The sequence below is a fragment of the Danio aesculapii genome, chromosome 9, assembly GCF_903798145.1.
Source record: "Danio aesculapii chromosome 9, fDanAes4.1, whole genome shotgun sequence".
Classification (NCBI taxonomy): Eukaryota; Metazoa; Chordata; class Actinopteri; order Cypriniformes; family Danionidae; genus Danio; species Danio aesculapii.
Window position 1 is genome coordinate 29,721,592 of NC_079443.1, and position 72,089 is coordinate 29,793,680.

The 72,089-nt window shown below is 34.6% G+C and overlaps 3 protein-coding genes and 1 long non-coding RNA gene across 4 annotated transcripts; 2 read left to right on the plus strand and 2 right to left on the minus strand.

Annotated features, from left to right (window-relative positions):
* Positions 1 to 7,500: 7,500 nt before the first annotated feature.
* On the minus strand, positions 7,501 to 8,945 carry LOC130234441 (uncharacterized). Its single transcript, XR_008838316.1, has 5 exons — positions 8,856 to 8,945; positions 8,457 to 8,522; positions 7,809 to 7,883; positions 7,701 to 7,729; positions 7,501 to 7,554 (listed from the first exon to the last, which is right to left on the minus strand). It is a non-coding gene; the product is annotated as an uncharacterized LOC130234441 (long non-coding RNA).
* A 13,560-nt stretch (positions 8,946 to 22,505) lies between these two features.
* Positions 22,506 to 26,699, minus strand: LOC130235036 (uncharacterized). The gene is made up of 9 exons (XM_056465407.1): positions 26,627 to 26,699; positions 26,087 to 26,125; positions 25,450 to 25,686; positions 24,938 to 25,273; positions 24,353 to 24,706; positions 23,694 to 23,801; positions 22,788 to 22,877; positions 22,688 to 22,716; positions 22,506 to 22,602 (listed from the first exon to the last, which is right to left on the minus strand). The coding sequence occupies exons 1-9, from the start codon at positions 26,688 to 26,690 to the stop codon at positions 22,552 to 22,554; spliced, it is 1,308 nt and encodes a 435-aa protein (XP_056321382.1). The 5' UTR covers positions 26,691 to 26,699; the 3' UTR covers positions 22,506 to 22,551.
* A 1,541-nt stretch (positions 26,700 to 28,240) lies between these two features.
* Positions 28,241 to 32,554, plus strand: zgc:162396 (uncharacterized protein LOC555292 homolog). The gene is made up of 6 exons (XM_056465954.1): positions 28,241 to 28,798; positions 29,955 to 30,115; positions 31,072 to 31,285; positions 31,471 to 31,571; positions 31,896 to 32,033; positions 32,182 to 32,554. Exons 1-6 carry the CDS (start codon positions 28,688 to 28,690, stop codon positions 32,270 to 32,272), a joined length of 816 nt encoding a protein of 271 aa, XP_056321929.1. The 5' UTR covers positions 28,241 to 28,687; the 3' UTR covers positions 32,273 to 32,554.
* A 1,175-nt stretch (positions 32,555 to 33,729) lies between these two features.
* Positions 33,730 to 37,823, plus strand: zgc:162780 (uncharacterized protein LOC555377 homolog). The gene is made up of 6 exons (XM_056464868.1): positions 33,730 to 34,331; positions 34,440 to 34,600; positions 35,833 to 36,046; positions 36,556 to 36,659; positions 37,175 to 37,312; positions 37,428 to 37,823. The coding sequence occupies exons 1-6, from the start codon at positions 34,221 to 34,223 to the stop codon at positions 37,522 to 37,524; spliced, it is 825 nt and encodes a 274-aa protein (XP_056320843.1). The 5' UTR covers positions 33,730 to 34,220; the 3' UTR covers positions 37,525 to 37,823.
* The last annotated feature ends 34,266 nt before the right edge of the window (positions 37,824 to 72,089 follow it).

The window sequence follows — 72,089 nt, forward strand, 5'->3', positions numbered from 1 at the left end:
AACTGTTGCAAACAATTTATATTGGTTGAATTTAAACAAACAAATCAAGTTGAGCAATGTTCAACTTAATTTGTTTGTTTAAATTCAACCCAAATAAATAGTTTACAACCACTTAACTTAAAAATTTTTTAGTAAATCCAAGGAATCATCTTTGAATAATTTTTTTGTAGTGTACGCCAACGTGGGGAGAACATGCAAACTCCACACAGAAATGCCAACTGACCCAGCCAGGGCTCGAACCAGCGACCTTCTTGCTCTGATGCGATTTTACAAACCCATCAATCAACTTTCACTCTGCTAATAATCTATAAAGGAGACTTACTGATTCCCAACAAAATATCTAAAGGAGGTCATAAAAATTGCATCCTGTGCACAGTGTACATACTAGAACCCTCAGTAGTCTAGAACCTCATATTCTAGGCAGTAATTATCAAGTACAGTAAGTACAGTACGAGTACTTGGGCTGCTTCCTAGCTAATGAATGTAGTGAACTCAAAGTGAGTGTGGAGGTGCACTTCCAGGCTCACAGCAGGAATTCAAATACCAGCGCTAATGCATGTGCATGTACATGTGTGTTTGAGACTGCATCTTAGAGACCCCTTTACACAAGTGTCTCACTAGGCCATTCACACTAGTGTTTTCGAGCTGAAATCTGCACGCTATTGACCCTGCTGTGTCCCAGCTTAACCGCGTGTCTGTCTGCATCTCACTAACACTGCTGCTATTGAATCTGCTGTTGGGTATCAGGCATTACTCTCTAAATATAGACATGTATTTGATCCCTGGACATGATGATATCTGAATCTTTCAAACAATGTTCACATTTGTGACCTTGTAAACCTCAAGTTTCTCAAGTGTAATTCTTATTTACTAATTTGTATCAATTTGTACAATCTAATTCATACATTTTAGTTTGGTTTTCTCATCCTCATCGAAGAATATGTTTAGAGGAGGGGCTTGGAGGCATGTGTCCTGTTTAAAATGATACATTTTCATATGAATGAAATCATTTGAATGTGTGCAAATTAGCCACTGTTTTGACAATACATAAAATAGTTGTTTCTTCATGAGATCGGGCTGGTTGAAAAACAGTAAACAAGTAGCACCTGACTATGTCACACCAGGCTAATAGTGTTGAAATTGAAGGAAAAAAAAGTTTAGTAAAGTCACATTGGTATACAAAGGCTATGTTTAGACTTCAGCCAAATCAGATTTAGTCTCAAATCAGATCTTTTCAGAAAGACTGTCTGTTTAATTGCAAGTGATGGGGTCAGATTTGTGTGTCCAGACATAGCCAGCTTATCTGCATAATGCTCATGAATGAGACAAGCATTCGAAATGGACAGAAAAAGGGGGTAAATTTTCTTGTCCTCAAAATAAGTGTTGTGGTGCAGAATTGTTTTAGCACTGAACTTTTCTTGTGCAGTAAATGAGCTCTCTGAAACACACCTGGTATTCATATTGTGATGTGTCGTGTTCACCAGCATATTGTGGCACCAGTTTTGAATTTGCCATCACTCCTAACAGACTACAGTGTCTTGAAAATATTGTGCCACTAGTATTTTCACCTGAATAAATAAATTGATTGTCTTAAGTTTTATTTTTTGGTGTAGTGTGCAGGCCTGTGGCCAGCCTGGTGAAAGGGGTAGTTCTTTTTTCTCCAAATGTAAACGTTTTTGCAGCTATACGCCTCATTTTCTATTTAATTATGAGATTTAAATACTGCATTTTAGTGACATTTTAAGAACTATTTTAGCTGAATTAGCTTGTCGAATGGTCATCATAACCACACTTTTTGATGTACCAAAAGATTTTCTAAAGCTTTAGAATAAAGAAATATGAAAAAATACTTATTTTTAAAATACAAATTTATTACGTCATATTATTCAAAAAATAAGAATCTGTAAAAGTTTTAAATTAAAAACTAGAGCCAATTATCATTTATTAGGCAAATAACAAACTGGCCAGCACATTTAATTTTCCTCAGTCAGAATTTGGCCATTTCAATGAAAAATTATTAAAATGTAGTAATAATAATAATAATGTCGAGCGTCATGATTTTTCTAGCCTCTCTTGTAAAAAAGTGCATTTGAAATTGAAAAAAATTGACTCATGAAAAATATTTGTTAGCATTGAGCAAAACTGATTAGCTAAATTCACACCGAAGCGACAGCCAACAGAGGATTCTGCTTGGTCTTAAAGCCTTTTTCATGGGTTATTATTACTGTTTATGATGGCTTATCAGTCAAAATAATACAAATGAGATCACGTATGAGACAAAATTCCAATAGTATCTGGATGCAGCCTTTATAATACAAGATGAGATTGCATCACTTAGCAATGCAATGTCAGACATGGAGTGAGTGACGTCACTGTGAGGGGTAGGCTTAAGGGTGGGGTTAGGTGAGCCCATTAAAAAGCATTGCATGCAGCACAGATTACACTGCACAAGGTCTGCATCCAGACCCCTCTCCAAAATTCTGAAACTTTTTCACTCAGGGTTAGGTCTTCTAAAACACCCGAACCGCCCCTTGGCTACAGGCCTGGTGTGTCAGTATTAATATTGGTTTGCATATAATAAAATATAATAAAATAAAAATCTATTTATGCCATTTTTAAAACATTCTCAATTTAAAGAAGAGTGCCTAGAACTTTATACAGTACAGAACTAACTTTCAGCTTTGTCGGCAAGTTTCCATGTTGTTACAGTTCTTACGGATTTAGTTCAGTTTGTTGTTTCTTCATGATGATGGTGAGATCAGATCTATGTGGAGCACTGGCTTCTGGTATGTGTGGCACACCTGATATTAAACAAATACTCTCATGTCTCCCTCATTGACCATCAGTCCAAAAGTGTGCACATTTTGTCAGTAAATGCATTATATAAATCACTTTGTAATTTAAGTGGCAGCGTGCTTTAAATGATGAAAAAATGCTTTAATACAGAAAATACAGTAAATATAATACAGCACAGCATTTATTCTTAAAACACTAGGAGCCACATTGTTTCTTAAAATCCAGAATTGTAACAACAGAAGTGCTAATGAAATGTCACAATAGTCTCTGACCTTTCCATGTACAGTAATACTAGACATTAGAGCAAACATGCCCTTTAGTGCTGATGAAACTGCAATTCCTTGCCTAACATTACAATTTTCATTCATTCATTCATTTTCTTTCAGCTTAGTACCTTTATTCATGAGCGGTGCGCATCGATGGATTTCCTCTTCAGTGTTTGGACTTCCAGCAGTGAAATTTAAACCACACTGAACTGAACTAAACTGAACTTCAACTCTGAAAACTGGACTGACACAGTTTCAATTCACTAGAACTTCTATGTAAAGCTGCTTTGACACAATCTACATAGTAAAAGCGCTTTAGAAATAAACATGAATTGAACTGAATCAGAGGTTGCCACAGTGGAAGGAACCACTAACTTATCCAACATATGTTTTACACAGTGGATGCCCTTCCAGCTGCAAGCCAGTACTGGGAAACACCCATACAAACTCATTCACATACATACAGTACGGCCAATTTAGTTAATTCAATTCACCTATAGCGTATGTCTTTGGACAGTGGGAAAAACTGGAGCACCCAGAGAAAACCTACGCGAACACAGGGAGAACATGCAAACTCCACACAGAAATGCCAACTGGCCCAGTCGGGACTTGAACCAGCAACCTTCTTGCTGTGAAGTGACAGGGCTAACCATTGAGCCACCATGTTTTGTTTATGGGAAATATGTCAGCAAGACAATTTCAACCAAACTCGCATTTTCCCATCACAATTGAATGGGAAGTGAACCTTAATGTATTATTAGAAGCATTTGACTCATTCACTGCCAATGGGAGTGTGGTGTTCTTGGAAATGTACTTTCAGTGAGTCAGAGTCAGCGACATGTCCATCATAACACATCAGCCTTGAGTCTCCGTATCCCAGAATCCCCTGTGCTCTCATTCATTCTCTCACTGTGCCAGTGAGCTAAACTCCAGCCCTCCAAGCTGAAATGCTGCGTTTTTTCCCCCCTGAAACTCACAATTTTTATATATGCACTAATATAGCTGGCGTGCAAGTATTATGTGGCTGTAAAAAGCAGATGAAATGCAGCATGACTTTATTTACCCCAATAAAATGCTGCAACGTGTCTGATTAAACTCGTAGATCAGGTTCGGTTCTCTCTATTCATACTGGTCTTCCACTCTCTTTGCACTCGTTAATTAGCGTATTAGCGAAGCTCCAACAATAAAGGCTCATTCTCCATAACAACAGTCGTTTAGCGACAGGACCCTTGTTCTATTACAAAAGAATAATAGATTCACAAGGACACATTTCCGCCAACATACTCAAGATTCATGCCCCAGGTATGTATCTGCACGTGAGAAACCCAGACAACAGACATCTGGTGCCATAGACATCCCAAGGCGTCCCTTATCAGCCGTTTGCAAATGCTAAAGCACCGCTAAACCCTCTTCGGCTGTTGAGAATCTAATTTCCGACTTGCTCCAAAAATCTCTGAATATCATTTTTTATATTGTATCATTAAATTCCTTCCTAACACACACGGACCTTAAGATTATGTTCCAAAACAAGTGTGCGTTGTATTTTGGATGTTGTTAATGCTTCCAAGATTTTTAACTAACTTAACCCTCAAACCCTTGGGCAACTATAGCTTAATTATTCATTCATTCATTCCCTTTATTCGTCAGAAGTCACCACAGCAGAATGAACCGCCAACTTATCCAGCATATGTTTTATGCAGCGGATGCCCTTCCAGCTGCAACCCAACACTGGGAAACACCCATACACACTCTTTCACACACATACACTATGGACAATTTAGCTTATTCAAGTCACCTGTACCGCATGTCTTTGGACTGTGGGGGAAACCGGAGCGCCCGGAGGAAACCCACGCCAACACGGGAAGAACATGCAAACTCCACACAGAAATGCCAACTGACCCAGCCAACGCTCAAACCAGTGACCTTCTTGCTGTGAGGTGATCGTGCAACCCACTGTGATGCCCTTAGCTTAATTATGTAATAAGGAAATATGTTTTTGTTTAACTGGTATTTTAGCAGCATGACTAAATAAATAAATTTTGGTCTGAAAAGAATTTAACAAGGATGCCAATAGGCTCAAATCACCAAAATCTAGTCATAAATATTTTATAGTTTTGTCAATTGTGATTTTTAAAATTGATTTTAATTCATAATAAATGATTAGTTCACCATGATTAGTTCACAATTTTTTTACTTATTACTTACCCTCAAGTCAAACCAAATCCCAATCCATGAGAGTGTGTAGGTGTTTTTCAGTACTTGGTTGAAATTGAACACAGAATATTTGCAGTTGAGAGGTCTTATGCTTTTAGCGTTGTCCAGAGAATTCGTAGAAAAAGAGGATGTATGTATGGGTGCGGCCAACGGAGGACTGGAGAATGATTGACAAATTCCACTAAACTCCATCTGTTAATATCAGCTGCGAATAAAAACTGGAGTCAGGAAAGTAAAATTGTTGTGCACCTCCTAAATGTAGTTCTTGCATTGCATTGAGGATAACAGAATTCTGTGAATCGAATTATTCATTTGTATCCAATAAATTACTAATATTTTTGACATTGAAGAAAAACCTCTCCTGACCTTTTTTATTGAACACGCTTGCAATTGATTAAATATTCCAACGTAATATTATAGGTGTTACTCTTCATCATCCCCACAATCTACATTCTAACAAACATCCTGACATTTGAGCATTTTCCTTAATCCCTAAACATATGCTTCAGTTGTGAGTCGAAATGTGAGCTTGCATTCAAATTTATTTGAAGGCATGCTTTTTATTTTTTTACTCATTCCTATTTTTCTCTTCCTTGAGGTCGAAGTGATAAACTAGCCTATTTTATAACACCGATGTAACATTATGCAAGTCTTACATATACAGCAGTGTATGTATGTAATTTCAGGGCATTTTGCAAATGGCCTGTACAACAGAGGAATCCATTTGATGCGAATAGTGCTTTGTGTCTACAGATTCCTCCAAGTATTGCTCAGTCAGCACAACAAAAAAGTATAGTTTAGCTAGGAGAGGAGGATACTGTGTGTACAGAAGTTTACCACTTCTTAAAGTAGTGGATGCAAAAACACTAAACCCCTATACTGTATCTCATAGGTTTGCATTAATTTTCTCTCTGTGTGTGTGTGTGTGTGTGTAAAGAAACAGCTGAAGTGTTTGGAGTGATGGACAGAATAAAGCGATTTTTATGCAATTGGACATATTAATTCAAAGTGAAGGAGCTTAAGTCAAGCAGAAAAGCTTTGCTCAACTAAAAAGGTGCTGTGATAGTCAGTTGTTGAAAGTAAGACTTTGGATAAGAGTCTACCCATCTTGACCGTACTCGTGTTTTTTCTTGTAATAAGTCTTTACTGCATGTTGTGGTCAAAACCTTCGTAAAATAAGATTATCAAATGCCTGCATTTGAAGACAAAGATGTGAGTCCAAGCATGTGTTAACCTTGGTATTTTTTTCTACACACTGCCTATTCTGTTAACATCTGCCTCCTCACTGAACATCGTTTATGAGCATTTTGATTCTGTCATACTCTAATTCATCACTCAATGCTTCTACTTAGCAGACCTTGACAAGCGTTTTAAAATCCCCCCACGTTTACATAAAGACACGCATTTATACAAAGCAGAGCAACCTTGAGTTAGTGAGGAGCGTTATTCCTCCTTCATAAAGACGTCCTATTCAAACTAGTTTTTTTTTTCCTCTCTCTCTCTTTCTCTCCCTCCACATTTTTGTGTGTTAGATTGAAGTACATTGAAGCTGCATGTTCTGGGTGGATTCCAGGAGGATGACAAGTGACAGAAAGAGCGAGAGAGAGATTTCAATGTGTAACAGCATTTTTGTTTTGTACTTACACTTATTATTATATTATATATATTGTATATAATATATATATATATATATATATATATATATATATATATATATATATATATATATATATATATATATATATATATATATTGTAAGTGTATATTATATATACACTTATATTATTATTATTATTATTATTATTATTATTATTATTATTATTATTATTATTATTATATTTCAAATATGTTTTCAAACAGTGCCATCAAATGGTCATTTCACCAGCATGCATTCACTTAAATAAAGCTGCAATTTTATAACAAACCCACAGTCATATTAATATTTGAGTGTTTGGTTGTTCAGATTTGACGCAATATTAATTAAGGTTGCAGTCAACCATTTTCAGTCAGTCAGATTAATATTTGTATGGCTTTACTAAAGATACATGACTGAATTGATCATCACACACCTTTTAGTGGCTTTATATGTAATCAGACAGCGCCATCTGCTGTTAGATAAAGAAAGTGTTTATTCTGAGACCATAGTTTGATGCTTACAGCAAACGAAGAAAACAGTTTACAAGAAAGAATGACAGAAATCTAGGACTTCTATTTAAGTCCGCACCCTGGATTTGTTGAAATAAACTGTTGCATAGGTCACACTGTCTGTTGGTGGTGTCTGTTGAGAGATAATTTAATTAATTAAAAGTGAAAATATTCTTAGGGAAATTGGCAAAAAAATCTGTTGGCAACACAATAAGTGAACAACATTCTCTAAAAGACAAATATTGATATACTGTATTGACTCCATTAATCTGCACTCACCTCATTTCTTAGATTTGTGTTTGTTATTTCTGCAGAAAAAAAAGGTAATTATGAAATGGGGTTAAAATGAGATGGCATCATGAAAGTCCTGCTTGAGAAAGGTCTTACCATGACTGTATCTTCTTGTATGATGGTATGTTTCAGGGCTCTTTTCTCTGATTCCCAGTGTACTTCTGCGCTTTGCTAGAATGAGGGAATGAAAAATTAAAAATTAAAAAACATTTTCAGAAATTTTGTGCACAAACGTCACCAGTGTTATGCAATAGTTATGTGAAAGCTTCCCTGAGAATTGCTATAGGTTTTGTGTAGCTCTTTATTTTAAAGTTCTGTTTCACATGCATGAAGTAGCCTACTCATAGTATTACATAAATTAGGTAATAACTAATGTGCAATCCTGAACCTAGCCTTAACCTAGTAACCTTGTTCAATCCAGTACTTTTTAAGGAAGTTACACAGTATGTACACATATTTAAAAGACCATTTGCCAAATTACACCGACACATTCACTTTGTTATCATATAGCATATTTAGGTTTTGATATGCTTTTTAGTACAACTGTTAATATTTGTCTATTAAGTCATTTCAATGAAAATGCAAGCAATGTACATATAAAACGATATATAAAATATAAAATGAAAAAAAAAATTATATATATATATATATATATATATATATATATATATATATATATATATATATATATATATATATATATATATATATATATATATATATATATATCACTAATCTAAATACCTCTGTCATTCTTCATTTCACTGATATTGATATAGACTGGTTCAGATTCCTCAGCATCAGCTTGCACTGAAATTATTGAAAGAAAGAAAGAAAGAAAGAAAGAAAGAAAGAAAGAAAGAAAGAAAGAAAGAAAGAAAGAAAGAAAGAGGTAATGGATATAGAATTTACTTTAATAATATAAACATACACAATAAACATCAGCATAGATGAGACCAGACACTAAACCAAGAGAACACAGAAACTTAAATGCACACACTGATTAGCACACACTGATAACAGAAAAGGGTAAAACGAAAGAACAGACAAAGAACGGAACATACATGTGATGAAAATAATCATAAGATATTTTTTTAAGATGTGTACTGGAGATGAGTGAGTGGGTTTGTTTGTTTTTTGTACCTGACGTTTGTTTTCTGTAGCAGTAATACGAAAGAGCTCCAAGCAGAATCCCAAGCAGACTCAAAACAGTGGATACTGTAATTTTTCTGTATTTTGCTAAAATAAAACAGACTTCATTAGTACATAAAAGTGTAAATTAATTTCAGCTGGCTTGTACCTGTATCACTTGAAGATGAACTTGAACAATACTTTGTGCTTGGTTTAAATTTTTTGTCAGACTTTGAAATATTCTGAAAAATATATATATTATGCTTCATACATCCTTTATGCTCTGCTTATTTTGGTTGCCATTTGTTATGTTTGTGGTTAGTGTGAACCTATTTAAAAATTTACTGTATATATTGGACTCACATCTTTGTCTTCAAATGTATAGGTGTCTGATAATCTTATTTTAATTATCTTAAGTTTATCAACCTTTCTCCTTGTGACTACAGATTTAAACATACAAATAAATACAAATTTCATTTTTATGTGTTTTAGAGTGTCTTCTAGAGAAAAAAAAGAAAAAATAAACAAAGTCAATAAATTTTTTTTAAAGAAAATAATTACCGTTGCATGTTTTTTTTTTTATTATTAACCAAATATTTTTTTAAACCATTAAATTTAGGATTAACAGAAATGTATTAAATATGTAAATCAATTCAACAGCATTATGAAGACATGAACAGAAGTGAAAAGTCATTGACATTTCCAATTCTATTTCAGTTGGGGTCTATTGCCCAAAACACGACAAATATAACTTTTTTCCACACCTGTGTTGTGAGCGTGTGTGTACATGTAGGCATTAGGTCTCACCCTTTCATAATTGTGTTTTGAATTTTTGGATTATTTTATTTGTACTATCAGGCTTTCATTTGTGTCAATTTTCAGTTTTAAAATGATTTGGTTTAATTTTATAGACTTTTAAAAATCATGTTTTTAACTTTAGAAGCTTCGATTTTTAACAGAAATATCTTAATTCCGAATATTCATCGCATCTGGAAACAGATGAAACTACATTTTAAGATAAAGTCACTTTCTTTTTTAACTCCCGTTATCAATCATTTACTCCATCAACATTAGATGTGACTTTTACGCAATAAAAGGAAATGCGTGCACATACCGTAGAGGATCTTTTCGATGATGGAAATCTAGCTTCATTTATTCAATTACAACAGAAATTAAAATTCTCTCAGAATTACAAAGAATCTTCCAAAATATTTAACCTCTTTGCGACAAATGTAATTCATCAGATGCAGATCTCTCTCACAGTTTTATTTTTGTTCTAAAATACAGAATTATTGGAATGGAATCTTTGAAGTGCTTTCTGAGGTGTTGAAGTTGCAATTACTTTCAATTAGTTGCAATTGCTTTCAATTCTGGGATTCTCTGAACAAATGCATTTGTTGTCAAATACACAACATAAATTGCTCCCATACTGTTTAACTACTGCCTGGAAGCTACTACTGTTTTAGAAAAAAAGGAATCCCCTACATGTAAACTGTGGCTTGGAGAATTTAACTCTATGTTACATTTGGATCGAATTAGACACTATTTGTAAAAAAAAACTCAAACTATTTGACAAAATTTGGAATTCTTTTATCTGTTACCTTGAAAAAACAGGTCTTTGTAACAAGTTGACTTGTTGTGTTTTTCCTTCTTTATTTTTATTTGCTTTGCCTATGTTATATGTTGTAAAAAATATGTAAAACAAAGAATCCTTTTCTTTCTGAATCTGTGTCTTCAATAAAATTTATCTGACAAAAAAAATGTTTTTTTACATTTCAATTTGAGTCAGTTTTACCACAATCACAACAAGTGTTGTTTTTTTACACACCTTCAGAACAATTTAATTATGCACATGTCAGTGTGAGTGTGTAGGCCTATTGATGTTGGTGGTTACAAGGACATGAAGTCCTTGTAATTCACTAAGGTGTCCTGTTTTTTTTTTTTTTTGTTGTTGTTGTTGTTTTTTTGGTGGTGGTATGTGTGGGGTATGGCCACATAGAACTAGCGATTATTACTGTAGAAATTTCATTACGCAAATGGAGCGTCCCTGTAAACCACCAAGAGGCCTACCAAAGTGTGTGTGTGGCTTAATTGTGAACTGATATTACCTTGGTTTGTTGCAGTTGAGTTTTTTGGTGCACTTTGGTTTGGTGCAGTTAAGGTATCGGTTGATCTTTGGTTTGATACAGTTGAGATTTTTGTTGATATTGTTGGAGCATTAGTAGTTCCTGGGGTAAAGCTGATTACTACAGGCGCCAGAGCTCTGAGTTGATTCTCTGTAAAAACTGCACACTGCCAGAGCAGCGGCTCTGTTTTAAAGCTGGACAGATTCACTGTGAGTTGTAATTTATTGTTTTTCTCAGTCATAATTTTCTGTTTTTCCAGCAATCCTCTGTTTCTCTCCATCCTGAGCCAAACCAGCGTCACTGATTCAGTCACTTCAGAAAGCTCACAGGTGAGAAGCACAGACTGACTCCTCGACACAACACCAGTGGGCTCTACTGACACTGAAATCAACAGCAGATTTTCCATTTAAATGCACAGAACACATTTACAAAACAAAAAGGATTTGCATGTTCAAAGATCAAATATAAATAATTTATTTTGTTCAGTAAAAAACAAACAAAAATACATATTAAATGACCTAAAGATGTTGTAAGAATATTAGCCTTTCTATCGGTTCCTTTTAATTAAACTGTGCCCTCACTGTAAACTTACATAAGCTGAATTGAAAAATTATTATCCTTTTAAAGAGCGTTACTGTACAAAATGTTGACAAAATAGTAAGAAAAAGATTAAACCTCTGATGGTGTGTAGTATTGTAGTTGTGTAGATGGTAGTTTCTGTAATACACCTGTATGTCCCACTATTGTTGAAGAGGACAGGTGAGATGTGAAAGGTGAAAGCTTGACTGTTGTATGTGGTTGAAGAAAATCTTCCTGGTTTAATTGTTCCTTTGACTTGAACTTTTCCTCCTTTTTCAACAGTTATTAGATCAATCTGTGAATTAGAGCTCTTCTCCCACGTCCACCTCCAGCTGTTATATTTCCTGCTTGACTTGCAGATCAGTGATACATCACTAATACTGGAGTTCTGTCTGTATATAGTGTGATTTTTGTTATTTCTGTGTGAGTCTGGAAAGGCAATAGGTAACCCAGCCAGTGAATTACAGTAAATACGTCACAGTTACATTTAAGTTTTTAACTTTTTAAGTTAAAATATTCTTTATGGAAACATTTTTCTGGATTATTATTTTTAGGAACGCTAAAAATATACATACGTGTTTTGACATTAAGAGTGTGATTTCTAACAGTTTGTACTCTTCCATCTTCAGTCAGTCTGCAGTAATATTGGCCTGTATTGTGTTCATCTACTGTGTGTAAGATGATGTAGGCAGAGTTGTTGTATATCAGAGTGGTGTTGGATGTTGGTTCATTATCTGTTTCCCACTGCAGTGTTGAGGATTCAGACAGAAGAGAGACGTCACAGCGCAAACACACATCAGAGCCAGGAGAGACTTTGGAGAAATTAAATGTTAAAACCAACCACGAGAAAAGGTATTACATTTAAAACAATGAAAAATGTGATTGTTACCTTTGATTTATTGTTATGTAACTATTTAATTAATTTTTTTCTGTGTTGAAAAATCCTTGAACTTCAAGTAAATTTGCTAAGGATTGTGCACAAATACATCTTGCTTTAATCAGCATTTTCTGATCAATGTACTAAACAAAGATGATATAATCCATGCTTTATAAACATAGAATTGTTTTGAATTTAGTTTGTTAATCATCCATGTACGTTTGATTTGCTGTCGTGTAATTTTTAACTTCAGACTTAAGTGCATTTGAGAGTGACTAAGTAACATTTCTGAGCAATTGTTTTGAAAATATTTTACTTTAGCACATTTGTTTATAATCAAACTGTTATCTTAAAAAATGCAGTATAGATTCTTGCTCTCATTTATTTACCTCCAATTAGAATGTGTGTAGAGTAAAATGTACAAATAGCAAAATAAAATAAAAATCTTGACAGATAATTGTTCATTTTGAAATGATCACATGGTTAAAGTCAGACTCACCAACAGCTTGAAATCTGGAACCAAATCCACAGATCAAAATAAAGGTTTTAAATAGTATAACTGACATGATTTTTCTTTTCACTGCCTCAAGTAAACTGATGCAGTCTGAAGAGTTTAAAGAAAGAACTAGCCAGCAGCTTTAACTGGGCGGTGCAATATTCAGAGATCTGTCTGTCAAAGAAAAGATCAGTCAGCAGAAGATTTTTACAGAAAACATCTGTTCTGAAAGATACTGTACTAGGTTACCACTAATATGTTCTGCAGTGTGTTGCAATGTTAAATTACAAGTAGAAACAAAAATCCGACAAACTCAATTATAGGTGAAAACAAAATAATTGTTTTTGTGAAATGTTCTGCATGTTCAGGTATTGGCTCAAACAGTTTTGACCCATTTTTAGTTGTCTTACTTAAATTAAATGTTTAAAAACATAAGTGTTAAATTTAGACTACTGCATTTTGCACATTTCGCTCATCTCCAGAGCAGGAAATGATGTGCTTAATCTGAACTGATCTTGAGGTTTCACTCAGGCGCACAATTATAAGATCTAAAGTTTGATTATAGCTCGCAACCAGTTTTAATAAACATCTGTTTCTGAAACTTGGTTTCTTTAAACGCATGTAAATAAAATATTAAGAATGTTATTGCCCATGAATATGGATTTTACACTGCTGTTACTGGAAGTAATTATAATCATTATAATGAAATGAAACAATAAATAAAAATAATATTATTGTTACTGTTGTTTTGCAGTTTTATTAGGCAAAACCCAGCAAACGATTTTGAGTTTTATTGACGTTGAACAGACATCTAAACGTAGACAGCTTGGCTAAAACAAGGCTAAATTTGAGCTGTCAGTGAAAATCTAATATTTGTCGAAGAATAGGCCAAAACTAGACTAGTCGTCAAATAGACAGACTTTATATGTGTAGTCATTAACTTCTGTTTATTTGATGAATAGTCTAGTTTTTACCTATTCTTAAACATCTATTAGATTTTCACTGACAGCCCAAATTTAGCCTTGTTTTAGCCAAGACGACTATGTTTAGACGTCTATTAGACATCTATTATCTTTTAAAAACAAAAAAATGCTTGCTGTAAAGCCTTTATCAAGCTTTGTAATGCTGAAATTACATGCAATGTAAAAAAAAGTCCTATTAAATATGCAAACAATACATTTAACTGAACTGATAATACAGAACAAGCCCTTGGCCTTGAAAGTTGAAAACATGAATCTCCCCTTACACTGATTTTATACTTTTCAGTGAAATGCAAACAATATAAATAATTATGTAACAATATATAAAAGACTATCATGCAAAAGTTGTTTTGTTTAGTATTAAAAAATGCTAATCCAAATCATCTTAAGTTTCTCTTTCCATTTCATGAAATACAGACCACTTTGCTACATTTAAGTTGTATGCAGTGAAACCACACTGGGGTCTATTTCTGGCATGCTAAATAATAATTATAGTCAGATTATATTTGCATTTGTGATTTCCTGTGCAAAACTAAATAAATCACACGCACAATCTCACATGAGCATAGAACAAGATTTATCAGCTTTAATTGATTTCTGTAGCAAATTAACAACAAATACACCTACATAAGTTTATTAGATGTAATCATTAAATGTTCTGTTGAGGAGTTTCATTGTCAAGCTTCACCGTGCGGGCTGCGTGTGTAGATGATTGTAGTACTGCAGTCTTCCATCTGTAGATATTTATATAAATGTTTATTTACTGTATGTGATTAACTTGTAACATTAGTAAATCAAAAGAACAATCTGAAAAGTTTATAATATAATGTTTCAAAGCTAACCTCTAAACTTGCATGACTGGTTTTAAATGTCTCATCACCTGGAAAAAAGCAATCATATATTTAACAAAATTTTCTCACAGTTTTTAAAACCCACACACACACACACGCGCGCACGCACGCACGCACGCACACACACACACACACACACACACACACACACACAAATAATGTTTAATATTAATGTGCAGTACACAAATATATAGTTAAAGTCAGAATTATTAGCCCCCCTGAATTATTAGCCCCCTGTTTATTTTTTCCCCCAATTTCTGTTTAATGGAGAGAAGATTTTTAATTCTAGTTTTAATAACTATTATCAGACATACTGTGAAAATTTCCTTGCGCTGTTAAACATCATTTGGCAAATATTTAAAAAAGAAAAAAAATCAAAGGGGGGGTTAATAATTCTGACTTTAACTGTACTTTTAAGACAATTCGGTTGATATGAACTAAAGGCAAATGTGTAACTAAATTGTAAATAGGCAGAAGTGGTAAAAAAATTACAAGTCTAATACCAGTAAATCATTTAGATTGATCCAGAAAATGTGCGTGCATTTGAAGCTCTGATATTCTCTATGTCTCCGAGATGAGCTCACCTGTGTTTCGCAGATATTTAAAGACTAGAAGAGCCAGCAGAATCAGCACACTGACAGTAACAGCACACGATACAATGATCACCATCTTCAGACCACTGTCCTCTTTGTCTTCTGTACAAACACAATAATAATTACACCAAAACCGACCAGTGTCATTATTACAAAGCATCAAACCATTGTATTAGTGTCTCATATTTAACATGTGGGTAATCTACAGTTGAAAAAAGTATTAAAGTATTGGTTGATCTTTGGTTTGATACAGTTAAGATTCTTTTTGATATTATCGGAGCATTAATTTCTGGGGTAAAGCTGATTATTACAGGTGCCAGAGCTCTGAGTTGATTCTCAGTAAAGACTGAACACTGCCAGTGCAGCGGCTCTGTTTTAAAGCTGGACAGATTCACTGTGAGTTGTAACTTGTTTTTCTCAGTCATCATTTTCTGTTGTTCCAGCACTCCTCTGTTTCTCTCCATCCTGAGCCAAACCAGCGTCACTGATTCAGGGCCCTATCATACACCGGGCGCAATGCGGCGCAAGGCGCAACGCAATTGTTGTTTGCTAGTTTCAGCTTGGCACAAGAGTTGTTTTGAGGTTTTGCGCCACGCTGTTTAAATATCAAATGCATTTGCGCTCATATGTGCGCTCATAGGCGTTCTGGTCTAAAAAAGGAGGTGTGTTGAGGCGCGTTGCTGGAGTGTTGCTATTTTAAGAAACTATAATAGATTGTTTAATAGACCAGAACAAAGCCAGTCTAAAGTCCAACGCAGAGCGAGTTAGTTGTTCACCTCGCTTACACAAAATACAGACAGACTGTACAGTAATACGCAAATATCTTTACATATGAAAAAGAATTAAAATATTAAGGATATAGGATATAAATATAAAGGATTAAAATATTACAAAACATATTATTTTCTAGCCTACATAAATATAAAAACCATACTTTCATGCCTTCTTCATCTCGGGGGGCTTTTTCAGTTTGTTTTATAACAATTTGCTTTTGTATAATGTTATTATTATTAGCTGTATTATTTATTATATGCTTATGTATATTTGTTTTATTAAAAACAAGCTTAGATTTGCCCACCTGTCAGGTTTTAGACCATATGGGGCATAGCATGTGTATTTGGATATAACACAGGTTTTTGACCACACTTCGTTATTATTGTTCATTTTTTTTCGTTGTCTGGAAATTAGAACTGAATTTAGAAATAGTTTTGAAACAAATTTTTCTGCTTAACAAACGAAAATAATTATTTATAGGCTAATGGATGTCTGTGCTTACAAGACGTTTCCTTATCCACGAGAGTGAAAGTGAAAGTAAATAATGAGCAGGCTCATCTCTCATATTCATGCTGTAGATGTTCTGTTTAACTGTTTTCTTGCTAGTGAAATGCTCAGTTTTTCCACTTACAAAGTCCGTCATGTAAATAGCAAATGCGCTATGGCGCAACGCAACTGACTCTTAAAGGGAATGGGAGATGAGACTCTGATTAATTTATTCTCAAAACACACCTATAACTCATTAAGAAAATAAGCTCAACCCTTTTAGACCATGCGCCACGGCGCAAAGTGGATTTTTCCATCCTTAAAATAGCAAAAGTGGATTCCAACATGCAGGGCCGGCCCAAGCCTTCAGGGGGCCCTAAGCAGGATTTTATTTGGGGCCCCCTTGGTGCAAACAATATGACAAATTATCGTTGATCCTTCATTATTCGCACACCTTCAATTTAAACATTCAGTATTGGTTTTATTTGCTGTAGCTGTGTTGCTTACATCATAAAATATATGTTTTAAGACAATTCTAAATATTATTCTGCAGAAACAACTGCCTATTGATCCCACTTTGAACATGACTACTTGCCACAAAACTAAACAATTAGACACAAAACATTAATCTGAGCTGTAATTAATGTTGACAGAAACAAAAACAGCTGGAAGTAGCCAATAGCACATTTATTATTATTATTATTATTATTATTATTATTATTATTATTATTATTATTATTATTATTATTAATATTATTATTAATATTATTATTATTCAGTCACAAAACGCTGCCAAACAGTCAAAAATTTTGATAATAAAGATTTTTTTAAAAATGGATATAAATGTTAACACTGGAAAAAAAAAGTATTTTGGAGTTCAAAAATCTTTAAAAAAAAATCTATCAAATAAAATAAATCAGGAATCATTTTATAGACATATTCGCATATATCATATTGCTAAATATCTAGAAAAAAAAATGTTTAGTTTTTAGAAATAATTCCAAATTAAGTAAATTTTTTCTGTAAAACAAACAAATTAATCTGCCAATGAGATATGTAAAATGATCTTATTTAAAACCAAAAACAATATTCTTTTATTTACCCGAATTGGCATATTTAGTTTTTTATGAAAAAAAAAAAAAACATTATTTTGACTAAAAATATGTCTAGAAAATGTTTATTGGTTTCAGAATTTTTAGATATTTGGACTAGGAACAAGACAAAAACTAGAAGAAAATCATTCTTGCAGTGTATTTACCAACTGTCAATGATCCTTGGTACATGGCTGTGTAATAAGAAATTTGAACCAAATGTTTAAATCAGAAGCTTATTTTTTAAGTTTATGAAGCATTTTGCTGCTGTGCTGTGCACTGTTGCTTCATTCACGATATGAGTGATTCTGCGATATATCGATAGATCACAAGAAAACCAACCACGATCGATATATCACAATTTTTGTAAATGAAGGAGAAAAAATGCTTAAAAGTTATGATGCATTTATTTTATTAATATATGTTCACAAAATTGCAATGTAAAACAAGCGCACATCTGTCAAACAAGCTTAACAGTGCTGATGTGCAGAGAGTAGTTTGTGACTGAAAAGAGCAAAGCTCTATCATAGCAGTAGAATCTCAATTTTGTGGAATATGAATTGAAGAAAACACTGTCAAAATAGTAATTTATTGCTTTCTGGTTTTCTGTAAACTTAAAACACTTATTACAACTTGACCCACTTATTTTATGAAAACATTTTATGCTTAGCCTTGGTTTATTTTTAATTAAAAAAAATCCTGCATTCCCACTAGATTAATATTTTTTCTTCAACTGAAAAAGTGAGCAAAGACTCCTCTGAGCATGTATGAGGTTTTCAGCAGTGGAGAACATTAGTTATTTATTCATCTATTTAAAAAGAGCATCATTTTAAAGATTTTAATTCCCCTAATATTTTTTAGCCAAAATATAATCTACAAGACTTTGGGTTAAAGGGTTAAATAAACGCAAGGCCCTTCAAATCATACGTTCGTGCCTTATTGATTTCTTTATCTAATATATATTTTGGCGGAATTAAAAAGTTTGAGCACATATTCCTGTATGAAGTCACAGCACTGACCGCGGGCACGCGCGAGCGATATAGCCAAGTGAAAGCGCGTCTGTAAGGAAGAAACTAGCGGAAAATTCGGGGGAGCTGGAACACAAACACCTTGGTCCCGCTTGGACAGAAGAATGTGTCCGTATGCCTGAGATTTTCACCATTCCAATGGTGTCAGTGTGTAAGATGGATAAATTAATTCAGATCTTTTGTAAATTTAGATAAATATCGATAACTGGTGCCAGAGTATGTATTGCGGCCGTAAATAACATTATAAATGGGCATATATTTTGTCCCACCCCTAATCCACAACCCAACAAACTAACACTAAAGCGAAAGTCACTTAGTCATTTCATGCACCCTTGGGGGCCCCCTGGTGGCCACGGAGCCCTAAGCAGCGGCTTAGTTTGCTTATGCCTTGGGCCGGCTCTGCCGACATGCCTTTAATGGTTTTGCGCCCTGCGCTTTGCACTTTGCGCATGGATCGTCAAAATAGAGCCCTCAGTCTCTTCAGAAAGCTCACAGGTGAGAAGCATGTTGTATGTGGTTGAAGAAAATCTTCCTGGTTTAATTGGTCCTTTGACTTCAACTTTTCCTCCTTTTTCAACAGTTAATAGGTCAATCTGTGAATTAGGCCTCTTCTCCCATGTCCACCTCCAGCTGTTATATTTCCTGCCTTACTTGCAGATCAGTGATACTAATACTGGAGCTCTGTCTGTATATAGTGTAGTATTTGTTGTTTCTGTGTGAGTCTGGAAAGACAATATTGGTAACCCAGTGAATTTCAGTAAATACATCAGTTAGTACATTTAAGTTTTAAACATTTGAAGTTAAAATATTCTTTATGGAAACATTTTTCTGGATTATTATTTTTAGGAACGCTAAATATATACATACGTGTTTTGACATTAAGAGTGTGATTTCTAACAGTTTGTACTCTTCCATCTTCAGTCAGTCTGCAGTAATATTGGCCTGTATTGTGTTCATCTACTGTGTGTAAGATGATGTAGGCAGAGTTGTTGTACATCAGAGTGGTGTTGGATGTTGGTTCATTATCTGTTTCGCACTGCAGCGTTGAGGATTCAGACAGAAGAGAGACGTCACAGCGCAAACACACATCAGAGCCAGGAGAGACTTTGGAGAAATTAAATGTTAAAACTTACACTGAGAAATTGTATTACATTTAAAACAATTCAGCTCACCTTCATATTGTGACTGAACTGTTTGAACTAATGGAAATTCTGTATATGAAAAACATTTAGTTATGACACTTACAAACAACAAACCTTGCTGAACAAAATCCATAATTCAAGTAAATTTGTTTAGGACTGTGCACAAATACATCTTGCTTTAATCAGCATATTCTGAACATTGTAATAAACAAAGACGATATAATGCATGCTTCCTTCCAATTAGAATGTGTGTAGAGTAAAATATAAAAATAGCCAAATAAAATAAAAAATCTTGACAGATAATTGTTCGATTTGAAATGATCACTTGGTTAAAGTCAGACTCACCAACAGCTTGAAATCTGGAACCAAATCCACAGATCAAAATAAAGGTTTTAAATAGTATAACTGACATGATTTTTCTTTCCACTGCCTCAAGTAAACTGATGCAGTCTGAAGAGTTTAAAGAAAGAACTGGCCAGCAGCTTTAACTGGGCGGTGCAATATTCAGAGATCTGTCTGTCATAGAAAAGATCAGTCAGCAGAAGATTTTTACAGAAAACATCTGTTCTGAAAGATACTGTACTAGGTTACCACTAATATGTTCTGCAGTGTGTTGCAATGTTAAATTACAAGTAGAAAAAAAAATCCCACAAATTCAATTATAGGTGAAAACAAAATAATTGTTTTTGTGAAATGTTCTGCATGTTCAGGTATTGGCTCAAACAGTTTTGATAAAGCCATTTTTGGTTATCTTATATTAAATGTTTAAAAACATAAGCGTTAAATTTAGACTACTGCATTTTGCACATTTAGCTCGTCTCCAGAGCAGGAAATGATGTACTTAAGCTGAACTGATCTTGAGAATGACTGAACAAACAAATGAAACGACACTGCCTTTGATGATCTGTTTGAAAACAAAAATGGATCTACTGATTAAAACTAAAGTAACAGAAGAATTCAGCTAAAACGAGTAACTTAAAGTTGAGGTAGGAAATGTTAGCCTTTTTGGTAATAGTCACTGAATGACTGTGTCCTCTCCTGTATTGAAGTTGAAACGGCCATTTAAGGAGTGAAATAGAAAGTGTAGAAAAAAAGTTAAATGTATAAACTTCTGATGGCATGTATAGTTTGTTTGTTATTTTCATTATAGGAATCTGGAAAGACAATAGGTAACCTGGTGAATTTCAGTAAAGACTCTCTCAGAAGCTTTGTGAAAGGGGTCTATATATATATATATATATATATATATATATATTTTTTTTTTTTTTTTTTTTTTTTTTTTGCCCAGAGCAGAAAGATGATTTGCTAAACTGAATTTAACTGATATTGAGGTCTTTCTTCATTTTCACATGATCCTTCATAAAATCATTCCAATATGCTGATTTGGTGTGTAAGAAGCATTTAATGTATACTTAGGAAAAGTGTGTATATATAAAACTTCATAATTTTTATTATTTACATTATTTTCCACTTATTTAAATGTCCTTCTGTGTTCCTGTGTTGACATGTATGTACCCTGAGCTCCTTATATGTTACACTTGGTGAATAAAGCTCACTCTCATTAACATAACAAATATATTTACTGTCATTTTTGATCAATTTAATATATGCTTGCTGAATAAATGTATTAAAACTTTGATAAAAAATACTCTATTGTTTTGTAAATTAACGCATAAATAGGTGATTATTCATTCATTTTCTTTTCCAGCACATGTTTTACGCAGCGGATGCCCTTCAAATCCCATCCCTGGGAAACATAAACACACACTCATACACTACGGACAATTTTGCTTACCCAATTTAGCTTACCCAATTCACCTGTACCGCATGTCTTTGGACTGTTGCGGAAACCGGAGCACCCGCAGGAAACCCACGTGAACAGAGGGAGAACATGCAAACTCCACACAGAAATGCCAACTGACACAGCCGAGGCTCGAACCAGTGACAATCTTGCTGTGAGGCGACAGCACTACCTACTGCGCCACTGCGTCACCCCAGTAGGTGATTATGTTACTATGAAAAATATAAGAAATTATTATTATTATGAATGTCCTTTTCCATTACACAGCTATACGTCTGTGCCTTTTTTTATCTCAAAATTACACACATGCATACATTCAGGCTTTAGTGCACATAGGCAACGTAATAATTTAGCATTTCTCTTTCAATTATATTTCATTATTTAAAATGCTTGTATTTAAATATTTTTCCATTCTGACTATTAGTTAGTTGATTTATTTTTTCTTAGCTTTTTCCATTGCAGGAAGTACTGTGCTAAATTTAACACAGTGGTGTGTCGCGAAGCCACACCAAGGTTTCAAGATGATGATCTGATTACCCAGAGATTGTGTGTGTGTGTGTGTGTGTGTGTGTGTGCGTGCGTGCATGCGTGCATGTGTGTGTGTGTGTGTGTGTGTGTGTGTATGTGTGCGTGTGTGTTGCATATGTGCTTCTTATGCAACTGAAATCCAAAGACCACATAGTTCATTAGTCTTATTTTTATTATGTTAAAAGGAATAATGGACATGTTATATTTAATACAAAATTTGTTTGATCCTCACATTATATAATAAACTCCATTCAATAATAAATAAAAATTATAAATTTATATTATAAATAAAAAAGAATAACAACAAAGAAAAAACAATGTAAAGTTCTGTAAAAAAAAAAAGAAAAATTAAAAGCTCACTGTACTTTAATAGCTGAGTAGATGACCACCCCATTTTTGTCCAACACCTGTAAATATGGAGACGTACAGTAAAAGTAGAACTGAACACAACATTATAAAATGCATTATTACAGAATGTGTTTCATTGCTGACCTCTGAACTTGCGTGACATGCGTCAGCTCCTGAAAAAAAGTATTACAGTCATATATTGATCATAGATTTCTCAACTGATGGAGTTTTTATTTGGTCTTACCCTGATTAGATGCTGCTAGTGTTACTGAAGCATAATGGATGTTGTCGTCATCATCTTGTGATTTTAATCCAATGACTGGACCTGCATCAACTGAAACAATACAGTATTAGGGGTGAGTGGGAAAAAAAACACAGGCTACTTGCAACACACATGGTTTAACCATTTATGCACATGCACGTTTAACAAAACTAATGGTACTTACTGGTTACTAATACAGTTGAAGTAAGAATTTTTTTTCTTTTTTCAATATTTCCCAAATGATGTTTATCAGAGCAAGGAATTTTTTACAGTATATCTTATAATATTTTTTCTTCTGGAGAAAGTCTTATTTGCTTTATTTCAGTTAGAATAAAAGCAGTTTTTTATTTTTTTAAAAACCATTTTAAGGTCATATGGTCATTTTATAATGTGCCCTTGAGATGTTATAATCTGGCCCTCCTAGGGGGATGTTTGCATTTCATTTCCGCTCATTTGTGGTTAAAAAAAAAAAAAAAAAAAAAATATATATATATATATATATATATATATATATATATATATATATATATATATATATAATATATATATATATAATATATATATATATATATATATATATATATATATATATATATATATATATACATGCTAGAATTATGAGACTACATATTTACTATATCATTTTGAAACAATTTAGAATATATATATATATATATATATATATATATATATATATATATATATATATATATATATATATATATATATATATATATATATTACACTGTGAAACGTGCACAAACTGAGAAAGTGAACCCCTCCCCTACAATATGTCTGATTTCACATCTCATTGCAGCCAACAAAATTATAAAAATTTGCAAAAATGAACCATCTTCAACATTCTGTCTGTCTCTGAGATGAGCTCACCTGTGTTTCGCAGACATTTAAAGACTAGAAGAGCCAGCAGAATCAGCACACTGACAGTAACAGCACATGATACAATGATTACCATCTTCAGACCACTGTCCTCTGTGTCTACAAACATGATGATAATTACACCAAAATTGACCAGTGTCATTATTACACAGCAACAAACCACTGTATTAGTATCACACTTTTAAACATTTGGATAATCTACTGTTGGGGCAGCACAGCGGCTCAGTGGTTAGCACTGTCACCTCACAGCAAGAAGGTTTTATGGTTCGAGTACCGGCTGGGTCAGTTGGCATTTCTGTGTGGAGTTTGCATGTTCTTCCCATGTTCGCGTGGCTTTCCTCCGGGTGCTCCGGTTTCTCCCACAGTCCAAAGACATGTGCTAAAGGTGAATTGAATAAACTAAATTGGCCATAGTGTATGAGTGCATGTGTGAATGAGTATGTATGGGTGTTTCCCAGTACTGGCTTGCGGCTGGATGGGCCTCTGCTGTGTAAAACATGTACCAGAATAGTGTGTGGTTCATTTTGCTGTGGCCGCCTCTGAAATCGAGACTAAGCCGAAGGGAAATGAATAAATTAATGAATAATCTACTGTTGAAAATATTCTTATTATGAGTTAAGGTGAAAAATACTGTATATTAATGTTTTTACCTTGGTTTGGTGCAGTTAAGGTGTCTGTTGATCTTTGGTTTGATACAGTTGAGACTTTTGTTGATATTGTTGGAGTATTAGTAGTTCCTGGGGTAAAGCTGATTATTACAGGCGCCAGAGCTCTGAGTTGATTCTCAGTAAAGACTGCACACTGCCAGTGCAGAGGCTGTGTTTGATAGCTGGACAGATTCACTGTGAGTTGTAATTTATTGTTTTTGTCAGTCATCATGTTCTGTTGTTCCAGCAATCCTCTGTTTCTCTCCATCCTGAGCCAAACCAGCGTCACTGATTCAGTCACTTCAGAAAGCTCACAGGTGAGTAGCACAGACTGATTCCCCAACACACCAATTGACACTGCACATAAAACAACAAGAGAAAGAAAAGTTTTCAATGCTTGATCAGGAGATTTCTTTTAATGGGATTATTAATTTAAATACATTTAAATTATATGAAGGTGCTGTAAGCAATGTATTTTCTTTCATTTCTGTTAGGCTTAATCCTTGAATTATCATGTGCTTTCTCTACAAATTTAAACTGTATTCCTTTCACGATCTCAATACAAAATGTTGACAAAAACTTATATACCTCTGATGGTGTGTAGTATTGTGGTTGTGTAGATGGTAGTTTCTGTAATACACCTGTATGTGCCACTATAGTTGAAGAGGACAGGTGAGATGTGAAAGGTGAAAGCTTGACTGTTGTATGTGGTTGAAGAAAATCTTCCTGGTTTAATTGGTCCTTTGACTTGAACTTCTTCTTTTTCAACAGTTATTAGATCAATCTGTGAATTAGGCCTCTTCTCCCATGTCCACCTCCAGCTGTTATATTTCCTGCTTGACTTGCAGATCAGTGATACTTCATTTTTGCTGGAGCTTTCTCTGTAAATTGTCTTATTTGTCTTAATGTTTCTATTGTATGAATCTGTAAAGAAAATAAGCAACTTGGTCAATTGATGTACAGTACATAAATATTTGTTATTATTTTAAATTAATAATGAATTAAATAAATTACTGCATTTTTTATGGAAAATATGGGGGTGTAAATATATAAACAGAAGAATATTATTATTTAGGCATACAACAAGAAAGAATATTTACGTGTTTTGACATTAAGAGTGTGATTTCTAACAGTTTGTACTTTTCCATCTTCAGTCAGTCTGCAGTAATATTGGCCTGTATTGTGTTCATCTACTGTGTGTAAGATGATGTAGGCAGAGTTGTTGTATATCAGAGTGGTGTTGGATGTTGGTTCATTATCTGTTTCCCAATGCAGCGTTGAGGATTCAGACAGAAGAGAGACGTCACAGCGCAAACACACATCAGAGCCAGGAGAGACTTTGGAGAAATTAAATGTTAAAACCAACCACGAGAAATGGTATTACATTTAAAACAATGAAAAATTTTATTGTTACCTTTGATTTATTGTTATGTAATTATTTATTAAATTTTTTTCTGCGTTGAAAAATCCTTGAACTTCAAGTAATTTTGCTAAGGATTGTGCACAAATACATCTCGCTTTTATCAGTAATATTCTGATCAATGTAATAAACAAAGACTTATTATTATGTAATTATTTATTTATATATTTTTTTTTTCTGTGTTGAAAAATCGTTAAACTTTGGAGAAATGAAATGTTAAAACCAACGGTGAGAAATTATATAAAACTTTATTATTTTTAAAATGATGAAAAGTGATATAAATTTTTTTTTTTTTTTGCTGCTGAAATGCAACTCACCTTCATTTTGGTCCTGAACACTTTGAACTGATGTAAATTCTGTATATGAAAAACAATTAGTTAAAACAGTTCAACAACAAACCTTTGCTAAACAAAATCCAAAAACTAATTAGCTGAGGACTTTGCACAAATAAATCTTGTATTTATCAGCCTTTTCTAAGCATTAGGATAAAAAGACACACACACACACACACACACACACACACACACACACACACACAAATAAGGAAATTATAATAATAAATAAAATATTACAGTAAAAAGAAAAAAAACTTTATCAACCTTCATCTTTGGTATTGCCTGCTTGCATGATTGTTATTTACATATTAAATGTTCATTTAAAAAATAAATATTGCTGTAACCTGGTTAGATTTATGTACAGCACATCAAAAATCTAATTAAAGCCCGGAGCATTGTTAAAGTTAAAAGTTTCAGGTTCAGATAACTCAAATTATCCTGTAGTTAACCATAACTATAACTAATAAAACAAGATAAAGAAAATAAATATTGTTTATTTAGAATGTGGTCAATAACACTTACCTTCTCGAGAGCTGTAACAAAATCCACTTAAAAGCATTAATATAAAAATTGAGATGATACACATGGTGTTGTTTTCAGTCTTTTCCAAAAAGAGGAAGTGCAGAGAAACAGGAAGTAAAAAAAATTTTTTCCTTTCTTCTTTTTTTTAAAAAGTTGGACTCAAGTGTGTTAGCTTTTCTAGCAAAGAGGAAATGTGTTTTGAAACGTAATGATGTGCAAATTTACAATTATATCATTTTTGCATAACTGCAATTACTCAAATATTTATTTATTACAGGTATTTTATGCTTTTAATAATAAAGACAGATGTTAAGCACAACATACAGTAATACTGACATTGTAAATAGACTATTTGCTTCAGATGAGATATTTCTTTGCAGCATTTTCATATTTGAAAACAATTTAACTAAAAATGGCACATTTTAAATAACACAGTTAAACTTACAGTTAAGATTAAAATTATGTTTGTGTTTTTCAAATGTCTTATTATGCTTTTTCTTCACGCTTGCATAGTGCAATATTGTGAAGAGATCATCAATTATAATAAGGACAATGTTACAAGTATGCCATAATTACCACTAAATGACCAGAAATAAAATAATGTGCTTCCCTATATTTGTAATTAGCGATGGATTTAACCAATAAGTGAGGTAAGCAGCTGCTTAGGACCCCAGGAAATTTGGGGCCCCTCAATTAATATTTAGAAGTATAAAATATACCTTATATATATGTGTGTAAATATATATATATTCGTTTTCTATCATATTTTGTCTAATAAATAAAATTGCATCGTAATTATGTTTGCGCAAATTTGTCCCCCACCCCTCATAATGGAGCAGTCCAGCACTCAAATCAGATAAAGATTTAGCTTTAAAAATGAAATCATTTATTATCCGCAGTTTTTTTTTATTATTATTATTATTATTTTAAGAAAAATATAGAAAAGAAGATAAAAGATACAAGTTAAAGTCAGCAACACAAACAAACAAATAAATAAATACGAAGAGTGCATATTAGGACATTTGGGACCCATGGCAAGAATTGCTTAGGGCCCCCAAATCACTAAATCTGCCCCTGTATGTACTGATTAAATGCATTTATTCGTTTTTAATTCATTCATTCATGTATCATTACGACTTTTATATCACATAGACGTTGTTATGTCGATTTTTTAAATTAACATTGTATGTTTATACGAATGTACGATTCTTGCTGATCTATTTGGATCTATTTGTGTTTTAATAGGCTAAAAATGCGTAAATACTGCCCTCTGCTGGCTATGTTGAAACAAGAAAACAGAATTGTTTTATTGCGAGTCCTACTTGTTTTAAGAACTTAAAAAATTTAAAAAAAGAAATTATACACAATTGGATGAAGATGTTTTCATTCTAAACAAACAGTTTGTTTTATATTTGTTTTATTTCACCATCAATAGAACAGTATATAGACCAACACAAGTAGCTTTCCACTTAATTTCTCAGACAGTGAATGAAAATAAAAACGCCAAACGGCTATTTAAACTGAAATATGGTAGTAAAATGAAATAAAATAAAAATGTTTTGAACTCTCGCGACAACTCGTGTATGGCACTGGGAAAGTAAACATCAAATATGGCGACTTCCGTAACACTGCAAAGTCTTATGACAGTTTATGTGTTGTTCAATAATCTTGCCCAGCGTTGATAAAGCGGCTTACAGTTGTCTCTGTAAACGGACAAGTTCTAAAGAACCGATTCGCATGAACACTACCACGAGAATGAATCGACTCTTAAAACGCCTACTGTACTGTTATACAGTATGACGTAGTATGGGGTAGTACTGTAGTATGCTATTTAGAATTATAGCTGAGCCACCAACCCACGTCATTCTCGATTATGACCGAAACAGTGACTTGGTTAGCAATTGTTTTGTTCCCACCCAGTTCCATTTGATATTAACTCGTGTTCTTACATGTGTCCCGCCTCTTCGTGTGTCTATAATGTCCTGTAATAATTAACTCTTCTCGGCAGACGTGCAGAATTTTACTCTGAATATTCGTCTGAAGACTTAACGTTACAGAAAAATGACTGAACGAATGTTTGAAGAGAAACAACATGCCTCCCTCTATCAACAATATCGATTCGCTCCACCGGATGAGCTGAAGGAGCTTATTCTTCAGTATCTGGACAAAAAGGTAAGATCAGCCGTGTTCGTGGAGGTTTTGCTCCGAGGTATTGTGTGCACGACAGCTGAATCAGTACGTTTAGTAAGGCCCCTCCAAAATATGAATCACCTACATTACAGTTGTATAATCTACATACTTTTTTATGCATTATGGTAAAAAAAAATATGGCTTAACATAATTTACATAAATAATTATAATGCTTATAATAATAAACATTCTTTAAACCATCCTAACGATGACATTAATTTAGTACTAATAATTAGCCAAGTTGCTTTAAGTCTTGAAACTAATGTGAGGTATTTTTTAAAGTGATAGTTCACCCAAAAACAAAAAGTTGACTAAAGTGCCCTCAAGCAAGGATAATAGTTTTGCATATTTATTATTATTATCTTTTTAATAATATCTTTTTTTTTTTTTTTTTACAATTTTTGTTTAGTTTTAGATAGTTAATGCTTTTGTTAGTTGTTTTTTTAACAAATTTCTATTTAGTTTAAGCTTTTGTTTCAGTAATTCTAGTTTAGGGCAACGCGGTGTCGTAGTGGGTAGCACAATTGCCTCACAGCAAGAAGGTCACTGGTTCGAGCCTCAGCTGCAGGGGTGTAGCGGACATTTTAAAAGTGGGGGGACAGCTGTATGAGATTCAAAACATTTACGTTCATATAATTATTAATCACCTGTTTATAAATGGTCTGTCTCTAAAAGTGAGGGGGACGTATCCCCCCGTCCCCCAGGTTGCTACGCCCCTGCTCAGCTGGGTCAGTTGGCGTTTCTGTGTGGAGTTTGCATGTTCTCCCCGTGTTCACGTGGGTTTCCTCCAGGTGCTCCGGTTTCCCCTACAAGACCAAAGACATGTGCTGTAGGTTAATTGAGTAAGATAAATTATCCGTAGTGTATGAGTGTGAATGAGAGTGTATGGGTGTTTCGCAGTGATGGGTTGCAGCTGGAAGGGCATCCGCTGCATAAAACATATGCTGGATAAGGTATTGCGCTGTGGCAACCCCAGATTAATAAAGGGACTAAGCCAAAAAGAAAATGAATTAATAATTTTAGTTCAACTGAGTTAAACTAGAGTTAACAGAAGAGTTTTACTTACAGTAATTTACATTTGATCTTTTTGAATTACGACTCTAATAAAATATTTATTGATTAAAAACATTTTTCACAGAAAGGAAAGCCCCATCAGCTGGCTGTGGATTTGGGCTGTGGGACAGGGCAGACCTCTCGCCCACTGACACCATATTTTCAGCAGGTGGTGGGCATTGATGTAAGTGAATCACAGGTGGAGGAGGCGAGAGCAGTGCAGGGCTTCCCTAATCTCACCTACAGGTCAGTAGTATATATTTCTACTCTTACTTAAACTGCCTTCCAGTAGAATTTAGAAACCCTTGTATTTGTGACACTTGTGACTGGTGACACTGGTGAACTGCAGCCAGTAGGTACAGCATCTCTGATTTACTAATGGTAAATGTAATTTACTTCAATTGATAAGAGGCTAAAATACAATGGGAATACCTTTGCAATGTTATGCTGCTGAACATCATAATGTTGCCCATGCTAAAAGTGATGTTTAGATAAATAACAAAATAAACCATAAAAAAATTACAGTGGTGTGAAAACAGCAATTTGATCATAGTGATTCGGAAATAATTGCACAAGCTCTGCAATTAACCAACATCACGTGTAAACATTATTATTATTTTTTTTATTATAGACTACTGTTACAGTAGTTTAATTATGAAGGTACATACAGTCTTTGACACTGAGTACTATATGATCTGGCTATTGTACAGTTTATAGTAGTCAACATTTGTAGAGGATCAGACCTTTCACCATAGTTGTCCTAAAACTATTGAACAACAGCCATTCTTGTCTTTTTTGATCAACTGTGGTTTGGTTGTAGGTTGAGCTCTCTTGGCACTGTCTAAAATATATACATATGTGTTTGTTTTTTCACTCTTTACATTAAAATAAGTTTACAGGCTTTTATAGACAACCAATGTTTTTTTTCCAGATTTTGTTACAATCTTTTGTCACATTGGCAAACAAACTAACCTTTTTATATAAAGTGACTCACGTTCGGGATACACATTTTAATCATTTCTACAATCTTTGGTGTTTTTAACAACATGCATAGTTTTTTGAGCTGAAGAAAAGCTTATGTAAAGGTTATGGAACAGCAAAACTTTATATTTACCTTTAAAAAAAGAAACTAAATACCATTATGCATTATGGTGCTAACAGATTACTCTTGTCTACTCCCTATTATATTTATTAATGGACAGAGTAGGCACAGCAGAGGAGCTGCCCTTCCCAGATGCTTCAGTGGATCTGCTGACAGCTGCATCTGCTGCTCATTGGTTTGATGCTGAACGTTTCGTCAAGGAAGCTCAGCGTGTCCTGAAGCCTCATGGATGCTTGGCTCTCTTTGGCTATAATGACAGTATGAAAATACACCATGAGTCCTGTGGAGATCAACTTAATATCATATATGATGAAGTATGTATATGCAGATATATATAAATGAAATATAAATATATACATGAACATGTTTAATAATAATTTGAAAAATGTAACCGTTTAATATGTGAATACCAAACCTTCATATTACTGAATGCATGTCTGTCAGATATATGCTTAAAGAGTGGTTATAACTGCTCACTAATATTAATTTATTCTAATAGCTGAAGCAAGAACTTCAGCCCTACACAAGCACTAAGATAACTGGGGCTAGTACAAAGCTAAAGGACCTGTTTGAAGTCATACCCTTTCCAGATAAAGAGAGGTAAATTAACTTGGTGTCCATGAGCCTGTACAGATACGTATCTAGATATATTTGTGTATGTGTTGTATTTAATCATTAACACATTACATTTGACATATTTTGTTTTAACCAGTTAAATTGCTGTCATACAGACGGCTCCTGTTCTGTGCATATTTATTTATTATTGGTTTAAACCTGAATTTATCTTAACAAACTTTATATCACATGAATCTAACATGTCATTTTTAAGTCTGAAGTCGAAAAGTGGGTTGACCTTTAAATTATGTTATCTTTGATATAAAACGAGTCTAATATTTTAAATAAAATTCTGTTGTGTCTTTCAAGGATTGAAACTATTCCCATAAAGGAACAGCTCAGCGTCAAGAACATACTTGGCTTTTTTCAGACTTTTTCCATGTACCAAGCATATCTGAGAGCCAATCCAAAGGCTGCAACTGCACTGTTGGAGAAAACATCATCACGGTAATTACATCTTACTTTTACTAGCATGCAATAGTGATGGTTTGCAACACACATTTATATAACAAGTTTGTTCTTCAGGAGTCGTTGTATTAGACTAATTTGTACATTAAACACAATATTGATCTGGTTGTGAATTACTCTGTTTCAGAATTCTAGAGGAGATAAAAGCAACTTCAACAGACGCCAAAGTTGACTTTATATGGGAGTATTACTGTGTGCTTGCATGTAAACCTGAGTGACACATGACTCAAGTCTAATGATACACCTCTCTTTTACCCTCACCTCTCCTTTACTGTAATCACAGGTGTTCAGCTACTGTAGTTAACTATGTTTAATCTTGCTTTGTTAATCAAGTTAGCAAATGTGTGGGTTTACAAAGCCCATATTTTTTATGATTTCACATTAAAGATTCTGATAATAAGAACCACTGAGTATTTGCACTATCCTAATGTTCATTCAGAATACAGAATACTTGCATTAATTGTAATGTAGGCTAAACAATAAAATTTCAGTTTTTCTTATTTTTTTCCGGTTGTGTTGGTTGTTCATATGAAGTTTTATTATTGTTCCTACACACGTTTATTCCATCTACACTACCTGACAAAGGCCTATCCACGTTTTAGGAACAACAAATAATAACTTGACTTCTAGTTGATCATTTAGTATCAGAAGTGGCTTATATAAAAGGCAAAGGCCTCTAGATTACGCTTATTTTACCAAAATCAAATATGATCATTCCTTTATTTTCAATTATTTAATTAGGACAGAAAGGTCTGACTTTGCTTAGACAAAGTCATATATAAAGTCATGGTGCAGTGGAAAAAGAATTAATATTGTGTATGACTCCCATGAGCTTGGAGGACTGCTTCCATACATCTCTGCAATGACTTAAATAACTCATTAATAAAGTCATCTTGAATGGCAAAGAAAGTGTTCTTGCAGGACTCCCAGAGTTCATCAAGATTTTTTGGATTCATCTTCAATGCCTCCTCCTTCATCTTACCCCAAACATGCTCAATAATGTTCATGTCTGGTGACTGGGCTGGCCAATTCTTGAGCACCTTGATCTTTCTGCTTTAGGGAACTTTGATGTGGAGCTGAAGTATGAAAAGGAGAACTATCCTGCTTAAGTATTTGCCCTCTCCTGTGGTTTGTAATGTAATGGGCAGCACAAATGTCTTGATACCTCAGGTTGTTGATGTTGCCATGCACTCTGCTGATCTGTTGCATGCCCCATACTGATTGTAACCCCAAACTATGATTTTTCCTTCACCAAACTTTCTGTGAGACTCTTGGGTCTATGTGGGTTTCAATAGGTCTTCTGCAGTATTTGTGATGATTGGGATGCAATTCAACAGAAGATTCATCTGAAAAATCTACCTTCTGCCACTTTTCTGAATGATCAACTAGAAATCAAGTTATTAATTGTTGCTCTTACAACTGGGATTCACAAGACTTTTGGCAGGCTGTTTAGGCTTTGTTAAAATGTAATTAAATGCCTCATATCTATTTCTACAAATGTAACATGATCCAACATTCAAATCTATGTTTTTTTAGATTTGTTTTAGATTTGTTATTACTGTTACATAAAACAATGATTTATGTGTGAACATTTTAGACAGATTTTGAATGCGTTAAGCAATAATAAGATCTCTAGTTTCTAATAGTTTTATATTTCATATCTCCGTCTTTCTTAACCTGCCTACTTCACTATCACTGGAGATCTAACAATTAAAACTAAATGTAGGTGGCTGTCAAAATAACCTGAGTATAAAGAACAAAAAAAAAATTCCATTCGCTTATATCAATGTGAATATTGTACTTTATCCTCCCAGCATGGCATCTGGTTAGCATGGAAACCTTTGATCTTTTTCCAGTTATTACTCTGGAGAAGTTGATTAAATCTGAAAGGACTTTTAGTCTTGTTCTCCACAGTGAATATGAGGGGGAAATTGTGTGTGTGTGCGGCACAAGTCCTCATTAGCAAACTGAGCATGTTACTTTTGCCTCAAAGGAATGTTTTAAACAGCTTTGCACAATTGTCTCTCAGTGAGTAAAAAAATAAGCAAAGCCTAAAACATTAAATGGCTCCTCCCCTTGTGTCCTACTTTCCTTGTCCTTTTGTGTGCTGGCAGCTCAATTCCCTTCAGTTTTCTCACTCAAAGGGGACTGTACATCTGTCCAAAAATGGCTGTGCGATTATTTGAAGGGAAAGAACATGCAAACTCATACTGGAAGTATCGCATTTCTCCTTCAGAAGAGCTCATTGGCAAAGTTCTGCAATTTCACCGGAATAATGTAAGATTTTTATAATGACTGTTTTGTTGTTATTTATTTACGAGCCATTCATCATTGTCATTTAACTTACATTTGAAGTACTGCTTTTTTCTACTTACTTGTCTCCAGAAAAATTCATCCAATGGCCTGGCAGTAGATGTTGGCTGCGGTTCAGGACAGGGAACGTTGCTCTTGGCACCACATTTTACACGTGTGGTTGGGACAGATATTAGTCCAGCTCAGCTGGAAATGGGGAGGAAACATGTTAACATTCCAAACGTTTCATTCAGGTAGGCAAACATGAAGTAGTTGTGTGAATTAAATTACTTTAATCTCTCTTCGCCGTTTACTTCAGGTGTAATTCACACGTCAATAAGGGAAAAGCAAAACGAACGCCCCCTGGTGCTTGACTACAGTATAGATCGTGAACTCTGAACTCAAATGGGACGTGAGCCAAAAAATAAATTTATTGTGCACATTTCACATCTCTTTTATAAGTTTGCCCTAGTTTTAATTATACTCTTTGATATTGCTCTAGTTAATGAACACTTGTGCAGGCTTGGGCTCCACATCATAGCGCAAACATTTTGGCTTCAACTTCGCTAACTTAGGCCACTAGATGTTTTTTTTTATTTTATTATATAATTTATAGTGATTGTATATTTTCACTTTGCATAATAATAAGAAAACAAACGTACCTTACTAGAGCGAAAGGAAGTGGATTATAGTCTATGGTTTGTCTTTATCAGTCAGACCATACTCATTATCACAGACAATTTTGCTTTTAAACTAAACAGCTTTACTACAGGAGAGACGTGTGCTAGTCTGAGATTCTATTCTTCTGAGAGCCTATTCATGATGGATATGGACCATGTTATTGTAAAAATGAATCAAACTTGCCCATTTTTACCCTTGCATATGCATCATAGCCTATCAAGCAGACTAATGTAAACTAAAGATTAATTTAAGATTTGTTGTTGTTGTTCGTTTAAATGGCCTTTCATTCATTTATTCCTTTAGCAGACATAGGCTATTTTTCATAAAATATTTATTTAACCAATATGCTTGTCCAGCGTGTATTTCATCAAGTTCAATTGTTTCATATTTTATACAAAAAACTCATATTTTATGTATGCGACTATTACTTTTCTGGTAGTTTGTATTTGTACATTTTATGTAGGTTGTATTTGTGTCTTATTTAAAATCATTTTAATATTTATGTAAAAACAGCTGAAAGTATTTGTTGTACTATATATATATATATATATATATATATATATATATATATATATATATATATATATATATATATATATATATATATATATATATATAATTTTAGTCCAAAGTTAAACATTAGATAACTTAAAAATTGCACCATAAAAATATTTAAGTTGTTGTATTTATTTATTTGTTTAGTGGTGATATATTTATTTAGTGCATGATGATACTCCTGATTTGTTTAAGTTTCACCCATACTGTATACTATGCATGCTACTGTTTTAACTTATTTGACTCAAAGGGAGAGTCCAGCTGAAGAACTGCCCTTTGAAGATGGCTCTGTAGATCTTGTGACGGCCATGTCTGCGTTCCACTGGTTTGACCATTCACGTTTTCTTCAGGAGGCTGACAGAGTGCTCAAACCTCATGGCTGCCTCGCACTTCTCAACTACACACTAGACATGGAGCTAACTTATGGAGACTGTTCAGAAGCATTAAACCTCATCTGTAATGAGGTGAGAATCATATATTTCTCACAATGATTGCCAACTGTCTGAACATTTGTCTGCAACAATGAGAACATTTTGAAATCATCTATATAGCTCACATGACCTGTACTTTATATGAGCGACTGAAATGTTATCTGATCTTTAATTAGATTATACTAATTAATCATTTGCTCAACAAGCATTTTACTAGACTTATAGTTCAAAGATCAAAATAAAATTTTATGCATGTAGGTGTTTCTGTAGCTTCATGAAGCATCTAATACTTTACTTGGACTCTCTACACAGTAATCACCAATTCAGTATGGGTCAGTACTTTCAAAATAAAGAACAAAACATGCTACTATGAGCTACTGATTTATTCCAGAGCTTTGAATCATAGTCATGCTGTGTGACTCACAGGTGCCCTAATGTGCAACTTCTGCTTCAACCTGCAATTCACTATATTTAGAAAAGAATCTGGATACAATACTGTATGTGATTCAGCATGTACTTATGTTATATTTGTCTTATTACAGTTTTATGCAGCCTTGCATCCTTTACGGGATCCTCATCTGGGTCCCAGCTCCTTTGAACTGTACAAAAGAACATATGACTCTCTGCAGTACCCAGTCAAAGAATGGTAATGTATTATAACAAAATATTAACTTTGCAGTTAGTAGGTGAAGACAGTTTAAAGTGCAGTTAGTTTTAGGTATACAGAATGAAGAATGGTTTGTTAAACTATAAAGTAGAAGCAGTGTTGTGATGTTATGATATTTAAGGTTGCTTGTTGTACCTGTCTTATTTGCTTTTATCAAATGGATGTCACAAAATAAAAATATTACGCATGAAATGTTTTTCATTTAAATCTAATGAAGCCAAAAAAACGACAAAAAAACAATGTTAGATTAGTTGCAGACTGTTAAAAAAGTAAAATAAAGTGTTATCAAACATTAAGCAGATAGACTCCCGACAGTCAAATGACAGTTAGTTGACATGGAGTTGTGAAGTTGTTTATTCTCCATACAATATCTAAATGGGACCATCAAAAGTGCTACCAAAATTTCAGTGCTGTTTCTTTATTGTGGATAAGAAATGGCTGGAATGTTTTAACAAAAATGTAGAAGCTGGACTTAAACTTTTTTTTGTCTCCAGGCATGATCTTTTTTGGGTGAAGAAGGCAGTCCCTCTCTCTGGCTACATTGGTATGGTGAAGTCTTTCTCCACATTTCAGACACTCCTAAAAAAAGATCCAGAAGAGGCCAGACGGCTCTCGCAGGACATTGAAGAAAGGTATTAGGATTTGTCCTCAGCTCTATACTTTTTGGTTTGTGTAATATATTCGTATGTGTGTGTTTCACACAATCTCTCTCTTTTTATATCCTCAAACTTTCTTTTTTCTATAAAGACTGAAGCGTGCGATGGACGTGACATCCTCGGAGACAGAAGTTACCATGGGAGTTAAATACTTTTATTTTCTGGCACAAAAGCCTGCAGATGATTGATGCCTCGTTTACTGTATATGATTTTACCTTAGTATTCATTGTAATTCCTAATGTGATTGACTGACTAATTTCCATAACATCAAGTTTTGTAACCACCAAATTAAGGTAATAAATTATCTTCAGTTAGTACTGTGATTATTTTGTTATGCTAGCATATTTGGAAATGTTTGAATGTGTTACAACTAACTGTTTATGCCCGCACACGCCACACATTGAACCCGACATTCACGTCACATTCTTTGTAATTTTAGTTCTAGTTTTTTTTACAAATATAATTTTGATTAATGTTGTATTTCAAATTACAAAAAAAAGGATTTTATTATGAAAAGTTACATATTAAAAATGCTTTTGAATGAATTAATAGATCCAGAGTCCCAGATAAAATTGTCCTGTCTCTGTCCCAAGTACAAAGCAATGATTTGAAATCGTTTTGCATTTAAAGGATCATCCAGCAGGGTGCAGTGTTGACTTGATCAAAGAGCAGTACCTGAGTGTGATAGAATATAAGCGTATCTGCGGCTGAAAATTAACGAAATTTGTTTATTTTATTTATTAATAACCATATAGGCTACTTATAGGCTAAATTTGGTTTTATTGATTTATAAACCTACCTCTTACCGTAATTTAAAATTAGTAACTATTGTGCAGTGTCATAAAAATTAGGCTATAGTGATGTGCGCATGCACAATAGCAGCAGATGTAGGCCTATCCCTTCTAGACATTACCAGACGTTGTTCATCTGCACATCTGCTCACGGTTATACCGACTACAATTCCACGGTACAGTAATGAAACACAGTACCAATACAGATTTCAAAGTCACATATACATACACGTATATTTAAACACACACACAAAATATTCACACAGTTATATTTCATTGTACACTTCAAAATATATCTTACAATTTTCTTGAAACATTTGATTAAACCATTGTTGTTTTAAGCTGCTAGTTGTTTAATTTTCGTAATTAGGCTATAATCTAAACGGCTATATTTCTTGATATAGACACGTCTTTTGTGTTAAATAATGATTCTTAAGGTTGGTGAACCTGCTAGCCCATACACGCAACGTCTAGTGGTTTGTCATATTGTATGTCTTGGAACTAGATGCAAGGATGCACAGATAGGCGGGTGAATGGAAAGAATGGATTACAGGATGTGTGTGTGTGTGTGTGTGTGTTCATATCTCTTACCTAGAAAAGTAATTCACAGACCTATCACATGACAGCACATGAGACAGTGAATGTAAGAGAATATAGTGCCAATGCATGTGAGGAAGCTGATTGGATGTTATTAAATGGATTCTTCTATTATACACATTTACAAAATGTTTCTAATAAACAGTACACCCAATAACTTATTGAATGCACAAAATTCTTGAATGCGTCGTTGTAAATTGTCATTTGTGCTATTGGCTAAATATGGAGGCCTATTGACTTCAATATCAATATCTTTAAAAGGATGGTTCACTTAAAAATCGAAACATACAAGTTATCATTCACTCCTGGTGTTGTTCTAATGCCAAATGGACTTCTGTCTTGATTGTATCCTCAAAAGGAGGATTATCCCACTGTGCACAGCACCCATAATAGAGGCATATAGAGAGATATTTTTACCACGTTTTTAGTGAGCATAATATTATTTAGAAAATATAAGGTTTGTTATAAAACAAACTGAAATGCAATGCATTGTTTTACAAAAACCCTGACAATGACCTTAAGAGCCTTACAGTGGTTCATTCACCCATAAACATCACAGAGATTTGGGAAATCGACATAAAAGAAGTGTGAAACTTAATATCCATATAACCTACTTTCTTCTTTGAGGTAAATTTAACTCTTTCATCTGACTTTTGTTTGACATTGTTCCAATCCGGAGATATTCAAGAGAAGGAAATGCATGTTTTTATAGGGTTACATGGCATTGTGTTTCATGTTTTATTAATACTGATTTGTCAAAATGGTGCACTTGTGTGTTTTTCTGGGTTAGTCGGTGTGACCTATATGGCATTAATGGTTTAATATAAATTAGTCCTCCATGCAACATAATGTTTTCTCACTTCAGTCAACAATTTTGGTGCTCATAAAGTTTAGATGACTTTACAACTGAAATAACATAATTTAACTCTCATTAGGTTTACCAAATAAGCCTTACGTTTGTTTGTTTGTTTGTTTGTTTGTTTGTTTGTTTGTTTGTTTGTTTGTTTGTTGAATGCTACACACTATCCATATTTTTCTAGTGTGGTTATTAATATTTTCTTGATTTTTCTAATTGTTTTTGTCTGTGGTATATCAAAGTTGGTCCTTACAGATTTGCTATTTCAGTAAATCTAAAATGTTTTTCTAAAACGCATACAATTAATACACAAATACACTTCATTGAACATGTACACATACTGTAGACATCTATATGCTGTATAACAGGTTAACTATCTTTATATATAATAACTTTAACTGTTAAAAGCTATTAGTTAGCCAATTAAAGTTATTAGTAACTAATAAAAGTTATGATTAGTAATAACCTTCCAAATTTGATTGTAATGCAGTAATGTGCACCTTTTGTAACGCTGCTTTGAAACAATGATTATTGTAAAAAGCACTATATAAATTAACTTGAATTTAATTAAAATCGGGGTGTCACGGTGGCGCAGTGGGTAGCATGATTGCCTCTCAGCAAGAAGGTTGCTGGTTCGAACCTCGACTGGGTCAGTTGAAATTTCTGTGTGGAGTTTGCATGTTCTCCCCGTGTTCGCGTGGGTTTCCTCTGGGTGCTCCGATTTCCCCCACAAGCCCAAAGACATGTGGTATAAGTGAATTGGGTAAGCTAAATTGTCCGTAGTGCATGTGTGTGATGAGTGTGTATGGATGTTTCTCAGTGATGGGTTGCAGCTGGTCGGGCACCCAGCATATGTAAAACATATGCTGGATAAGTTGGCGGTTCATTCTGCTGTGGCGACCCCATATTAATAAAGGGACTAAGATGAAAAGAAAATGATTGAATTAATTAATTAAAATCCCTGGCTCTGGAAGAGGTCATTTTTCAACACACAAAGGAAACCAATTCTCAAATTCTGCCTTCACATGAGTCAAGTACAGAATATTAAAACTCCTCTTGAAAGTTTTGCAAAATTGGACAATTGTTTTACACACCTCCACCCACTTCAAGCCAAAGCATTCGTAAACACTGTGGCAGATCACACGCCACATTTTAATCCATTGCGAAATATTTTCCTCCTGACTGGGAGTTGTTGAGAGGGGTTGTGGTGAATCATCTGCCCCTTCACACACACCGGGTCTGACACCTGACTCTCATATCGGTAAGAAAATGGATTAATTACAGTTTTGCAACACTAAAATTGCTTTGGACAATTCTAAATATATACAGCAACACAGTATTTTCAAAAGGACAAACAGACATTTATTATCCAAGAGCATTTGGCGGATAGAATATTCTCACATCAATCAAATGCAATGGTTTGTCTGGCTCCATTTGATTTATTGACATGGCTTTTTAATACTGGTGGGACTCAGATTTTAGTATGAAAAATTATGCTTGTCTCCAAGTGTTGCTTATAAACCGTGCATCTTTTATTAAAGCTAGTGCAACTATTTTGTTCAAATAAGCTCATTAGATTTACATTTTAATGGTTTTCATATGGTCATAGTTTTTTGAGCGAACAATTGGAGAACAAACTTTAAAGGTTTTGGCTGGGCCTTGATTTAACCCTGCAGTTTTCTTGTTTTTTTTTTTTTGTTTTTTTTTTTGCTGTTATAGTTTTAAAATAAAACAGATTTTTTATTTTAAATTTTTTTATATAAGAATATTTGTACTTATCTATCAGTTCTTGGCTACCAAATATAAAGCAGTATTGGCCAAAATGTTTCTATTTGTATATTCCTAGATTCATATTGTGTACAGGCAAAAAATATTTTAACACATTCAAAGCTGTACATTTATAAGCATTTTGCATATGTTGTAAATCCATTATTAAGAATTTGCTCAACATAGCTTAATGATTAAGTGATTAATTAATGATTAATTAAGTTTATTCTGTAGGCTTATTGGCTTGCATATGTAGTGTGCATCATAAATAAGACATATATTGAATTTAGTCTCTCGTCATATAAATACATTAAGGAATGAAGAATGCTGGAGGTCTTGCTGTTTTTAGTGATCAAATTTTTTTGGCAAGTGCTTGAGATATTTAGATAAAGATTAGCAGTGTCCAAATCTTGCCATAATATTTCTTTTGATTCAAAAAAAAAGTTATTTAAATATTTGTTGCTGTAAATGAATGTACCGTATGAATGTAATTCAAACTTAAAAGGGAAACCAATCAGAATCACAATCAGAAAGAATCAGAAAGCGCTTTATTGCCAGATATGTTCACACATACAAGGAATTTGTTTTCGTGACAGAGCCTGGGGCTTCTACAGTGCATCAGAATTACAGAGACAGAAAAAAAAAACAGATAATAAATATATTTTAAAAATACAAGCAGTGAATGCAAAATAGAAGTAGTGAATGCAAGACATTCAAGTTTTAAAATGAACAATTTAATTTTAGGTTTTTATTGCCCCAGTTAGATCTTATGATAAGACGTAAAAATATACATGACTGTTTAGAAAGAACACTATTTGATCTGATTTGCAAGAGAAGACAGTTATGCTGAATGACTGGTTCAGAACTTTGCCTCATCAGCCCCAGGACAAATGAGAAACTATTACATCTGTTACAACAAAGACAGCACATTATTTCTTACAAAAAATCTTTGTCCTGGGGGTTTAGCATTTCAGAGGTAGGATCTGTTTAGATGTCTTCTAAACATGTTTATTTATGAAGTATATCTACGATGAATCTGATTGGCTGCAAGTTTTAAAACAGCAGTGATGAAGCATACATAATTGATTAGAGAATAGCATTATTCATATGAGGTGACTCACGACAATCTCAACAGATGAACCCTAAAATTAGTTTTTCAAAGCCGCATTTATAATTTACTATCTAACCTATTATTGTGTTTTCACAAATGTGTATTTCCATTATCAACATAAATCATGAGCTATGCATCGAAAGAGGCAGAATGCTAACCATGATCACATTAATACAAAAATATGAGGTTATGACTGTAGTAACAAAGTTCTATTATCACAATTCAATCACATTTTAATCTTTTGCAAGTTATATGTAACCAAGTACAATTTACATGACAAACAAACAGTTATTACACATTTTAGAGATGCATTCAGACTACTTTTTAATATTTTTAAAAACTTCTTTACTGTTTTATTATAGTATTGTTTTGTAAAATATGTTTTATGTGCAAAAATAACAAAAAAAAAAACATTAAAAAAAACTTATTTTTTAGCAATTCCAAACTATTTTTTTTTACTATTTTTTATCATATTAATTTAAAATTATAAAAAAATGTATGTACTGCTATAATGTGACCAATATATAATAAAAAATATTTCAGCAGATCTAATGCTGCAGAATACCAACATATCAGATTAGATAAGAATTGTTTGTCATGAAGAGCAATAGTCCTCATGGGAAGCAAGACCTCACGTTCATATATCCTGGCAGGGTGTGAAATGAAATACACTCTTGAGTTTCTCATTGCTCATAGGAGGTAGTTGTGACCTCAGGCTCTGGTTACTACTTCCCTGCTATGTACAATTTATTTTCTTTGTACTCTACCTCTCACAAACAATTCATCATATAATGTATAATAAAAAACTGCCTGCCTCTATTCAAAAGTTATCTGATAGAAAACCAAGGATGAAGGTTTTTAATTAAATTTTATAGGAGGCCTGACCCCTTCAGCATCAATGAGGCTGATCAAATGACCTGACTTAATTAAAATTTAAAGTAGTGATCAGATGTGCCATCATCAGACACGGTGGTCTCTTCTTAATCCTTAATTTTGCTGTGGGTGGCATAGTGGTGCAGGTTCAAGCCTCGGCAGGGTCAGTTGGCATTTCTGTGTGGAGTTTGCATGTTCTCCCCGTGTTCGCATGGTGCTCTGGTTTCCCCCAGAAGTCCAAAGACATGCGCGATAGGTGAATTGGGTAAGCGAAACTGTTCATAGTGTATGTGTGTGTGTCCTGGTCCTCCAGGTTGGGGGTTGAGCATTAAGCTAATGACCCACCTTAAAAAAATGAGGAAACACCAACATGGTGCGGCTAATTATCAACTTTAAAATAAACGGCCCTGGGAGTAAGTAAGTATTTTTGCTTTGGAGCTCTCTTACAATACGTGTATGTTTCCACGGTTTAATAAATACAAATTTGCTGATTATTTATCGCAGGATCAGCTCTTTTTCTTACAGTGTCTGAAATGGTTAATTCAAGGATTTGGTTTCAACCCCTCCTTTCTGAGAATCTCTCCTCTGGTTGGTCAGATGACCCATTCGGTTATGATTGGTCTACTAGATACAGAAAATTGGTCAGAAATTCTAATTTCTATTAATTAATTTAATCTCTGGAGGCTTCCTCGGCAATTGTAAACAAAGTGATAGACAATATTGTAAACAATAAAAAAGGTGTTAAAGACTTTAGTTCTTATAGTTTTATAGTGCATGAAACTGAATTTGTAGCTCTTTGCTGTAAAGTAAACACATGTGAACATTTAAATATTGTAAACACAAATTCAAATCACATCAGATTGATTTTGTTAAGAAGCTGAAAACAACATAATACATTCTTAAAGAGAAAAAAAAGAAAATTGCTTTTTATTTTCTCACCCTCAGCTTAGATCAAGATGTCAATGCTACCAGCATTTTGAGAGACTAAACAACTGAATTAAATGCCCTTGACTATTTATTGGTACATTGGGGTCTTAAGAAGCAAAGCAATCAAACAGTCAATGAAACCGATTGTTACTTTTAATACACATTGTGCATGCAAAGAACAAATACGCATAATATCGATGAACAATACAACACAGTTTGATACACAGACTTCAATGTATCATCAGGAGACAAAAGTATTCATTTGTTTTTTGCTTGTGAATGTTGTTTTCTGACTTTCAGAGTGCTGTTTGATGACTTGCATTTTAAACGCAATCTCATGGTAATTTGTAACTTTTTGATTTAGTGGCTAATTCGTAGGAATTTGTAAGATGTAATTCATACAATTTAGTACGATTTGCTCATCACCCAATGATGGTTGTGTTTTGGGGTGGGGTTGGGTGCTACGCCTCCTTTTTAAAATCATACAATTTCATACGACTGAACCTGTACGAATCTGTATGAATTAGCCACAACATTAGAAAACATTATCTATATCTTGGGTGGCCTGGGGATTATTAACTAACAAATTTTATTCTTTGGGGTGAGCTATCCTTTTAAGGTACAATATATTCTCAGCACAGCAGTCTGGATAGTTTTAATCTGCTTTTTCTTTTCTTTTGTTATTAAAATGTCTAAAGGCATTAATCTTACTTTACTTATTACTTTAATACACAGCACAACCTTAATCTTAATTGCCAATAATAATAGACTGTCCAGAACAATAAAGATTTGTATACTAATGATGATGAGCCAAGTAAGAGTTGGCCAAATGTTCATTAGAACCACAGATAGACCACTACAGTCTGACACATTTTAAACAAACAAAAAGCAGGTAGGTTGTGCACTCTGAGTATATTACATCAATCCGTAAAAGCATTGTCTGCAATTATTGTGGCTCTAATTGACGACTGAATAGGATTTCCATGTTGCATAATTATTTGCCTTATGGATCCTTTTTAAAGTTTGTTTTCTGTTATTTTTTTGTCTTAAACAGAACCCCAATGACTGGTAGATGAGACAAAAGGTCTGCTGTGAGATAATTGGGAAATAATGGCACACTGATGCAGAACTCTCACACCTTGTGTTACACAAGTACATCATTGTGTGCCAGTCGCAATCCTGTCTTCCAACACTTAGGCGTTTTGCTGCCCCATTGTATGTGAACTTATGAACCATAATTTTATTCTGTAAATGTGTTGGATTTCTCCCTTGCAAGGGAGTGCATGAACTTTTCTGCACGGGCAGACAGGTTTAGATATGATGCAGCTTTTGTTAAGAGTTACACATCTTTTGTTCATTGGCCTAATTTGCCAGTCTGGTACTCTTGTTTAGTTATTTTGCCAATTAATAATACTCATTGCCAATTATTTATGAATGCATGCATTAAATTGCTTGTTATAGTACACATTAACCTGGATTTGAACTTTGTGGACATGAGTTCATGAGTAGAGTTGTTCATTGTGCCAAATGTTCTGTTCTGTTGTTGATAAAACAGGCGCTATGTGTATTTTCTAACTGTATTTTGTGTTGTAACCTATGCACAATTGCATTCTATTTTCTATTTGCATTCTATTCTATATATTCTTTATATTCTATTGCATTCTATCCCTTTAGACATGTGAACTAAAACTTATTTAAATTTATTAAACATGCTCATTAATCAACAGGAAAATTGTAAATAAGCCAGAGTTAGCCACAATGGCTAATTTTCATCTGTTTTCCCTGCCAGATTTGAAAAAAGGCAACCTAAAATAAAAAAAACACATTATTACACAGACAATAGCAGTAAAGTTACATACACCAAAAAGACAAAACATATAATAAAAATTTTAAAAATTGCTAAAGAAAGGAGTTACACATGATTACAAACTTGATTTACTTTAAGCCATTTCTTTAACTTGTATTTAAATGTTGAATAATTTGTAATACCCCTTGCGTCCCCCTCACTTTTAAAGACAGACCATTTAGAAACAGGTGATTAATAATTATATGAACCTATGATCTCATACAGCTGCCCATCCCCCCCCCACTCTTTTAAAATGTCCAATATGCCTCTAAACTGCACAGCACAGTCTCCTCTAGTAGTAGATCGTGTTGCTCTGCCACTATTATTCTTCTGTATCACAAACTCACATAATGGAGGTGGAGCAAATCCATTTAAATGTAAAAAAAATCATACAGCCAAATATTTCATATTATCAAAGCTCAATAAATAATGTTTACCTTAATTTAATGTTTTATGTATTAAATTACAATACAAGTAGAGCTGTGATGCACCACTCTTGATTTTTTGTGTCTGATTTGGTGAGCTGCTCTGTTTGCTGAGAGGTTTTTCAAAAACATCTGACAAGTTCACACATAATAATACATTTTAAAGTTATATGTTTTTGTTCTTGTGTTTTTCCATGCCTCCTTGGTCATTCTTGCAGCCCGTATGCTACCTGGTAAAATATTTTCTCTGTTTGTACATCTACTGTATGCCCTGTCTTTAACAGCTCTGGTGTCTTTAAGACAAATACAATTTGTGTGGAGTTTGTGTGCAGGTCAGGGACACAAATGACCAAATAAAGCAAAACTGCAATTCATGGCATAGAATAAATGATGTACTTATGAAAGGTAATTGTAGTCAGAATAATGTCTGTCGAGGGATCTTCATAGCATTAGCAGATGTTAAACACAGTCTACTCATACTCCCAATGACTGCTATTTGTCATGTTAAAAAGTTATTTATTGTCAACACAATGTCAAAAGTTGACCATTAAAACAAAATGTTATTGTAAAGCTGCACTTAAACTGGCGTTCTTGTCTCACGATTACAGCCAGCCAGATGAAAGCATAATTTATAAATACTAAGTAGTATTTTTTCGAACATCTGTTTTTTGACAGGCCATTACCATATATACAGTAAAGTAACACTTTAGTTTAAGGGCCAATTCTCACTATTAACTATGGCTTATTGTTTTTTATTATTAAGATATTTGCTGTTTATTTACACTTAAAAAATACATATTCTGCACAATCTTATTCTACATCCCTAATCATACCCAGTATCTGAACCAAACTACAACCATAATAACTATAATTAAGGTGAACATTAGACATTTATTGAAGTTTATTCATATATATAAATTGGTCAGAATACTGGCCTGGCCTGTCATTTCAGCCTCAGATCAAAATATTTTACTGGAAAGCATCTTTATTGTTCTGCAAAGCAAGTTTCTGATATGAATATTCAGTTTATTAGTATCTGTTTTGATATTGTTGATATGAGATGACAGAAAAGTTGGTTGTTTGTGTTCTCTCTACAGAGAAAGAAAGTTGGCACTGTCCCGTCCATGGAAGGTGATTGAGGCTTTGACATCAGAGGAACAAGTGTCATAGAGAAGGACATCAGAGGCCTCTTACGGGTCTCTATCACTGCAAGAAGCAAAGAATCTTATATTTCCTCACTTTCTTTGTCGTTTCACATTCTGAGGATTTCTTGTGACAATTTTAGGCTGTTTCGATAAGTTTGCCCTAGATTTTTCTTTTCAGAAATCTTTCATCTCTAATGCATGTACTGTGGGAACAGCTAGGTTTCCTCACTGCCGGAGTCAGCAGTTTTACCATCACATCTGCAGTCGAGAGCCCTCCACTTCAATAAACACCACAGCGGGAGGCAGCGCTATAAGAGTCAGAACTCGCATTGCACTCTGCGCTGGGGTATCATTTTCTCCCTAAACATTAAAAAGCTAAAGCTCCCTCGCTGAGCCTCAGGAAATTCACAAGCCTGTGCAATTTAAAACTTAAATCTTGTTTAAAGGATACGGTAATTTGTTTCTCTGGCTGACAGAGCTGGTGGCTGTTGAATGGACTTGTGAATGAAAGAGAACATTCGGTTTGTTTTTTCGTTCTAGTTTTGTGGACCTGCTGGGTAAGCTAATGGGAGAAATTCAGCAAAGAAATGTAGATTTGAAGAGAAATATAATTTTTATTCAGTCGTTTTGAAAAAAAAATTAGTCAAGTGAAGAACAAGGAAGCTGTATTATGTTTCTGTTGTATGTGGAGAATCAAAAGAGTTATTTGCTGTGCATATTGATACACATAATCTTTTGAAAAAAAGTAGTTGAACTTATGCTTCGTATTAATTTGCCAGTTACACATAAGTGACTGTGAGAAACATTTTGAATCCAACAACCAAACTTAAAAAAGGGTTGGGACGCTTTTGTCTTTGTATGTCCAGCAAACAGATGAAATAATGAGGACTAATCTAGAATATATGGTTTGCAATATGCAGACTTGCTTATACAATTTTTTTTTTGATAGTTTTGAAATTAACTTTTTTGTATAAATAAACCACAAAAACAAGTTATTCAGGGATGAGGTTCTATTATCAAATAATCTCTTAACAGTTCTGTAGTTTCGTAGTTTTCGAGTGATATGTAATGTAATATAATGTGTATTTATATAGCACATTTATTGTATATGGCCATACACCCAAAGCCCTTCACAGTCATGAGGGGGGTCTCTCCACACCACCATCAGTGTGCAGCATCCACTTGTATGATGCGATGGCAGCCACAGGACAATGCCGCCTGTGCGCTCACCACACACCAGCTATTGGTAAAGTGGAGAGACAGTAATAGAGCCAATTTGGTGGATGGGGATGATTGGGAGGCCATGATGGGGAAGGGCCTATGAAGGGTATTTGGCCAGGACACTGGGGTTACACCCCTACTCTTTTACGAGAAGTGCCATGGAATTTTTAATGACCACAGAGACTCTGGACCTTCGGTTTAACATCTTATCCGAAAGACGGCGCTTACTGACATTATAGCATCCCCTTCACTATACTGGGGCATTAGGACGCACACAGACCACAGGCCAGCGCCCCCTGCTGCCCTCACAAACACCACACTTCACCACTGATAGTAACTGTATAATAATCTGATCCTCAATCTCTTTAAATTATGCTACAATCATTTACATTGCACTTACAGATTTAGTCTTTTTAGCAGGTTGTTTTATCCACACCAAAGGGCAATAGTCAAAAGAAATGCTTCTAATACAAAAATTCTGACATTAAAAAATACAAGCTAAAAAAAGGGAGGGAATAGGGAAGGTGTGAGAAGAGATTCAGGCTTTTCAGATAGCAGAGAACATAGAAGAGATCGAAAAAAAAATCTTACCTTCAGAATATCTCAAACCTTTTTCTTTAGTCATCTTTTGTCAACGTTTAAACTACCTCACTTTCATTTTACTAACATTCACATGTTAAAGCTTGTTCCCTTTACTTCACATTTAACAAGCTTAAATTTGAACAGTCCCCATCAGTTATTACTTAATTTCAAAGATCCCCTTCAAATATTTAATGAGCAACTTAACTTTTCAACTACATACAAACTAAAGAGTGAACAGGCCCACAATTTCTATTCAGTTGGCCAGTGTGGTCTTTGTCTCTCCACTGCAGTTGGATAACTGGGTAAATAAAGCAACAGTGATGAGCACTGCATTTTACACAAAGCTTAATATTTTCCAACTCAGCAGAAAAAAAAGTGTCAAGTGCACAGTGTTCAGCAGAAAATAGATGCTCTCCTGTATGAGTCTTTTCACTGACACCTTTAAGGAATAGCCAATAGGATGAAAAAAGTGAACTAAATGTTAAGCCACTGACTAGTTTTGAAACTTACGCAGAATTACTTACAGTTAAAGCTTTTTTTTAGAACTTGTTTTGTATGTGTGATAGAGGGTTACACTGTTTAGGAGCATGCTCTGAGCACTTCATGTTTTTTTGATGAATATTGAACAAAACATTAGAAGGCTCACCTGCACAGTTCAGAAACCTAACCTCAGCTCAGGGGGGCTGGCTCAGGATAACAGGGACTGCGATTATCTCTGCAGGAAACGTCTCTGGAGCACAAACAACACCCCTAACTCCCACAGGGGTCTTCGTGGTGCCAGGTTTTACACCATTATTTATGCCGAGATTGTTTGCAGCGTAGATACAAACGTTCAGATGGTCTCGAGAGGCACAGCGGGCCTGGTGACTGATGGATGTGTCTGCTCACCTGTGTGCACTTCCACAAAATGTGCATGTTTTAGATGAGGAAGGGCTTGTCTGCTTCAGTGACCTGTCACATTTTGTTCAGTGGTTTTGTATTATAGTTGGCTTGAGTTTTAGAATGACTAAAAAATGCATTTCTGTTTTGCTAGGTGCTTCTAAATAAAGCATGAAAGTCAATCTTTGTGTAAGCATTTTTCTTTTTAAGGGTCATACATTTCTGTTTTAGCAGTAGTTATTTTTCACCACAGTTTTGAAAAATGCTGCAAAAGTAGACATGTTCGGCTGCAGAAAAAAGGTAAAAGTTCTAATTTACATTGTATTCAGATTCAAGCAGTTGTGTTTTACTTTCATTGAGTTTCTCTGAAACTTCCTGCAAATGCATATTGCGGTTCACTGTTACAACCAGCAAAATTACAGCTATAAAGGTATCTCCTGCATGTTTTTGTTAGCTTGCCGTATTCAACAAGTACAAGTAATGCACATTATTTTGTGGCAATTATATGAGTTATTCATACCTGTTTCATGAGTTACTTTATTGAATAGAATATGTATTTGATGTGCTGTCCGGAGAGAGGTCTCTGAGCTCGGAAAGACACCCTAACTCGAGTTTGTCCCATTATCAGGAAAGAGAGAGAGAGAGAGATAGGGGTCCAAGCACAGTGTTTAGTCAGGCTCCAGAACACCCCCCCTTCTGATTTAAGTAGGGATTGGGTTTAATAGTGTGGAGTTGGGGTGGTGGAGGGATGCTGAAGTCGAGAGAAAACAGAGGTATGACGTGTTTGACTATTTTTAGGGGTTTGGTCTTAAACTGATTGGATAATAGAATGATTGTCAATAATGAATTAGCCTCATCAAAACTGATCACGCTTCTCACAAAATTAATTTATTAAACATCATATATTGAACTGTAAAGACACTTATACACTCAAAGGAAAAAAGTTGACTCATGCAACTAAAAATTGTAAGGCAACTTGCTGCAGAGCTTTTTTGAGTTGACTCAACTTTCAGCTATATTTACTGTAGGTTGAGTAAGCTCAAATATGTCCTGAAGCTGGTTGCCTTAAAATTTTAGGTTGAGTCAACTTTTTTTACAGTGTACTTTGTGTCAAAACTCATTTGACACACATACTTTTACAAAACAAATTATACTGCAGATTCAGCAGTCCTCTGGTGGAGCTCTAATTAATCGTTATAAACCCTCTTCAGACTTGTTGTTATACTATAGCCGTTTTAAATGCACTGAGAGATCTATACACTAAAGTGTTTTTGTAAATCTCTCCAGCTTTGCCTTCTGTTGTTTTGCTGAGCTTGCAGTATCAGAGATTTAATGCAAATTCCCACAGTATATTAAGCGTAGATACAGGTAAATAAATCATCCTGCACCTCAATAACTATGAAACATTTTGGTTGTAGAATAAAATAAAAATGTGTAATAAAAGAAGAAAATAACTATTTCATTTATTAACTTAAGTTTTAACTTGATAAGTGACAAAACTACCAAATTAAAAATATATAGTGTTTCAGGACAGAATTCCTGACACTATCCCTGAAGCTCACTCGACGCATGAAACACACTTTAAGAAAGTACATAAATGCCTCTTTTAAGGTGGACAAGCTTGATTTCATTTCTTATTTTTTCCATAATGTGCCCAAACAAAAGCTTTCTAATACTTTGGACTCTCTTTGGATTCTTCATGATTTCACAAAGAGCGGAATGGAGTTAAATGTTGTCAATAACTGTCAAGGGTAAGTCTTGCAAGTAAAATTAGATGGCTATCTGAATAAAGAACAGTTCAAGCCAAGAACAATAATGATAAATAAAGCATGGCTAATGCAATCCTGATAAATAAAGCATGGCTGCTGCAGAAGACAGACCCAGAGGGTGTTTATGGAGAAAATAAATGGTCCTTTAATCAGAAATGCAAGCTAAATTCAGATGATTTTCCAAAATTCAGACAATGGAGTAAACAAAGAGAAAAACTTACAGTGTTTTACAAGATATATGAATTTGAAGGAGTGATGTGTTTTAATCAAGAAGCCAAAATTGCTTGGCAGGCAAACTAAACTACAGATTTGACTGTACGTTAAGTGATTATCATACTGGAATATCTGATAAAATTGCCTTATGGTAAACATAAGTGGCATTGTTTGAAAATATGTACATAAAATTGTATGCTAAATCTTGTGGGTAAACCGGGAACAATAGTTGCCCAGAAGCTATATACTCTGAATACACAGAATATATATCCTGTTTTTGTTTTGTTCCCCCATTTTTTGTGTGTTCAAACTGTGACACTGTGTAAAAGACAGTTCTGCCCTACAGGTAAATGTTCCTCTTCAATCTGTTCCCTCTCTCTTTCTTTTAAAGAGCTCTTTATGCACTATTGCTTCACTTTTTCACATTCTACAAATGAATAATTGAGGTCTCTGCATAGACTCATCATTATGGTTCCTCAGAGTGGGAAGACTGTCCCACACGTCTCTGAAGATCTGCCAGAACGCTTCAGTGAGATGCAGAGCAGGGATTTCATGCATTTAAATGCAGTGTACTTGGGGATTGTTACTGCAGAGCTGTCACTGCAGGCAGCTTTTGGGGAGCATTGTCGTTTTACCGCACTGACGGTGCTAGTAATGGGTGAGAGCCCTCAACCACATATAGTTGGATGTCAGGCAATGTTTGCTGAACGCCAGTGGTGCTGACGTGATCCAGTGCTGATGTAAAGCAATTATGCTGTTTTTACACTTGACTGGTTTTCACTTTGAAGAGTACACTGATATCAGTGGGAGTATATATATTTTTAAATACATATGAAGTCATTTGATGCCCAAGAATCAACATTTATTCGTCGTGTTTTTCTTGCAAAATATTTTTGGTCATTAAAGTGAGTTTTATAAAGCTGCTACTGCAAATGTTCTTAATGGCTTCTTTATCCTATATCTGCTTAAAATTGACCTGTCAAACATATGAAGTAATTATTTTGTTAAAAGTACAATATAATGGAAATCTTGATAAACAGTTGAATGATAAGAGTTCAGCTCCGGTTTCCCCCACAGTCTAAAGACTTGCGTTGGGAGAATTGAATAAGCTAAACTGGCCATAGTGTGGCTGTGAATGCAAGAGTGTATGGGTGTTTCCTAGTGCTGGGTTGCGGCTGGAAGGACATCCGCTGCGTAAAACATATACTGGATAAGTTGGCGGTTAATTCCGCTGTGGTGACCCCTGATTAATATAGGGACTGAAAAGAAAATGAATGAATGAATACTAAGAGTTCAGTAGATAGAAATGACAAACCGTGAGCAACATTGATTCCTTCTCCTTATAAAAATCTTGTTTAAACAAAAGGTCACAGAAAATATAGAAAAAAAACTGACTGTTGTGCAACACTCCAATAGTATCTGGATCATTAATAAGCAGCGTTTGATTCGCCACAACGTTTCCTATGAAATAACAACAATGCTAAAAATGTTTCGTCATGTTCTAAGTCTATATATATATATATATATAGGCTGGACTCTTATTTTGAAAACAAGACCGCACCATCTGAACTCACAGCTCGTCGGAAGAATGCTTGGAAAAGGTGGATGGCAAGTTTATTCAGTGGCACACCGAAGAGGCATACGGTGTGTTTTACTTTTTTTAAACTCTTTATATTATATTTTTATAAAATCTCTGCATGTTTGTAAACTGTCTTTAATGCACAAACATGTCTTATTCAGCTCTTGAAGTCTTAAAGGGTGATAATAGTATGGCGATGTTTACGTGGAGTTCGACATTAATTACTGACTTTGTTTCATTTACATTAAACCCACAAAATACAAACCTAAATCAATCCCTACAATACATAACAGAGCTTGAAACAATTGTTATTTCGCAAGGCATCTGAATTTGTTACATTTGTTTTTGGCAACGCAGTGATTATTTTCCACCTGTATTTCAGAGCACATCCTGCTGTGTGAATATGATTGATGTGAGCTACAGGAGCATCAGAGCAGAATATTCATGACCCTTCTAAATAAGGTAAAAACTGCTTTACATTCTGAGGCCATTTCATACACTGTAAAAATTTTATAAACAACTAGTCATGATAGTATGTTTTAAGTTTATTGTTTCTTATTAAACTAAGTTAATCAAGTTCTAACTTTATATAAAGTTTCTAACTTTATAAGTTACTCAAGCTGTTTTAGTCAGTTTACCAAAATATGTTCAATGGACTCGTAAGGTTAATTTGATTCAGCTTAAAAGTTAAAGGCAACCAGGATTTTTTACAGTGTATGTTTGTGAATGCACATGTAAACAGTTTCTGAAATATTTTGCACTTAAATCACATAACTTTTATGTTGATATCAGAGAACAAATTAAACATACTATAGCACCTTACCATAACAAATCAGTTTAGATTTTATTTTACACAAAATACAGCTATAATATCTGCTCACTTCATTGATGTTTGATAGTGTCATACTTAGTGTGATATATTCTATATATCAAATTTCAACTCCTTTATTGCTTGTTTCATTACAAAGCATTCATTGTAATGTTGACCAGCTTTAATATGCTAAATTAGATGAAATACATTTATAAATATAATGCAATAGGAGGAACATTATTGTGATGAGAATCTTACATTTTAATGTTTTAATGTATCTAAACATTCTATACCTGTGTATTGTACATCTTCTATTTTTCTTACATACATACACACATGCTGTTCTGTATTCTAACTGACCTGATTTGATCTGATCTATTTTATTTTTATTTTAAAAAGCATTTGAACATACACTAATATGCTGTATTTTATATACTTTTTTTTCACAGTACTCTGTGTACTTGTTTAGACTGACTGTGACTTCTTGTAATAATTACAGTTTTTCTCAGTGGCTTTGGTGCATTTCACACAACACTATCTACATTTGCACAAAAATTAATGCATTTCTCAAAACAATTAGTACAAACTGCAAAACCCAGTTGATAACCTGCAAAAGCGTGTCACTTTCTCAAAATGGATAGATCATTCCTCAAAAACAAGAATTTATGTCAATGAAAGTGTCAGTGTCTTTAAGATGAAAAGTCCTGCCACCATTGTTTATGAACAGGATGGTCAAGCGGCTTTGTCATGTTTTAATTTTGACAGTTTATGACAGTAAATTTTATCCAATGCATAAAAAGTCAGATTTTGGTGACATTTCCTGAAAATCCTCAGGACAACACTACATACTATTTGCACAGCCATTTGAAAACTACAGTAAAGTTAGACATCACTGCTTTTAGTGAGGTATCTGAGTACAAGACACTGAAGATATATGTTTCACATTATTACTGCATTTGCTCTTTGCAATTCTAATTTATTCACAGAATAGTGCAAAAGAATAAATACACCCTTATTTACATGAAACATAAACTTCCTTTGGGTAGAGCTGTGCACAACTGTAAACAATATTGCAGTACATATTGGAACTGAACCTACTTCATGCATAGGTCTGTAAATCATTTATGAAATTGTTCAATTTAGAAGACATTTTCAGGAAAAAAAAAAAAAGATAAATTTTTTTAAAATAAAATTTGCTTGACAGATTTTGACAACTAGTTCAATATTTTTGTATGTAATGACTCAAGTAATGAAATGAGGATGATTAGTTTTATATGGAATGACTGTTCTATTCAGCATTCACGTTTAGTTCATTTTGACTGAGATGACATAAGCAAATGATAATGTTATAAAAAAACAGAGAGTTGTATGAAAGCAATTGATGCTTGTCCAAAAGCATTTGCAATTTGTTAGAAGTAATGAGAAACTGCTACTATGATGTGCACAAATGACTAATTGTTTTGTGAAATGCATTAACTGTTGTGCAAATGTAAATAGTGTTGTGAGAAATGCACCAAAGTGACTGAGAAAAACAATATTATAACAATATAATATAAATTATATTGTTATTCTTTTCTAAATTCTATTACTTCTATCGTCTTAATTTTCAGTCTGCCAAAAGATTAATTGTAAATATATTTTTCAGAATCAGCTCCACCAATTTGAGGATCACAAGGACTGAAGTATGCAAGCTATATGTAGAAATCACATCATTTTACTGCACTTCTACCTAGACCATGAGTATACCCAGGTATGTGCTTTTTCTGTAAAACTACAAGCCATAAATAGCACAAAGAAACCCAAGACAAGGAGTCTGAAAAGTCAATAAATTCAATATTGTGTTTTGACCTGCTGCCAAAAAATACACAAGAGAAAGACCAATGGCCATGCAGTAGATGATCCTACATAAATGAGTTTGTTTATTGTTTCTGTGTTTCTGTCATGCTTGATGGCTGCTCTTATGATGAGCCAAGTATCATATATCAGCTGGTACTCAGAAAACAGGTGATATTGTGTGTCTGACAGTTGTTGCTGGAACGGAAATAACTCTCATCACTCTATATAAATAACTCTCATCTTATTTATATACTCTACTGCCAGTTTATATTTGTTCACTTTTTCTCTTGTACTTTTCACTGGTTAATACTGTCTCCACAATTGTGATATCACATTTAGATCTATAGATCAAAGGCGACCAGTTTGGAGATTGTCGAATTAAGGATGATGAATTTTGCATTTAATATGCATGTTGTCGAGTTCATATATTAGCATAAGTTATGCATTACCATATGCCATAAATCAGTTTCTATTAGAGCTCATATTTCTTGGATCCGCTGAGTTATAAATTAAAATAGGTATTATTTGTGAGGATAGCTTATAAACAGAATAGCTGGGCTCTTAAAAAAAATGTAGCCTGTGACTGATTGTAGGAAATTGTTGTAATTACTGTAATCTGTTAGATTACAAATTTTACGTAATGTAATCTGTCTAGGGATTACTTTTAAAAAAAAGAAAATATATTATATTCTTTGACATCATAAACATATGACACCAGGGTTTCCCAACACAATAAATGATCATTAAAAAGTATACATTTCAAATTAATTTAATAAAAAATATATATCTGCACTTGATGTGCAAATTCATTTGGATATATTTTATATCCTATGGACAAAGCAACATTTAAGTTCTGACATAACATTTATTTAATAAACAGATGCAATGCAATTTAAGTCATAACAAAAACAGACAGGTCCAAAAATTTGGGCACCCCAACAGAATAATGACATCAATCTTTTGTGCAGCCACCTTTTGCTGAAATAACAGCCTGTATACGCTTCTTATAGCCAAGGATTAGTCCCTGAATTCTTGCTAAAGGCATTTTGTCCCATTTTTCCTTGCAAAATTTCTCCAGTTCAGGTTTGGTGGGTGCTGAGCTTGAACGGTCCTTTTTAAATCAATCCATAGATTCTCAATGATGTTTAAATCTAAGGACTGCGATGGCCATTCTAGAACATTGTATAGTGTCTGACCATGAATTCCCTGGTAGATCTGGAACTGTGCTTTGGGTCATTGTCCTGCTGAAACATTCAACCCTGGCGTAACTTCGGTCTCTTGATTCCTGAACATTGCTTTTAGGAATTTGCTGATGCTGGGTGGAATCCATGCGACCTTCAACTCTGACAAGGTTTCCAGTACCTGTGCTTGTCATACATCCTCACAGCATGATGGCCCATCCTATATAGTTTGCTGTAGGTAGCATGTTCTTCTCCTGAAATTCTGTGTTGTTTTTCCACCATGCAAAGCGCCTATGGTTGTGGCATCTGTCCACAGTATATTTTTCCAAAATGATTCAGGCTTGTCCAGATGAGCCTTTGCATACCTCAAACGACTCTTCTCCTTGGCACAATGCAGAAAAGGCTTCTTCTGCATCACCTTCTATTTAAAGAGTGTACCATGTACAGTGACATTATCAGCAGCAAGACTTTCCTGAAGCTCTTTTGAGGTGGTCTGTGGCAATCTAACCATTCTTCACTTTAGCCTTTTAGATAATTTTCTTGGTCTAGCACATCTTTCCTAAACAAGAACTGTTTCTGTGGTCTTCCATTTTCTTACTATATTTCTGACTGTGGAGAAAGAGACTTCAAACCTTTCCGATAGCTTTTTGCATCCTCCTCCTAATTTTTGTTGGTGAATTTTTCCTAGTTTTTTAGGTGATAAGGAGGTTCTATTGAGGTTCCCATGTTGCTACTTTCAGGTTCACCATAAGGTTTACTGTGTCACTCAAATAATTTTTTGTTGTAATCAATCCGCATTAAGCAAATACATGTTTTGAAATCCACACAAAAGAGAGGGTGCCCAAACTTTTGCATAGGCTATTTTTCAGTTTCAATTTAATTTTAATACTGCTACACTATGGATATCTGTCTGAAAAACAAGACATCATCTAGCTTTCTCTACAAACCAAATGGCATTTCACTGCTATCTTCTCTTATAAAGAAAAGGCACATTACTATGAGGGGTGGCCAAACTTTTGCATAAAACTGTAAACATTAATATACAAGAAAATATAACGATAACATAGTCAACGTTGTTCAGGTTTAAAATATTTTTGCTCTTTTACATCGCCATGGTGCTTGACAGGTGCTTTTGTCCCCAATTTAAGGGGAAGCAACCAGAGATGTCTGACATTATATGACATTCAGAGACAACGAAGAGATCTATTAATTATGAATAATTTACTGTGAAATTTGTAGTCCTGTAATCTAGATTGCATGCGATCAAATATTACCCAGCACTGCTAATAAAGTAATATGGTGTAATGTAGTTAATTTAAATGAATAATTTGCATTTAATGTATGGCAAACTGGATTAAGCCAGGAATTTTCTTTAAGCATTCAAATTATTCATTTATGGGCAATTTTAGCTCTCTTGTAGACACCTCTAGAGCAAGCATTACAATGTGGTAATCACTCCCACCGCTATGACACTTGTTCCACAGTCTACAAAGTATCCTTGACCTCCTCCATTATTTCATCAAGGAGAAACAACACAGCCTTTCTGGACTGCACTCGTGTTTTGGCCACAAACGAGCTTCAACAGTCATCACTCGTTATTCCTCTCCACTCCCCTTTTGTTCTATACTGAAAATGGACGTACTTGTGCAAACAGCAGAACTACAAGGTCATTACTTGTTCTCCATGACCGCATGATCCTTTATAAGAAGTGTGTGTGCGGTGGGAATGACTCATTATTAAAATCCTGGATGTATTTCTATTGTGTCTTTTCACATGCTGGTTATGTAAATATGCCACAGTCATTACACTTTTTGCCTGATTTCGCTAGCCTGGTTTCAGAGCACAGTCCACTGTAATATGTGGTTCCCTAGGCATTAGTTAGTGGTTTATATGCAGTGCCATATGTGCTTATGTGATTAGTGTTACACGTGGGTCTCCACACTGATATGTTTGTGTGTGTGTGTGTGTGTGTGTGTGTGTGTGTGTGTGTGTGTGTGTGTGTGTGTGTGTGTGTGTGTGTGCGCGTGTGTGTGTGCGTGTGTGTGTGTGTGTGTGCGCGTGTGTGTGTGTGTGTGTGTGTGTGTGTGTGAGTGTTTTAATGGGGTTTCAAGATGTGTTTGTCACCTGCCGTTTTGTACTTTCAATTATTTATTTGGCAGATGCCTTATGCAGAGTGACTTGTCTTTTATCAGTATGAGTTTTCTGGCAGCCAAGCACATGACCTTGACATTGAGGAGCTGCAGTAACTGTTCCATGACTACAGCTTACGTTTAGAGAAAGTTCTGGAGTAGTACTCGGGTTCAGTTATTGATCTGATGATGGTAACTATATCATTTTTCATATGCAATCCTTCTCTTACTGTCTTTATAGGTTTTTACTATTTACTTGTGCAAGAAGACATGGTATTATCATAGCACTATGCATGTACAATTTTTTTTTTTATATGCATGTGTCATTTTAGTAAGTGTAGAGCAAAGAAATATCTGCATTGCTACAGTAGCAGGTCTTCAGATCACTAATAAACATCTAACAAGGTCTAAGTCAGGATACAACACCTTTTTACACTTATAATTCAAATGCAACTAAGTGTATTCAGCATGTTATTTTTGTGATATTTCATTCATTTTCCTTCAGCTTAGTCCCGTTATTCATCAGGGTTCCCACAGCGGAATGAACTGCCAACTTATCTAGCATATGTTTTACACAGTGGATGCCCTTCCAGCTGCAACCCAGCACTGGGAAACACCACATTTAGTTCATTTAATTCACCTATAGCACATGCCTTTGGACTGTGAGGGAAACCAAAGCACCCGGAGGAAACCCAGGCAAACACGGGGAGAAATTGCAAACTCCACATAGAAATGCCAATTGACCCAGCCAGGACTCGAACAAGAGACCTTTTTACTGTGAGGCGACAGTGCTAACCACTGAGCCATTGTGTCGCCAATTTTAGTGATATGTGTTATATATTCGATTTTATATATTATTATTATTATTATTATTCCTATTACAATTGCTTTATTTCAGAGTTTGTCAGTACATTCCAAAATCAAAAATCAAGCAGCTTCAACTGATTATTTTTTTTTCTAGTAAATACTAATACTTTATTTTACTAAAGTCATTTTTACAATTTAAGGAAGGACTGGTAGAGTTGGTACAGCTGACAGACCTGTAGTTGCCAAATCTCCCTCTTTAAATATGCAGGACATAGTAATTATTATGTATTTGCTTCTGTCTGCTTTGTTTTATAATGATTATAATAATTTGCAATTCAAGCTTTCCCTGTGTTCACATGGGTTTCCTCCGGGTGTTCCATGGCATGCGGTATAGGTGAGTTTGTTCAACTAAGTTGGCGAATAGTATGAATGTGTGGATGTAAGAGTGTATGGGTGGTTCCCAGTGCTCAGTTGGGGCTAGAAGAGCATCCGTTGAGTAAAACGTATGCCGGAATAGTTGGCGGTTCATTCCGCTGTGGTGACACCTGATAAATAAGGGACTAAGTCGAACAAAAGTGACAATGAAGTGTCATTAGTGTTAAGTCCTATAATGATTTCTACAGTTTTTGATATTTTTTTCCATTATTTCAGCGTTGGTTTATTTCAATGTGCATTTCTCATGATTCACTGTGCGACCTTGTCATTTTCCTACTTATTTGTCTTTAAAGAATTCAATATTAATAAACTGAATGAAGTTTACTCACAGGTATGGGTTGCAGCACCTGTTGAGACTTTGATATGAATCTGTATAGAAGGCCTCTGGCCTGTTTTTGACCTGATGACGTACATGAATATTTATCAGAACGCTGGTCTCCTCTGTCACTAACTCTGATATATAACACCGATGCTCTGGTGGAAAGCTGATTGATTATGTGTGCTGCATTACTAATTTATAGTTCTAAACTGAGGGCTTTAGGCCCGGGTTTCCTTTCTTATTTCCAGCAGCTAAATAATGAATTTCTGTTTTGTGCGACTTGTTCATTGCCACATTTCTGTCACTCGGCTCAGATGAATTGCGCATATCTGACCCTTCCTGTGTACATTTGAAGGTGCACCCACTCTGTGCAGATCGTGACTGCAAGCATTTGGGTTCCATTATGATCCTCTTTTTCCATCTGTTATTTTCAGACATGCAGCACCATCATGTAAATTTGAGCTCCTCTTGATTCTCCACCTTTGCCAAGTCAACACAGCGAGCTACACATGAGAGCTGGATCACCATTACTCTTGCTCGAGCACTCACTTCCATTTCTGTGTTTCCTCACCGGGATCCTAACAGCTGTTATCTGGGCTACAGCCAAAAGCTGCTGCAGTTGGGGATGCATTAAGCACCATGTGTATGTTTAGTAGTCACTGCTGTACTTGAGTAATGCAGTCTTTGTCTTAGTAATGACCTGTTGTGTTCACCGTGGCCTGACTTTTGTTGATGCTGAGAGAAAGTAAGATTAAATCATGTTAAACAGCTTTAACCCTCTCCATGAATCATGGAGGTCAGCCAGCCTAAAAGCATATGCTCTGAGTAATAAGATATTTCTTCAATAAACATTTGAACATTTAAACGTCATAAATTAACCAAGCTTTGTTACTTAGAGGGGTCATGAACTGAGAAATCAAAATGCTCTTGATTGTATAAGAGGTCATTATCGTATGAAAACAAAGTTTCAGAACTCAAACTGAAGCCAATCTGTCAAAATGACAGGTTGTGGAATGGTCCACTTTTATTACGTAAAAGTGTGTCTATTATGCCTTCAATTAAGATCAATGGCTAGAGAATTTTTTACTTTGCCATGGAGTCATTAACAAACAAGGCACAATTTGCTGCTGGATTTTCCGAAAGATTGACATTTAAAGACAATGCTTTGTGGACTACATTGAATCTGACAGTAATGTGCCACTGTGTTGCTGAGTTCATATCCCAACAGTAAAAAAAAATAGTTGACTTAACCTAAAATTTTATGGCAGCTTTTTTGAGTTAAAATTTTGTATTTTAATTTTTCATTCCTTCATTTTCTTTGTGGCTTAGTCCCTTTATTAATCTGGGGTCGCCACAGTGGAATGAACCGCCAACTTATACAGCATATGTTTTACGCATCGGATGCCCTTCTAGTCGCAACCCATCATTGGGAAACATCCATACACACTCATTCGCACACATACACTACGGACAATTTAGCTTACCCAATTCACCTGTACCGCATGTCTTTGGACTTGTGGGGGAAACCCGGAAAAAATCTACGCAAACACAGAGAGAACATGCAAACTCCACACAGAAATGCCAGTTGACCCAGCCAGGGCTCAAATCAGCAACCTTTTTAATTGTGCTACCCACTGCGCATACAGAAGAACAGTACTGTTGGAATCAATTTCAATATTTTTTCCAGCTGGTGTCAGATAATCAAAATGAATTCATATTCAAGATATCTGAAAGTGATGATATCATGGTGGCTCAGTGGTTAGCACTGTCTCCTCAGTCTCGGCTGGACCAGTTGGCATTTCTGTGTGAAGTTTGCATGTTCTTCCTGTGTTTGTCTGGGTTTCCTCCTGGTGCTCTGGCTTTCCCCACAGTCCAAAGACATGTAGTGTAGGTGAATTGAATAAACTAAATTGACCATAGTGTATGAGTGTGTGTGTGTGTGTGAATGAGTGTGTATGGGGTTTTTCCAGTACTGGGTTGCAGCTGGAAGGGCATCCGCTGCATAAAACATATGCCGGAATAGTTGGTGGTTCATTCTGCTGTGGCACCCTCTAAAATAGAGACTAAGCCAAAGGAAAATGAATGAATGATATTTAAAAGTGTCAGGTGTAATATCAACAGTGAGTGGTTGAACTGGATACTGCACTTCAAATTCAAAATGTTGTACATTATATTATGTTATGGTTATGTTATGTTATTTTAGGTTATGTTATATTATATTCTGACACAGAGCACACATTTTAATGCAGAATAACTAGCTGTTGCACGTTTCCTAAATTTCTACAGATAAAGTGTTTTTTTGTTGTTTTTTTTTGCTTTAAAAGAATGAAATAAAATGCATATACAGCAGCGTCTAGTGGTGATGCGAATGTTATTATTAGTTATGTTTCATCATATTTGTTCTTTGTGTGAATGTGCCTTTACTCTTAAAATGTGAAGATGAAGATCCATGGTGTCAATCCCTTTCTTTAAGGGTGCTTTCACATTTGCTTCAATTGCCTGGTCCAAACCCAAGTTCGATTGTTCTCACCCCTTGCCACCTCCTCATCTGGTTTGTGTTCACATCGTCTTTTTTCTTTCTGAACCCCGGTATGCTTGCGTCATTGAGCTGCTGTTGTGTGCACAGCTGTTGCTTGGTGACACCCACGAAAGCCAAGGCACAAAAATGGAAAGACGTACGCACATCACCTCCATTGTGCTTTTACTGAATCTTTTGGTAACATACTGAGAGCGACTTACGTATGTCTGCTGCAAAAATATTAAAAACGTTCAGAACATAACGAGATGTCTGCTGAAGTTGTTTTTGGAGGAGACAAGCAGACATTATCACTGTGTTTGCCCTGTGCTTGCCTATACACAAACGAATAAACATTATGAAACCTAAAGTTTGTTGTGCAGTTGGCGGTTCCCTTCCGTTATTTGGTACGATTGCATTTATTTCAGAAGTGAACTGGACCGGAGTTTACATGAACCGTACCCCAGACCACCTCTTTCAGGCAGACTTGGGTACAGTTTGTACCGAACTGTGATGTCAAACGTACCTGGGTGCAGACCAAAAGTGCTAGTGGTAAAGCACCCTAAATTCCTCACAAAAGATTGTTGTGCGCTTGGATGGGTTTAGAAATTTTAGATGGAAAAGAAGCGCACCATAAAGGTTTGGACTGGCATGAGGGCAAATAAATAATGACAGAATTTTCATGAAGAGATGAGTTTAAAAAAAAAATCACATAACCCCAAGGGATATAATTCATTTTCTATTTTCTCTCATCTCATCATGTTCTAAATTCTTGGCCTGCCTCTAGTTACATTTTGCATTTTTTTCTGTGGCAGATGGCTGATTAGATTTGGAAAATGAAAGATTACAGCTAACCCATTGACTTCATATTAGGCATTTTCTGCAGTTTTCATTTGATTTAGCCACTCTTTAATGGATTTCATAGCTTTTAATGGAGTTGCCAGATAATTTACACTTTGGCTGAGGATACAAATGCCTCTGATATCGTTATCACTCTGCTCAATGCTGTCTGTTTTCCAACATGTGGATGCAGTCCATTGGGATTTGTGCCTGTTGGGATCTGTAATGCTCAGAAATGTGCTCGTTTTATTTGCACAGGTTGTTTGAGCATACATGTTTTGCACGCTTGCATGCATTTTACCAAATGTGTTGTTGGGTGGCATTTTTTTTAATACATGCTTGGTGTCTTGGCTCTCCTGAACAAATGCAACATGCAACATTTGGGCAATGAAGACTAAATTAAAAGAGTAAAAAAAATAAATAAATAAACAACACTAAAAGTTTGGCTTATTGCGAGTTGCTTGAGCGGTAACAGATTGTAATTAACATTCAAAGCGTGACTGTTTTTCTGGGTCATGAATGGATGGAAGCGCTGAAGCCTAAACACTAGTTTGCAGTACAAAAATCACCATATGTTGTTTGGAACAATAAACCTGTGGGAAATTATGCTCTCAAGATACCTGGTTGTCCCTCTTCTACAACTCATTGTTTTCTATTCATATTTTCGGACCATTTATTTCTAGAAATACAGTTCATGGAGCTACAGGGTGTTTTATTTAATCATTAAAATACAGTAGCTTCTTTAAAATGTTTGTCTAAATACAGAATAGCTCTGCTCTCTTTTTTCCTGTTCAAATTGTAGTTTTTTAAATATAAACCCTTAGACTCTTAGAAATTATTCCTTGAAAGTCACAAGTTTAAATATTCAGTATTACATTAATGTGGAAATCATGATTGGATTGTTGGCTAAATGATTAATACAAATTAATCACGCTGATTATTAAATATTTTAAATCACACAAGCTGGTTTAAACTCTACTTTTTATGTCTCTCTATTGCTTAAATAACTTATTTTTCTGTTTATATGTTCTATTTATATTTATTATCACTATGTACTATAATAATTGTCTTTTCTTTTTGCATACAGGCATACTCGTTGTATTTGAAGCCTAAATCATGGTGCTAAATGCTTTTATCATCATGTAAGAATGGCATCACACTTTATAAGGTTTCATAGGTTAATATAGGTTCATTTATTTGCTAACCTAAACTAGGCATAGGCCGGTATAAGATTCTGACGGTATGATAACCTTGGATAAAAATATCACGGTTTGACTGTATTGTGATTACTGCTGTAAAATATATTCTTTTTTTTTTTATTGTCTAGGTAAAAACAGGGCTTCTGCACGTTTCATAACATCAAGACTTTTGAAGACCATTATGAATGAAATTTCAGACTTTCACATGGCGAAACACTAATAATTTTCAGTAACAATCAGTGGAATTTTTTTTTACTTGCCCCATTAAAATTAAAATTCCGTTATTTCTTAGCCACATTTTTAAAATAACAAAATTTATGCACAACATAAATTTATGCATAAAAACACGGAGAACTGTTAAACAAATGTTATTGTAAGGATGTAAGGAAGACAATAATACCATACTGCTAAATAGTTCATAAAAGTTAATTTTGTTAACTGATTGGCCATAACTTTACATGGACAATTAGTAAAATTTAAGACCCACAACATCATATTTCAGTGATTTTAATACTTTTTAAGGGATTAAATTTAGTTTTTGAAATTTAAGACATTTTAAGACCCAGCGGACACCCTGAAAAAAACTAAAACTTTTGTCCCCTTTGAACACAATCTATTTTACTTTGAAAAACATTTAAAATATTTTAGAGCAGTAAATATGTCAGGCTAAATAATTCAAATGAATAATTGACTTCTGCTGTATTCGTGAGTGTCAAAAGCACAGATTTCTGTACAATTTAAAATGGTATCTTTGTGTATTTTTTCTGCTGGAGATACTGTTGTCCTAAAAAACAAAGTAAATAAAAAAATCTTATACATACCTTAGGAATGGTAAAGCAGAAAATTTTGGTGGTTTTAAACAGTTATCGTCCCATGCCTAACCTGAACTAAGATTGATAAATACCCTGTCAGTACTTGGATGGGAGACCACATGGGGTTGCTGCCAGAAGGGGGCGATTGGTTGCTGCCAGAAGTGGTGTTAGTGAGGCCAGGAGGGGGCGATTGACTTGTAGTCTGTGTGGGTCCTAACACCCCTGTATAGTGATGGGTACACTATACTGCTCAGTGAGCTCTGTATTTCATTAAGATGTTAAACCAAGGTCCTGACTCTCTGTGGTCATTAAAAATCCCAAGATGTCCTTTGAAAAAGAGTAGGGGTTTAACCCCGGCATCTGGCTAAATTTGCCTACTGGCCTCTGTCCATCATGGCCTCCTAACCATCCCCATATGATAATTGGCTTCATCACATCTCCTCTCCACCAATCAGCTGGTGTGTTGTGTGCGGTCTGGTGCAATATGGCTGCCGTTGCGTCATACCATGCTGCACACTGGTGGTGGATAAGGAGATTCTCCCCAAAAATGTGTAAAGCGCTTTGAGTGTCCAGAAAAGCGCAATATAAATGTAAGGAATTAATAATATTATATTATTATTATTATTATTAGTTAATATTAATGTCAAAATGTACTAATTAAAATATATGGTTGTGTTGAGGCTTTTTGTAAAGTGTTAACAAGATGGATCTATTAGTAAGGCGAGATGACATATAGTGTATTGAGGAAAATAATAATTATTGATGGTCAGTATTAAAATGATATAAACTGCATATGCAAAGGATCACGTTAAACCCTTAAATATAAAATTACCAGTTTTAAAATTAAAATACCAGAATACTAAAGAGCAGCATTAGGTTATATGTCCTCTCCAAGTCAAGACATAACTAACAGTTGTATACAGGTTTATGATAATGAAAATGTTTTAGATTTGTGAGCTCACTCATTCTTTATGTGCACAGCTTATAAGCTTTATTGTATAACACTGGGATGTTTTATTTGCCAAAGGAATGAGTATTTTGCCGCTCTCTCATTGCTGCAGTCCTGTTTGCTCTGCCTTTAGCTGTAAACCATTGCAGTTTTATCTCAGATCTCCATATTCATTAAGATTGATTGGGTGGTTTTGATCAAGCGGGCTATTGATCTTGCTGTCACCCAGCACAGCCACCAATAAATTTATCACTGACTTTATGAAGCCTGTTAATGACATTTAATCAGTCAGTAAATGGCAGTGTTTACTGCTCTGTGGATTTACTGGGGGTTTAATGTGTCGTAAATTGCCTTAAAGAGCTCCGTAAATCTTCAAAACTAATTTCACGTGGCATGTGAACGTGTTAAATTAATAATAGATTTTAAAGAGAAAGCTGTAGAGAGAAATGAACCAAGAATTATTATCAGATACAAAAATCTAACACAAATCTAAATGCTATTTTTCCTGCTTTACAATATTCATAGAAACATTATTTAGAAATAAACCTTTCAGCTATGTTGCAAAGAGCAAAAATTCTACATGTTTCAGAAGCTTGAGGAGGAGGTGAAGATCAAATGTTGCTATCTGTAGCTCCAGACAGACAGACAGACAGAAAGATGAATGTTCTGTTCCACTGATAGAGAAAAGGATGGTCAGATGTCAGGATCAGTGAGATGAAGGTAATGTGAGGTGTCTGAAGACGTGATGGAAGTGACTTCGTATGAGCGTTTGAACCCATCTGAAACCTGCCTCAGAAAGAGCTGATGGTGCAGAAATAATCTGTCAAAGACCCCAAAGGTCTGTCACCAGAATGGTTATAAAGGAAGGAGGTAGAGGTAAATATAGATACATATTTGAGCTGTTATTATTAGAGACCATTGAATGTGCAATTTAAATTGTACTGTATACGCTCAGTCTTTTGTAGTGGGTTATATCCAGTAGTGGAAAGAGTACAGAAAAATCAGACTCGAGTAAAAGTACCATTACTTGCCAAAAAATGTTGTGCAAGTAGAGTAAAAGTATCTGTTGTAAATATTACATTATGAGTAATTATGAGTAAGAACATTATGAATATTATGATTAAGAAGTAGCCCTTTTAAAAATACTCAGTAGTGAGTAAATATTACGCTGTGAAAGGTTGAGGCATTTATGTGCAATTTCTGCAAACGTAACATTCTGTAGTGCATAAGTTATTGTTTAAGGCCATTTGGGGCATCCTTCATCTTCTTATCAATGACATGCAGTCTAAACAGTCTCTCGATCATTGCATGTATAGATTTTAGACATCTTCTTGGACACTTTTATTGCTTCCAAGTGGTTTTCTGCATTTATAAATCTTTGTAAAATGTCTTGAGCTTGTTCAGTATGATGCGATTGACTTTGTACATGCTATATGATTAGACAGGAACCACAGGGCTGATTTTTCTACTCAGCCAATCCCTATAGACAAGAGAAAATAAAGTAGCGACTGCAGGTTGAAGGAAAACAGAGTAAAAGTACCTATACTGCACTAAAAATGTACTCAAGTGAAAGTACACATTTTTAAAGTAATTAGTATATTACAATTTCAGAGAAAAAAAACTACTCAATTACAGTAATTTGAGCACTTGTCATTTGTTACACAATTAGTTATATCTAATATGGAGTAGTTGCATATTACTTCTGGGAACTGTGATTTACAGGTTGATACAATCTTTTATACTACGCAGTTCAGTGCTTGATTCTGTTTGGTTGACAAATATTCTAAATTTAGCAGTTATTTTCAGGAAACCACACAGCTCTATGGAGGACAAAACCTGCAAAAACAAAAAATAAATAAATACTCAAATATATAAATAAATATTTATTTATTCATTCTTATTTGCATGTTGAGCTAAGGAAAAGTAAATACGGAACTATGTTCAAGAAATGAATAAATGCTGGAAAGGGGGGAAAATACACTTTTAGTTTAGCATTTTCTTGTTCCCCCAACATTTGTGTAATTTATTTAATTATTTACCTGCCCTGATAAATAAGGGACTAAGCCAAAGAAAAATGAATGAATGAATGAATGAATGAATGAATGAATGAATGCTGATATAAGGGCCCTCTTTTTTTTTTGTAGTGATGTTTATTTTGTTTTTGGTTGAGGTCCTCTTAACATTTGTGCCCCAAAAACTTTTTTGAGAGTTTCAGGCGCACAAGTTGGGATCAAGAACTAAATCTAATTTCGTCAAGCAGTGCCATATGTAAACATTGTAACAGACTCACCTTTTGTACATTTGTAGCTTGTTGAAGTCACAATCCTGTATAACGACCTCACTAAAAGATTAGCCCAACTTTATTGTTTCTATGACCAGTAATGGGAACAGCAGTATTTTCTGAACTGGAACAGTTCACTTACTGTATAGCGTATGCAGTGCTGTCTTTCCTTTTGCTCCAATTGAGCTGATGAATGGTCCATGCAGTGTGCAATTCAAACAAATATTGTTGATCTACCGAGTCTTTGGTGTGTTCGCTACTTTATTTCATACTGTATGCAACAGAATGTCATTGCTTATCAGTTCAGCAGTAAATTGCTATTGATATCAGAATGACCTTTAATAAAATGTAGTCCCACTGGCAGGGAAAGAGTCTTGAATCTCATATCTAATGAAGTTCCAGGCAGGTGTAGACAACATAGCAGTTATGCCTACATTGAGGCATCGGGCCAGCTGTGGCCTAATGGTTAGTGAGTTGGACTAGTTCGATTCCCTGTCCCGGCAGGAATTGAAGGTGGGGGGAATAATGAACCACACTTTCTCCATGTTGAATACCCAGCTGAGGTGCCCTTGAGCAAGGCACCTAACCCTTAATTCTCAGTGCACTGGAAGCTGCCCACTGCTCCAGGTGTATGTTCACAGTGTGTGCTCTCACTCCTCACTCAATATGTATATGTGCACTTGGATAGGTTAAAAACAAAGGACCAATTTTGGAGTATGGGTAAAAAACCATACATGACAAGGTTCATTTCATGACATTTACTTAAAAAAATTAACAAAACAGCAAAAGATTGCGTTTCATTATATATAGAAATCTGTGTTCTGATTGGCTGTAGACAATTGTCAATCAGTCTCCTACTGTATACAGTACAGAATGCGTTCAGACTGCCAAATTAACATAAATTGTTGATCGAATTTAAACAAGGATGAAAAAAGGGTTGTAACTGTAACTGCTATGACGTGCCATGCATTTTAGAATTGTAAGCATAGGTTTATATCAATGTACGCACACCATCACCACAAGTCAGCAGCTGCCTGCAGTTCCTAGCTACGACTCAGGACACTGATCATATTTCTGCCGTGCCACAGAGCGCCATCTGAATAATTAAAATGAATAAATTGTCAATTGCACTGCACATCCAATGTGCGAGACCCCCGTAAGGATGGAGTCTGCTTTAGTTTTGTAGATCAGTGAAAAAAGAATATTACGCCGGATGACAACATTATGCGCACAAAAGCTAAAAAGCTTTCTGAAACTTTTGCCGACAATGATGATTGTTTGCTCCTGACAACAAGATTTGATCTTTGATTTCATTCTATAATACAGAACTTTTTTATCTACAAAAGTTTGAACTTTGAAAGTGTTTAAACAAGAGAGAAAAGTGTGAAAATGTTAATGTCTATCGGTGAAAAGTGTACAAAGAGGGGTTTTACAGCCTTAAAACATCTATAATAATTGTAAAAAATAAAGCTTACTATTTAGTGGATTTTGCCTATTGCAGGCTATTTTTAGAACATAACCGCCACAAATAATGAGGGAACACTGTACACATTATATTACACAGAAATATGTTATCAGCTCTGTTCTGCAGTTAAGTAAAATTTCTCAGTAGTGGAATATTAATGATTCTCTTCTTGAAACGGTTATGTTTATTAGAGATGCTGCTGCTGATCAATCAATCATTTAACCAATCAGGTCTCTCTCTGTCTCTAATAACTGCATTAGAAATGGCTCAAGTCTCTGTTACTCTGTTAAGAGATACATAATAAATGACACAGTCCTACATGCAGAAGTGTTTTATGGACAAAAATGTCCTTAAATAAAACATTCTGAACAATGTCTTGTGCTGGAGTAACTGTAGTATAAGCAGAATAATTGACTCCAGGCTGTCATATTATTAGAGAGTAATGCACTCCTGAGGTTTAACAGCCTCTTCCTTTTGCTTTTGTCAATTATTCATACCTTTCCTTATATGACAATAGAATTTTAAAATCAAGTTTGTTTGCACTCTGTTTAAGCTTACTTTTTTGCTGTAATCGCACCCCTAAATTCAGGTAA

Bases quoted from the DNA above. Each gene is read 5' to 3' on its own strand.
- zgc:162780 (XM_056464868.1), top strand. From the start codon at position 34,221: ATGGCTGTGCGATTATTTGAAGGGAAAGAACATGCAAACTCATACTGG. The intron at 34,601-35,832 runs GTAGGCAAACAT...TTTGACTCAAAG, and splicing joins ATTCCAAACGTTTCATTCAG to GGAGAGTCCAGCTGAAGAAC. The intron at 37,313-37,427 runs GTATTAGGATTT...TTTTCTATAAAG, and splicing joins TCGCAGGACATTGAAGAAAG to ACTGAAGCGTGCGATGGACG.
- zgc:162396 (XM_056465954.1), top strand. From the start codon at position 28,688: ATGACTGAACGAATGTTTGAAGAGAAACAACATGCCTCCCTCTATCAA. The intron at 28,799-29,954 runs GTAAGATCAGCC...CATTTTTCACAG, and splicing joins TTCAGTATCTGGACAAAAAG to AAAGGAAAGCCCCATCAGCT. The intron at 31,572-31,895 runs GTAAATTAACTT...GTGTCTTTCAAG, and splicing joins CCCTTTCCAGATAAAGAGAG to GATTGAAACTATTCCCATAA.
- LOC130235036 (XM_056465407.1), bottom strand. From the start codon at position 26,690: ATGTGTATCATCTCAATTTTTATATTAATGCTTTTAAGTGGATTTTGT. The intron at 26,126-26,626 runs GTAAGTGTTATT...TTTCATATACAG, and splicing joins TTGTTACAGCTCTCGAGAAG to AATTTACATCAGTTCAAAGT. The intron at 25,687-26,086 runs GTGAGTTGCATT...ATTTCTCCAAAG, and splicing joins TGTTCAGGACCAAAATGAAG to TCTCTCCTGGCTCTGATGTG.